Here is a 72,089-nt window from a genome sequence, read left to right as displayed (position 1 = left end):
GGGCCCAGCGCGGCCGCCGGCGGCTCGGCGAGGCCGTGCAGGAAGCCGCCCTCCACCCGCTTCAGCCGCTTCACCTGCTTGCGCCGCCGCGGCCGGTACTTGTAGTTCGGGTGGTCCTGCATGTGCTGCACGCGCAGCCGCTCGGCCTCCTCCACGAAGGGCCGCTTCTCCGCCAGCGTCAGCGCCTTCCACGACTTGCCTGCGGGAGCGCGGGAGGTGGAGAGGCGCGCGGGCTCAGGGTCGGAGCCCCGCTCCCGGGCCCCAGCCGGTCCCACCGCCCCCGCCTCCGACCTCGGATTGTGCAGCCCGGGGAGGGAGGGGAAGGGGTCCAGGTGAAGGCGGACGCTGGGCCTGCGGAGGCCGAGCACTCGGGGAAGACGCGAGGCCTCGGGTGCCTTCGCGTCGCCTCCTGGAAGCGGCTTCCCGCTCACCCGCTCGCGGCCGTCCGAGGAACCGAGAGCGTCCCCACCCGGGCGAGGAGCCGGGGGGACGGGCGCGACCAAGGCAGCTCCGCGGCAGGGTGCCCTCGCCGCCACTCCGACGCGCGGGGAAGCCGCCTCCCGGAGCCGCTGGACCCGCGCCCCGGCCACCCGGGGAAGCCGGGCGCCGAGGCCCAAGGCCGTTCGGAGACTCGGAGAGCGGGAAGCGGGAAGGGACCGAGGAGCCCAGGGCAGGACGTGGCGGCCGCGCACCCCCGGCCTCCGCCGGCGCCAGGCCCACACCCCCTGAGACTCACGCAGGCGGCTGCACGACCCGCACTCTCTGGGTCCCGGGCTCGGACTCACCCAGCATCTTGCTCAGCTCGGCGTTGTGCAGGTCCGGGTTCTGCTGCGCCAGGCGCTTGCGTTCGTCCTTCGCCCACACCATGAAGGCGTTCATCGGCCGCCGGATGCGAGACTCGCCCTTGGCTCGGCCCGCCGTCCCGGCCGGCGCCCCGCTGCTCGCCGCCGCCTCGCCCTTCATCTTCATGTCCCCGAGGGGACTCAGCGACTCGGCCCAGGGGCAAGGGCCCAGCCCGGCCATCACGGCGGGCAGCGCGCTCCGGGGCTGGCTCTGCTCGTCACTGGCGTACCCCGCATCCGGGCTGCTCATGGCGCTCCAGCCCTGCCCCGCGCCCCGCGACCCTCCGCCGGACACGCCGCCTCCCCCGACCGGGGGGAGGGAGGGGGTGGGGAGCGAGAGAGAGAGATGCCCCGCGGGCCGCTCGCGCCCCCCGGCCCGACCCCGCCGCCGGCGTCCCTGGCAGATCGCAGCCCCGGCGCAGCCAGCGTCCCCTCCGGCCCAGTGACACTGCGGGCGCCCCTAGGCCGCGGGGCCTTTTCTGCACAGACGTGGCCAATGGAGCGACGGGGGCGGGCCGGGCCGGCGTCGCTAGGCCCACGCCCAGCTCGCCGCCCAAGTCCCAAGTCCCAGCTCAACCCCACGCCCGCCCTTTCCCCTCCCCCGCCCCGACCCCGCGCCCAGGGCTACACCTGCCCCCGGGAGAACTGGCTGGAGCCGGGCTTAGGCGCCATGTCCTCCCCGACCCGGGAAGGGGGACTAAGGAAAAACTTTCCGGGGTGCTGATGGCACTGCTGCGCAGAAGCTCTTGGCCCGGGCAGTTCGGATCAACACGCGAAGCATCCACTAAACCGGGAGCTGAGGGTGTCTCAGCGGTGGGTGGCCTAGCCCTCTTCCGAGAGCCCTACGGACGTCTTCAAACTGAACAATACTTTCTCTTCCCAAGGACTCAACGGGCTTGTTGTCCTGTATTCAAAATGCTATGTCCGAGGTAAATGCTACTTTCTAAGACAAGATTACAAACGTCATTGCGAAGAAATGAAAACCTTTATCCAAAAAGACGAACCAACCCTTGAAAATTTGTACGTGAAATGTACAGTAAACTTAACAAAGTTTTCTCATATGTGTTCAGTAAAAGAGGCAAGGCTTAGTTTTGATTTCTAAAATGTGGTAAAGACAGCAGTGATATTTATCTAAATGCCTGCCGATTAGAGGAAAGAAAGCAACTCCTGAGGAGCAAAATAACCGTAGCTCGGAGGGTCAGCTTGAGGTGGTGACCCTCACAGATAACTGGGGGATTCCTCTATGTTTCTCTAGACTGCAATGGAAATCTGAATGACCGTTAAACTTCTGTGTCAATCTGAGAAACCTTTTGAGTGGGATTTGTAAACAAGCCCTTATATTGCTCTTTTATACAGCACACCATCCCTCCAAACGTCAGCAAACTAGTTTATCCTTGTAACCCTATGAGGTAGAGGCTATTATATCTTACAGGAGAGGAAACTGAGGCACGGAGAGGTTAAGGACCTTGCCCGAGATCACGGAAAGTGGAATTCATCTCCAGTAGTCTGCCCTCAGACTTGGAGCTCTTAACCTTTAAGCCAAGCTGTTGTATTCGTGTACTTGTTTGTGTATTGCATTGTTTTCTACAGCAACGAACACAGCCATTCCTGCATAATTAGATAACTTTGCCAAGAAACCAATATATCAATCTCTACAAGAGACTATGTTTACTGTGAAGGGGTGATGAAAAACTAGGGCTTACAGCCGGGATCTGGGAGGTCAGTGCTGCAGCTTCTAGTGTGATATTACAGCGACAAGTAATCTATCAAGTCCGCTTGTTAGTGGCATTCATAAAAACAAAGAAACAGAAACTTTGAAAACACTTGGCCTTCGGTTTCTCTGACTTTGCTATTTCTCCAAAGAACTTCTGCACACTTGTTTTAAGCCAGCTTGAACTCCGTGAGGATCTGTGACGTTGGCTGCCCTCCCTCACCTTCAGCGGCCAGAAAGGGGTTCTAATTCCTGGGCCGCTGAGATTCAGACAAGAATTTAAAAAGTAATCTGCTTAAGGAAATAATAGAGAGGTGTTATTTTTAATTGGTGGTTTTGAAGCAATTGATAATCTTAAACACATTTAACTGATTATGTACTTTTCTTTTAAGAGTTTATTTTTCTGAAAAAGAAAAATATGGGCTTGAAAATTAAGCAAGACTGCATTACAACTGGTTATCTGATAAGGAAACTATAGAAGTAAAACAAATTTATTACGTAGCGCCTGGCTCCTTGATGTTTTCTTGGTGATCTTCTCTAACTTTGCTGCAAAGTAATATCTTCTCAGAGATCTCAAAGCAGGACTTTCTATCAGCACAAATGTTTTTATGAACTAATAGGAGTTTTCTTAGAATAGAGATTGAAAACCAAACAAAAATAATCTCTGCTCGAGAATATATTTTATCTGTCTGGATGAATCTATATGACTAATTCCATAAAAAAATAACATAGGGTACAGGAAATACAATCCACGTGTGAGTCCAAAAAATGTATATGCATGGATTTACCCTTGTACACCTTCTTCGTCCTCGTGTTCCTCCTCGGAACCTCATTGCAGGGAGAGGTGCCACAAGGGTCGAGAAAGTGATGGGGAAAAAAACGGGGGGGGGCAGTTTTCCCCATTATTATTTGCACTTGTTCCTGGAGACTAACTACTGATTTTTCTTGGGTAAGATACTGAGAATTCAAGTGAGAGCACAGGAGCCATAGGATGGAGCTGGAGCTACAGATTTCAGCGCCCCTCCCCCTACTGCTTATAACACCCTCCCTGGGAGTTATGAAGTAGCAATTTACTTATATTTACAGGAAGGAATTGTGGCGCCTTTCCAAGACTAAGCCCGTCTATACCATACCGTTACCTGTATCTAACCTCTTCTGATCCTTCACTTGTCATAGATTTGGGGGGAGCGCGTTGGGGCCGGCGGCGCCGCAGACCGGTCTGCGCAGTGTGTGGACTCTTCTATTTCGGTCCCTTTACTAAACGCGGTGTTGGAAGTCGAGCTCGGGACGTTATCAGAGCCAGCCACAAATGCCACATGAAAAGCAGCAAACATCCGGAGTGGCTTCCTGCGAGCCTTGCTTTTCTCATCACGAGAGATTTACGCGGGGGGAGGGGGGCAAACAAGTGCGCGAGGAAGAGCCGTGTACACGCGGCCGGCCGGGCGCGCCCGCAGTGCACGGACCGAGATCTCTGGGCTCCTGGCTACTAATGGCACGCCCGGTCCCCAGGCCGGACCCGAGGCTCAAGGGCTGGGCGAGGACGCGACTAGCGCGGCACGAAGCCGTGCCCGTTGCCCCTCGGGGCCCGTGGCCGGCGGGCGCACAAATGAACCCGGGTAGGTGGCGAGCCGCGGCTCGGACCCCTGAGTGACCAGGCACAGGCCGGGGGTTTCCGGCAGGCTTTTGTGTTTCGATGCTCGGGAAGCGGGAGCCGGACGAAGGACACTCCGGCGGCCGGGGAAGGCCGTGGGCACCGGGGCAGATCCGGGTCGGCTCCGGAGAGCTAGTGCGCGGGAGCGGGGAGGGAGCGCGCGCCGCCGACGCCGGCAACGGACAGACAATGGTGTCCCCGGAACAGAGAACAATAATAAGGCCTTTGCGTTTGAAGGTCGCGCGCCCGCGGCGGCCTCCGGGAGCCGAGCGGCAGGCGGCGCGCGGCACGCAGCGCGCCCGGGGCTCCGCACCGCCCAGGTAGGGCCGCGGGCCGGCTCTGCGTACCTCGCGCGTCTCCTCCCCGTCCCCGCGGGTCCGGGATGCGAGGTCCAAAGTCGCGGGCGGGATGGGAGAGGTGGGGAGGAAGGAGGGCCCGAGAGATCGCGGCCGCCGGCTCCGGCCCGGGAGGCCCCCGAGGGTCGGAGCCCCGCGGACCCCGCATCTGGCGCCCTACCCTGCCCCTCGGGGCGCCCGCCTCTCCCGCGGGGCCGAGAGTGTCTTTGGGGACGCTCGCTCGGCACGAGGATGGGAGGCGTGCGTTCTGCTCCCACGCCCTCTCCCACGCCCTCCGCCTGCATCCCGCCCCGGCATCTCGCCCTGGTCCGCGGACCCCCTCGAGGCCGCCCCGAACCCCGCCCCGGCAGCCGGCGACTCCTCGACCGTAACCCTGTTCCCGCTCGGCCCCGCCTGGGGTTTGCACAGGCGAAGCAGGAAATGCGCTGTTCCCGGTGCACTTTCCTGCTCAGAAAGTAGTCCGCGGGGGTGTTTCTTATATTCTGCACCCGCCTCCCGCCCCAGCTCGGGTCCCGGGGTTGGAGTGTTGGCTCCTTCCCTTTATTCCCCGACGTAGGGAACCTCAGACTTCTGGGGGGAGAGGGCGTTGGGGGTGAAGGAAAGGCAGCCCAGCTCGTCCCCAGGACAGATTACAGCCACACACTGGCTTGCTCGTCCCCTCCATCTCGGCCTCTCAACTCTAAAGGGAATTTCAATAGCGGCTTCTGCGCACCCACTTCTTCCGCCCTTCCCACCTTCCTCGCACCCAGAAGAGGCCAGGGCTTTCCTTGTAGAGTTGCGTCGTCAACTAAGCAGTCTTATCAGCAGCATGTCCATTGTGAGCAGAACACTTGCAGCCCCCCCCAGAGGGGAGCAGACACGGCCCCTGCGTCGGAGGAATGCACCGCGCGGTCCCATTAGCCTTCCTCTCTGATTGATTCACGTCCAGCCGGGGGTTCTAGGCCCTCTGTACCGCAATCATTTGTTCCTGGCAAGTAAAGGTGATCCTGACATCAGTAGGCCAAGCGCTTTGAGATATTTTTTTCTAGTAGAAGTACTGTAATAGGTGGCCTTTCTACCCTGGAAACTCTGGCTTGCCAAGTTTCTCTTGTCAGCAGGGCTGGATTTTGCCAGGTGGTTGGTTAGGGCAAGGTGTGCATTCTGTGATCATGGAAATGATCAAAGTGAATAGGTCATAGGACAGGCCACTCCTGACACCCTCATTATCCACCTTTCCGTGCAACTTGAACCACAAGCATATCAGATTTTGAAATGGTACCCGAGTTGGCTTCCAAGGTTTCTAAACAGGAGAGAACATATTAGGAATCCTTGCTGGATTCCTCTGCAGTCAGTGTTTGGTTGACCTCTGTTACCTGAATGTTCTTCTATGCCCATTTCTTAACCTTGCCAACAACTTTGTCAACACTCTTTAACAGCCTCTTTATTTTATTTTATTTATTTATTTATTTATTTTATTGGAATATAGTTGATTTACATGTTGTGTTAGTTTCTGCTGTACAGCAAACTGAATCAGTTATACATATACATATATACACTCTTTTTTAGATTCTTCTCCCGTATAGGTCATTATAGAGTACTGAGTAGAGTTCCCTGTGCTATACGGTAGGTCCTTGTTGATTATCTCTTCTATATACAGTAGTGTGTATATGTCATTCCCAATCTCCCGATTTATCCTTCCCCACCCCTTAACAGCCTCTTTATTTCCTCAAGCACACACAGTCCATTGGCATGTAATAAATGCTCAGGGATACTATAACGGTTGTCTTTGATCCGGTCATGGGGTCATCTTCTTTGGAGGCAAGGCGCTAAGAATTATCTCCATAAACCTCAGTAAAGACTGTTCTCATCTAAGACACATCTGTGTAGACATGCGGTCATCAGACTTCAGACCTACCCTATTCTCTCTCATCCTCTCCTTCCCCAAGGTTCAGTGTCCAGGCACTAAGCACCTGAAATTTCTCCTCTTCTGAGGTTTAACTCAAGTCCTCTGGCTTTTCTGAACCCACTCAGCATGGAAGTCCACGCCAAGAATGTACATGGAATTTTTTTCTTGTGGCTATATGCATAAATAAATTTCTATCTTTGGGGAACTTTTCAAAAACCAAACCTTTAGTATTAATTTGTTTGTAATCATAGATTACAGTTTACAAAGCAGTTTCATGTACGTTAACTCGTCAGAGCTTCACGACAGCCCTGGTGGTAGGCAGGGCAGCTTTTGTTATTATCCCCATTTTTCAGAAGAGGAGATTGAAACTGAGAAAGAATAGGTCACCTGCTTGAGGTCACATGACCAGGATGCTTGCACCACCTGTTTGCCCTTGCTGTTAACACTGGTGGGCCTTGTTTTGATTTTCTTTCCATGCCATGCCTGTAACCAGTGAAGGACCTGAAGGGGTTTGTAGGAACCCAATAAAGCCAGCAGGTAGGTAGCGATGGATTAAGGACTCTTGGCACAGAAACTTCCAGTGTGGTTCCTAACCAGGTCACAGCTTAATTTTTTTTAGCAGCAGAGACACAGGGCTGTAACAAGAAAGCACTTTCATTTAGAAGATCTATAATTAGGTATTGTTATTAGATCACATAATCTAAGCCGTAGATGACATCTCATTTAATTTGAGTATTATTTTTTACAAATTCTAATTCAGCTGAAAAAATGAAAACAGTTCAAAGTTATATGGGGATAAAGTTCAGATATAAGGAAGTTTAGGTCTCTGAAGCTCTGCCCCTGTGCTTCATTCAGACTGAAAGAGATGTAGTTAATTATACCAAGTTGTGTGGTCTTGTCACATGTTTAAGATCTATGCTGTTGGTCTCCTCTAGATGTACCGCTGACCAAGTCTTTGGGTGCATAAAAACATACACGTAGCAGCTAGGTAAAGTAAATTCCTCCATTCATAATGTTGTTTGGGAGAGAAATGGATGGCAAATATTATCAATTCTATTTTATGAAGTGGAAAATTGAGACACAGAGCAATTGGGTAATTTGATTAATGTTTTCAAATCAGTATAAGAGACAAGAGAATCATCTATTCATTTACCCAACAAATAATTCCTCAGCACCTGTAAGTCTGCGGCTCAGTACAGCACGGTATATTAGTTATGAGCACAGATTTGGGAGTCAAACTGCTGGGTATCGAATCATAGTTCTGCAGCTTACCAGCTATGCATCCTTGGACATATGCTGCACCTCTCTGTATCTCCTCTGTAAAGTGAAGGGTAATTATAGCAATGACCTCAGAGAGTTTTATGTGGATGAAACGAGTTAATTGCTCATTAACTGCTTAGAATAGGACCTGGCACATAGCAAGCATTACCCAGGTATTTAATAATAAAATAAAATTTAGATTAATGCATGCTAGCATATGAAGACATATTGGGCGAATAAATAAGAAAAGGCTACTGTGATACTGAAGGTTAATGCATTGTAACAAATAAACAAATGTTTTCGAGGAAAAAAATTAATGGAATTTTTTTAATGTTGTGACATCTATGATAACTAGTAATAACTAATGTTATCATGCTTTAATCAAAATTATCTGTTACACTGGCAAAAGCTTTTCAGAGGTCTATAAACTATTGTGCATTTTCTAATTATATTTCAATGTCAACATTTTTACTTTGGTGGTGACATAAAAATCTTTGTTTTGTGCATGTCAACCTTCTAAAACTCTGTGAAGACTGGCCAGGAAACAAATACATAGAATTGTAAAGCGTTCGGTATTCCATTAAAAGATCTTTGAAATGCAAAGACACCTTGCAATGAGCATTTAACCTGGGTCTGGCTAGGTTCTTCTCCTAAAGGCATAGAGACAAAGTCCAATCGTGATAACTATGGCCAGGACTCGTGTTTAGAGGAAGACTAACCCACAAATGGACAAACCTTGCCTCGATCTTTCATTGTGAAAAGATCCCAAATTCTAGTCTTGGTTGTTCAGTAACTTACTGCCAGGTAAACTGCCAGTCACTTAAACTGTCTCACCCTCAGTTTTCTCAAAAAAGGAAGAAGAAGATGCCCGATCTCTTCCCAACTGTTCCAGATAAAGAAGAGAATAAATAATCACGACGTTTTGCAAAGTAAAAGTGCTCAGTGAAACTGGGCTAGTGTGTGTGTCTGCAGATGTCTGGGTGTATATGCGTTTAGAGAAGATTCTTTGTACAGAAAAAAAAATAGCAAATTGAGATAAAATGGAAAGAGGGATTGTAAAGAAGACTGTACTGCTCTGGGTTATAATGGAATGCTGCTGTTTTGAGAGCAAAAACTTTTTAAAAAAACTACTGCACAAAGGGTCCCACCTTTGATCCAGGGCAAACCAGATTCTGTTTTTATGAACTAAGGCTATAGATTTACTGAATAACCATTATTTTAGTACATATAGGTTATTTCAGTGGTTAATTTTTTTTTCTTTCTTTTTTTCCCCAGTGGTTAATTTAAAACTGAAATTTGGAGACAAATAGACAACCCATTCTTTCTGACACTTTCTTATGAGGTAACATTTCCTTGGAACTCACCTGACATGTGTGGAATCTTAGGGTTGAAAAGAACTGCATAACCCATCCCTGCTTTTCAAGTTCTGTAAAATTATCCTAGTGAGAGTCTGGAAACATGGGAATGCCTTACACAGGAAATATCACATATTACACTAATATATCAAAGCGCTTGTTACTCATACAGCTATGTAAATACACAGCATTCTTTTTAAATCATTTATTTTGAAATAATTTCAAACTTATAGAGAAGTTGCAAGAATAGTATAAAGAACTGTTAGCACCTTCAGGGAGACTCTCCAATTTCTTAGCATGTTACCACTTTTGCTCCATCTCAATCTAAAAAAAAAGAAAAAAATTCCCCACATTTTCGCTCTCTCCTTTTCTAAAAATATGTAAATGGATATAACAATATAAATACGTAATCATATTTATCATAGAACATATTAACATATGCCGATATGTTGTAGACACTACATAAATATGTAATACATCTATATAATATGTTATCTCTTACGTATTAAAACATGTGTATGTATGTCTGTATGTGTGTCGTTAGCCTTTTTCTGAACCATTTGAGAGCAGGCTGTGACATGGTGTCTCACTCGCTCTAAATACTCCAGAGAACACTCTCCCGTTTAACCAGCCATCACATAACCAAACGGGTCAGGAAATTAACATTCCTACCACACATCACTACCAGCTGAGCCACTTGCCCAATTCAAAGTTTGCAAGCTGCTCCCACAAAGACTGTTTCTTTCTGGTCCAGCATTCCATCCAAGATCGCACATTGCCCTTAGATATCATGTCTCTTTCGGTTTGCATCTGAAACAGTTCCTTTATGATTTTAAAGAGTGAGGGGCTTTCGTTCCAGTGGGGTCCCAGGACCAGTCTGTCTGGTATGGGCTCCTGCACTCTTGGCAGGAAAACCACAGAAATGGTGGTGTGCCCTTCCCGGGGCATGATAAGGGAGGCTACCTGTCAGCCCCATCATCACTGTTGAGTTAACCTTGACCACCTGATCAGGTTGGTATCTGCCCAGTTTCTCCAGCTTCAAGCCACCGTTTTTCCCTATCCAATTGATAAATGTTTTCTGTAGGGAGAGCTATGCTCTATATTATGCTAATATCCTCATCAAACCTCCACCCACCTGCCTTAGCATCTGCTTGCATGGGTGAGGAGTGGTGGTTTTGTATTCCCATCATTCCTCTCTATTTATGTATTCCTTCTACTATAAGGAAGTTTTCCTTCCCTTTAGATTAGTATGGGCTCATGGATTCCTTCTTTATTCAGTGGTTTGTCATCCTTAACTAATATTATTTGTTTGGGTGGTCTGCTTGTCACTGATTTGGCCAGTGGGGCAACTTTCAACATGGCTCCTGTATCCTTTTGATATGTCCTTATCATCCTTTGGCTATTTCCTTAGTTTTTGGCATAACAAGATATTCCAGGCTCATCTTTTATTTTTCCTGCCTCAACCCAGATTCAGTCATTTCTCCAAGGAGTCAAGAGCATCTTTTAGTGAAGGATGGCGTTTAGAAACCAAAATCTGGGTTCTCATTGGTACTGGGGTATCATCGCTTCTAGATACTCTCAGCAGAGAGAGCTAGGAAACATAAGCATACGTGTGCGTGCGTACACACATATATCTATAGTTATTTCTATATCTGTTAAAACCATGAGGTAATTGAAGATACCTCCAATTCCAATCCAACATCTCAGGATTCTTGCTAACCTGCTTCCTTTCCGTACTTGTAAATCCCTTTTCTGACAGTAAGGAACCCGGCTCCCACTATTCTCAGTATATCTGTTATTTGCTGGCTGTAATCCGTCTCCCAGCTACCCCACCTGCTTGCTTGGTTTCTGGGCACACCAGCACTTCTGTGCAGATCTCCTGCAATGCTCCACTGTTTTCATGTTCAAAAACAAAGCAAAGGGGCTTCCCTGGTGGCGCAGTGGTTGAGAATCTGCCTGCCAATGCAGAGGACACGGGTTCGAGCCCTGGTCTGGGAAGATCCCACATGCCGCGGAGCAACTAGGCCCGTGAGCCACAATTACTGAGCCTGCGCGTCTGGAGCCTGTGCTCCGCAACGAGAGGCCGCGATAATGAGAGGCCCGTGCACCGCGATGAAGAGTGGCCCCCACTTGTCGCAGCTAGAGAAAGCCCTCGCACAGAAACGGAGACCCAACACAGCCATAAATAAATAAATAAATTAAAATTAAACTTAAAAAAAAAAAATATATTGTTTAAAAAAAAACAAAGCAAAGAAATAATAATTACTCATTTAAATTTATTGTAAAATTATTTTAAGTATAAAATGTGACCATAAACTATAATACCAAAATTTCCTTCTTTACTATCTTTTCTTGCTGGCAAATTCCTCAGGAGTCAATTAAAGACAAAAAAAACCCAAGGCACTATTTTTGTTTGTTTAGGGTGGGGTCACCCACACTTCTGATAGTGCAAGATTGTACCAAAAAGTGTTTCTTGGGCTTTCAGTCATGGCTAGAGCAAAACTAGAGACTGGTTTGACCTAGTAGGCTTTCTTTTGCTAAAAACGATAAGGAAGAAAGGGGAATAAGGATTAAATAATATTTTCCAGAAGCGTTCATAGAATTTGTGGCAGCTTTGAGGAAATACTTCATAAGTATAGTGCCTCTCCCCTCTGTCAGCCACACCCACACACATTACTCTCCATGATCTTAAACGAAGAAAATCATGCATACCAAGTCAGATTTCATGACTTGCCCCAAGTTCAGAGGTTGGCCAATCTAATTTACACTGCTTCTATGCATGACTGAATTCCCATGAGTCATTTTCATCTTCGGCATGAGAGAGAGTTCTGTGGAACTGTATTAATATGAAAACCAACCCCTGAGCCTCCAAGTCAGGCTCAGCACCCCCAAACACTGCCCCCTCCATGGCTGCTCTCTCTCTGCAGAGCCCAGGAGATGCACCCCTGGCAGCTCCTGAAACCCTGCTAGTGAGCAGGTCCAAGTTCAGCTGCAATGGACAGCCAAGGGCACCTACCAAGCTCCTCTCTCCTTGGCATAGCTTTCCTCCCTTTCCAAAAGTAAAACAGGAAAATCTTACTGGGTCACTTCTACAGAAAGGGTGATGATAAAACATCCCAGAGCTAGAAGGGGCAGCCTCTGGTTAGGCAAAGACTTGAAGCATGAATGCTTTAACAAACATTAATCATACGTGTATGTATTAACTGGTTTGGGCATTGTATGTAGTGAGACTTACAAAACATATCTGATATACCAGTTCAGTTTCAGGATGGTTGTTCAGACTGAAGCTTTAATTCTTGAGCAGTTTAAGTCTTCAGTAGTTCAAAGACCTCTGCTAATTTGATTTTGCCAATACTTATTCAATTTAACAAATGAATTATAATAGAATATTTATAAAGATAATTAGTAAATACTTTCCGATTTTTGCCTGGCCTTTGATTTGGGTACACTTTAATAGTGAACATTTCCAATGCACGTACATGACATATAATCACCAATGCCAATTCAATCAAGTGTAAATACCTGTCCATTATGGCAGCCCGCACAGCCCCCATACACCCCACATACAATGGTTCTTTCCTACCTCTTTACTCGCACCTCTCACTGCTCTCTTCCACCTCTGCTATATTCTGGCCTCTGGCTGCTTCTAAAACATGCCAAGCTCTTTCTTTCCTGAAACCTATGTTCTCTTCCCTCTGCATGGAACCGAGGTCCCCCAGATTTTTCTACGGCTAGCTCCATCGTCCGAGGACACCTACTCTGGGAGACCATCCTACCTAAAATAGCCAATGTCTGCCATTGCCTCCAGAAACTTCTCTTAGTCTCTTCTCCCACTTGGTTTATAATGTCCTAAAGCACCTATTCTTAGCAGGTGTCATATTGTATATCTATCTGTTTATTGTCTCTCCCTCTCCGCATTGCAATGCTAGCTCCCTGAAACGTTATCTGTGCTGTGCACTGCTGGATTCCTGTGCCCAGAACATCATAGGACCTCAACAAGATTTGCTGAATGAATGAAAGATGGCCTGAGACAGCCCATCAGAGGATTCCCCCTGCCCTCAGAGGGACCAAAACTGTGGACGCTTTGACTGCTGGTTGGCCTTTGAGCATTGTCATGTCTTTTTCTGGAGAACACTCTTTTCTCTTAGAGTTTATATTGCTTTTATTGAAGCCTCATCCTGTCACTTTAAGAAGAGGAATGTTCCCTCTGGGCACATATTTCATTAACAGAGCATTATCTCCCAGAGTAACTAAGAACTTTCAAAAGAAGGGTGATGGTTATAAGAGCCTCTAGATAATTTGGTCTGATTAGGTATCTTAATCCAGTTGCCAGTTAATTGTGTTTGTTTGTGATTAAGAATATGATTTTCACCTACTCCCCCTCCACAATCTCGCTGTGTTTGGAGAAGGCCAATCTTCATATCTGCAGCCGGCTCTTTGAAGGTGTTTGCTGAAGGGATGAGACCACTCGCTCACCTGGAGCCAGGAGCTGGGAGGAAGGCATCTCTGCCCAGCCACCTGCAGGTTGACTAAGAAAGATCCCACCGCCCACCGCAAACAGGCGGGAGATCTGAGTACCCGCGCCCGTTCCCCACCCCCTCCCATCACGCCCGGGTCACTTTTCTGCGGAGAAAATGACTCCGTGGTTGAAATGCTCATCAAAATGAACCGTTCTCTAAAGCAGGGCTTCTCAAAGTAGTCGTGCAGAAGGTTCCGGTTTTCCCTTTCTTTCCAATCTGTCACCCACTGATATTTTTAAAATACAACTTTTAAAACATCACTAGAAAAATAAAATAACGAAGTCATGCAAAATACAAGCTCACACTTTTTATTATGAGGGCCCTCAGACATCAACCTATTCTCACATTGCTCCCAAAGTTCCGAGCTGCTTCCCGCCAGGCAGGGTACCGCATCCGCATCCTGCATCCCAGCCCCAACACCCCCCGGGCTGCAGACCTCAGCACCGCCCCCCCCACCCCCCGAGGGAGAACCGGCCTTAAACCCGCAGCCCCTTCCTCGCTTAGCCGTTTTAGGTCCCCAGTTCCTTATTTATTTTTTTTAAAGGAGATACTCAATGGATTATAAGAGCGATATTAGATGAGAACTTCTCTCACTGATAAGCACCAGCTCAACAATAAGCCGTTTATTGACATTATTCACTGCTGAACGACGGGCTTGTTTGCCTTGACAGTCAGATCTGCGGCCGCGGTGGTGAGTGGGGATGAACGCTTTCAGCTTCGCTGCTGGGGGCTAGTGTCTGGGCAGGAGGGGAAGCCTGGCGAGCGAACTGGGGGCAAAGAGGAAAGCACGGGCAGCTGGACCTCGTAGGGTCACGTAACCTTACGGTGACCTGCTTCTAAGTCACCGATGTGAATTCTTTCTTCTGATGCCAGCTGTATTATTAGCTGTAACTACTCCCACGCATCGTGTAGATAATAGAATATATGGGATATAATATTTGTGATACAGTATAATTTCTCTCTCTCTCTCTCTCTCTATATATATATATACACAATGTTGTTGTTGTTTTACCCATGGAGAAACTGAAGTTTCTAATAGTCAGTTTGGGGGGTCTGGTACCAGAAGCCAAAGCTAAAGGCTGCAGTCCTTCACCTAAAGTGTTTGCAGCTATGACAACACACAGGCTGCAGAGTGCTGTTGCTGTAGATGGTGCGGGCTCCCTCCCTGACTTGTGGGGCGCCCTTCGTCTTGTAACAGGATCAGGCTTTTTGGCCAAATTCTGCTCACCCCATCCCCCACCTCATTCTGACTTCTAACTTGACCAGTGTGCTTGGAATTCTGGCTGTCACAGTTCCCATCTTCCTTTTGTTCCCATCACTATCGACAAAGAGCTGTGATCACAAGTTTCCATGTATTGAAAATATTTCCATATAATAAAATATTGACTTTTTTGGTATCACTTATATATTATTACTATACTAAGGCCTTGGTTCAGACAGAGGGTTTTAAATCATTAATTGATGGGAATTTGTATTTTCCAGGCAGATACTGTTTCCAAAATTTTTTCCATTCTAAATTGCAATTAGCTGGGCTCTCAAAGGTGCTTGAATTGTCTAGTGGTATTCCCTCAGTTTTAAATTTTTTTATAAATAGCTTTCTTGAATTCAAATGATCGTCAAATTCTCTTACTTTACTGTTTCATGTATCTGTAGGTTTTCTCTAAACCAGGCATCTGCAAATGTCTTCAAGTTTAGAGCAAGAACTTTCTGTAAGGAGGAGACCTAAAATTGTGACACTATGAAAACTGCTACAACCTGGAGTAATACACCAAAAAGAAAAATTGTTTCTTTTGTAGATTTATTTTCAGGTATAGTGGACTTGCATAGTACATTTAAAGTGGTATGTTGGTTCCTTAAAAAAAAAAAAAATTGGTATTGCTTTTTAAAGGACATGAATGTGGAAAAGTGATTTGTTGTTTTACATAACATAATAATTAATATTTATACAGTACTTCAAAAAGTATTTTTATATGCAAACTTCAATTTAATCTTCAAAATAACCCTACTATAATATTCTTACTTCTTTCTTTTTAAATTTTATTGGCGTATAGTTGATTTACAATGTTGTGTTAGTTTCTGCTGTACAGCAAAGTGAATCAGTTATACATATACATATATCCACTCTTTTTTAGATTCTTTTCCTATATAGGTCATTACAGATTATTGAGTAGAGTTCCCTGTTCTATACAGTAAGTTCTTTTTAGTTATCTATTTTATATGTAGTAGTGTGTATATGTCAATCCCAATCTCCCAATTTATCCCTTCCCCCCTTTTTCCCCTGGTAACCAAAAGTTTGTTTTCTACATCTGTGGCTCTATTTCTGTTTTGTAAATAGGTTCATTTGTACCATTTTTTTAGATTCCACATATAAGCAATATCATATGGTATTTGTCTTTCTCTGTCTGACTTACTTCACTCAGTATGATAATCTCTAGGTCCATCCATGTCGCTGCAAATGGCATTATTTCGTTCTTTTTCATGGCTGAGTAATATTCCATTATATCTATGTACCACATCTTCTTTATCCGTTCCTCCGTCGATGGACATTTAGGTTGCTTCCATTTCCTGGCTATTGTAAACTTCTTTCTTTTCTTTTCTTTTTCACAAGAGGAAAATGAGGTTCAGGGAGATGAAATGATTCACGAGAGTCACAAATCTAGGAAGGACCGGATCCTTTGATTCCACAATTTATGCTTTTTCCACCATTCCACACTGTCCACACGGCTTCACACATGCACAAACACCACTCTATCATCTTCCTTTTAGCCACTGATGATTCCTGCACTGCTGGAAAGGCCTTCAATTCCCTTAGGTTACTAGAGCACTCGGCCTGCCTTGAAGACTTAGGACAACATGCTTTTCATTCCACATTTTTGCAGTAACACTTTCCATGTCCATAAACTAAGTTTTGATAATGAATATAGTAACACAGTATTCTAAATGTAGCTTATCATCATAAACTCCTAGGGGAACATGTTCCAAACAGTTTCCCAGACTTCTCTCAACAGAGATTCTGTTCAACCGGGAATTTGTAGTACAAGCATCCTAGTGGTCCTGGGCTGGGAAACATTGGGGCCATTTCCAGGGCTGGGAAACACTGCGTTAACATATTAAAAGTAGTACACTGTAAATGGCGTGCACTAGAATTGTTGCAACATAGAGGAAAGCTGTAATGTATGCTAGTTTACATTTAGGGTACCCTGAGTACTATTTTTCCTAAAACACAAACTAAAAAAGCTGCCTTAGGTTCTTAGCTCCCTGATTATTTGTAAAATAATAAAACTTCAGGGGAAAAGACCTACTTAACTTCATCTTATCACTTTTTCCATAAAAAGACGTAGGCTGGCCCATCTTTAATGCCTTTGGCCAGTAGGAAAAAAATTGTCTCAAAGCTTTCTTGAGGTACATCCCCTTCTGTGATTCCTACAGCATCTTCCTCCCAGAAAGAATTAATTATTTATGCTTCCCATAGCTATTTTTCATAATTTTGCTAATAGAGTTCAGGCCACAGTATACTGCAGTTGGTTATTTTTGTGAAAACTGACCACCTGGCTTCTTCCTCTTTATATCGCTTTATACCACTTTGGGACACAAAATAAGATGCTTACTAGATGCTGATTGATTGTAAGTCCAATCTGATAAGAATGGTGGGAAGGGGCGTGGTATCTTCCTGGCCGCCTGAAATCCTGTTTCTTGTGTGTTCATTTCAGTTCATTTCAGTTTCTAAAGTCTTACAATCTCATGTACCGCTGGGCACATACAAAAATCGGTTGGCCTGTATCAAGCACATGTCTACCACCCAGTTAGCCCCTGGGTTTCAAGTCATGTTAAGAAGGTTCAAAATGGCAATCCAAATTATTTACAAGCATTCATTAAATAAATATAACTTTTTAAAAAAAGGTTTTATTGCTGTGGTAACAGACACTGAAAGCCTTTAGACATCTGATTAACAATAGGTGAATATGGAAAAGTGATATATGGACTTTTTCTGTGCAATTTTTTAAAAATTTATTTTACTGAAGTATAGTTGATTTACACTGTTGTGTTAACTTCTACTCTACAGCAAAGTGATTCAGTTATACGTATATATTATTTTTCATATTCTTTTCCATTATGGCTTATCACAGCATATTAAATATAGTTCCCTGTGCTACAGTAGGACCTTGTTGTTTATCCATTCTATAGATAATAGTTTGCATCCACGAATCCCAAACTCCCAATCCATCCCTCCCCCACTCCCCTCCCCCTTTTTTGTACAATTTTTGTTTTAGTAACTCTTCTGTAAGTTTGAAATTCTTCCCAAATGAAAGTTGGTTTTTTTAATTAGACATTAAACCTTGAAAACACATCATGCTGAGTGAAGAAGCCAGTCACAAAAGATCACATCCTGCGTGATTCCATTTATATGAAATGTCTAGAATAGGCAACTCCATAGACAGAAAATAGATTATCAGTTGCTTAGGGCTGGGGAGGGGGGAGTAATAAAGGAGCTGGAATGGGGTTTCTTCTTGGGGTGATAAAAATGTTATAAACTCGATTGTGGTGATGATTGCACAACTGAACTTACTAAAAACCACTGAATTGTACACTTTAAATGGGTGAATTGTATAGTATGTAAATTATATCTCCATAAAGCTCTTACTTAAAAAATTAGAAGTCAGAGACTATCTGGAAAAGACTCAGATATTAAACGTTTTATTTGAAATTGAACACTGGTTGGAAGATGCACCTAGTTAGACAGCACCAATCGGGACGGTTTTCCTCCCCAGGCACATTTCCACTTGGCAATGAATGGATTAGCTTCTCTCCCAGGGTAGTTGATAGAAAAGGGCTTTAGCACATAAACTAATTGATTTATGATTAGTCATAGGATAATGTTATCATCTGACAAGTTTGCTTTTAAACTTTATTTCATGTCCTATTTTAAGCTTGAATTCATTGGTACTTTGGAGCTTCCTTAAAGCATTCTACAAATCTACTTCAGAATTCTAAATGCTTCCTCTCCTCCCACCCTCCTGCCTGGAATGAGTAAAATGAGTTTTCACCCTCTCTTTTCAGTCTTACTAAGATTAAATGGCAGTTAAGGTTTGTGGTGGGAACACCGATGAACTTTAAAAAGAGAAAAAAGATAAGTTTACCTTAAGTTAATCAACTTAAAATTGACACTTGTCACACTACTATATGTAAAATAGATGATCAACAAGGACCTACTGTACAGCACAGGGAACTCTACTCAATACTCTGTAATAACCTATATGGGAAAAGAATCTGAAAAAGGATGGATATATATATATGTATAACAGAATCACTTAGCTGTACACCTGAAAGTAACACAACATTGTAAATCAACTATCCTCCAATATAAAATAAAGATTAAATTTTTGAAAATGACACTTGTAATTGTAGGAGTGGCAAGACATTTTAACATACAACCTTCTTTCCCTTCCCTGATACGTGCTGGTTAGTGATTTTCCCCAGTCTCACTTGTTCATTTTGGGACTTGATGACATATTTCAGAAAATTTTTGTTTAATGTTTAGTGATATTAAGTAAGGTTGGGGGGTAAATGAGCTTGAAAAATATTTGTGTAGGAGGAAATTTTCATCAGTAGTCAATATTTTATCTTTTTACATAAGAAGTGAAATAATTTTACAAATGGATTTTAAAAGATCATGACCATGTTCTGGGTGAAAAGACTTTCTTTAGGTGCCTGAGGACTCAAAATGACAAAGAGAATAATTATTTCTCTACAAATCGAGCTCTATGCTAACCAGAGTGTTTTCAGATTTAAGCATGGGTGTCCGTGGCAACATGCCCTAACGTCGGAATTTCTAGAGGTTCTACTTGGGTGCAAGAACACTGCCGTTTCATTGTGAAGCGAGGCGTCTCAGGTGTGGGGAATGTCGGCATCCTTCCTCCACACTGAGGGTCTTTACTGGCTGCTGTTTAAACATCGTATTTGTCCTTCTTGCCTCAAAGAGAAATATTTTTCTAAAACTGATTGTGGTAAGTTTTCTGTTTGGGAACACTTGTTAGAAGAGAAAACAAGAGTTCTTCTATTGGTAAACAAACCAAAAGCTTACTATTCAGTTTTGAAATCTGTGGGGTTTTTTCCTACCAAAACGAGTAGTATACTGTAGTCAGAATGAAAATTTTACTCATTTTTGGTTCTTTTATTACCCCACACTTTGGGGAACTTAGTCACTTTTATTTTTGGCCAGGAAAAAAAGGGGGGCTGCAGCCTTAAAAAGAATCAAGATTTCTCAATAACCAAGTGGATGACTTACCTTTACCCACTTTAACCTATTTTTCCTCTTCCCATAAAAATGGAATTCTCTACTTTTATAGAACCAGTTAATTCCTACCATAAACAGAAAAACATTATGAATAAAATATAATATCCAAGAAAAGACATGTTTCTTTTATGGTTCTTAAACAAAACAAACAAACCAACAAAAAAAAAATCCACAGTGAAAAATCTGTGTTTGAAAATTAAGTTAGAAATCTGCTATCACATGTGCTTATTATATACAGAGTCTCTCCATTTCTGATTTCAGAATGTTAATTGGTGGAGGAGGGTTTAATAATTATTGCTCTCTATACTATTCCGATTATTCAGATATTTTTTTAAAGCTTATACCTAATCTCAGAAAACAAAGCCTCTTAATAGCGTCAGATAACATTTAATTCAAATGGGGTGAATATCCGGAGAACAGAATTCTGTTCTATAATGTGAACGACACTAAATAATTCTATGTTCTGGTTTACAGTCTCAATTTGAATTTTGACTCATCAGAGGCAGGGACATTTTGTAGAAGAGCCGAGTCATTGAAGGTTACTTGGAATCTGCTCTGAACTTGGAGACACTCATTCATCCCACTAATCAATCACAAAGTATTCGTTAGCAGAGGGACCTTCAAAATATCTAACAAAATACCATCTTCTACCAAATTCATTAATCCCATTTAAAATAAATGCATTTCTCTTAGCCAAAAAAAAAAAAAAAAAAGAACTTTGAATTTTAGAATGTCATCATTTTGACCTACTTTTTACACTGGTATTACTTTATTAAGTTAGATCAACTAAATGGACGGGCTACGCTGTTTCCCAGGCTGATGTGTGGAACTCATTACGGACTCACAAAGTGTTCAAGGTTACTTTTCAATTTGTTTCAGCCAGAATCAATAAATCTCTCACCTGGTTTCTTTGCTGTACGTATTGTACTGGTTAATCATGTATACACACAGCACAGCACATTAGACTCGGAGAAAGAGTTTTCTGATGGCAGCCAATTTTTAACTACCGTGCTGTTGAAATTGGAAAACAAAGGGAAACTGCTCCTGTTTATTATTAAGGTGTGATGTGAACCAGGAGCCATAAATAATCTTGCTGGCCAATTTCCAGGGCAGAAGAAGGAAGGAAAGATGGAGGGAGAGGGAGAGAACCATCTTGTGAAATTGTTTTCTGGAGGAATCGCAACTTGTAGAAAATCCTTCCTAAGGAGCCACCAGTGCCCAACTAGAAAAGGGGAAATAGTCAACTCTACCAACACAGAAGTAAGCTTTCTCACTTACATGCACACGTAATAATTGAGACAGCATGAAATGCTTTCTAAAAACTAAATATTAAACTGAGTGAATGTAAAAAAGGTATGGTAGAGAAAATGTTAAAATATTATCTCTACAGAGACCACCCCCACCCCTTTTCTCATGCGATTTCCGTCCTCTTTTCTCTGGAGTTTCCTATTTGTATTCAGAGCTAAGATTCAGCGTCCCACCTAATGGGGGATGGAGGGAGCCTGTACTTCCGTGGAGTACTTCCGCCCCAGCGGATCCAGGACGCCGCCCTAGCAGCAGAACACGCTCTGCCTGGTCCCGGTTGTGCCCCTATCTACCTGGCAGTGTGGCTTTGGGTTAATCATCTCATTTCTTCTTCCATAAAATGAGAGGGTTGCACAAGAGGGCTCCTGGGTGCCTCTCAGTTTTCACATTCTGGGATTCTGTAGTTCTCCATACAGCAATAAAATTTCAAAAGTCCCACGTCTCTGATGAAGTAGGGAAGTAGAATATTTCCAAATCTACACATTCTAGTATGCATAAAAATCACCTGGGCGTGTGGTAAGTTAGAGGTAACGTCCAAGAATCTGCATTTTTACCAAAGCAGCCGAGGAAATTCTCACCCAGATGGTTCTCGAGAGGCTTGCCCTAGGGATTCTTTCAGCTTCTATTGTGGAAGAAGGCTGTGAAAATCAAGACTTTTAAAATGAGTTTACCTAGGGGTATCTTTAACATTCTGAATGAAAATAACAGCTTGTGCTTTTAGGAAATTAACATATATGAAAGACAATCCCAGGAAGAGGGGCTGTAGTCTTAGCTGGGGGGAAAGTTTCTAGATTTAAGCTCGGTCGTTGTCGGTTGCGAAGAATGAGTCTGGGAGATAAAGAGTGAGAAGAGCAATGTTTCTATTTTCAATTTTAGTGGGAATTATTTACTGCAACAAAATAAAGTTCAAACTACGAATCACTGTATAACCTCACATTCATTAAATCTAAACTCTGTTCACTTTATATGCCTTAATACCATTAAGGGTGTTCAGCATCTCTCTTTCTCATCTTACTCTTTCTAAACTAGCCAATGTTTAATGATGCTGAATCCAGTATTGACCCATCCACTCCCTCTTTTTTAAATAACAGCTCTTTTTGAGGTATATTTCACGTGTCATACAATTCCCCCTTTAAAAGTGTCCAATTCAATGGTTTTTTGTATACTCACAGATATCTGCAACCTTAACCATAATCAATTTTAAAAGATTCATCACCCTGAAAAGAAACATTTAGCAGTCACTCCCCCTTCCCCTCCAGACCTCCAGGGCCCCAGGAAATCACTAATGGACTTTTCTGTGTCTGCAGTTTTGCCTATTTTGGACATTTCGTAGAAATGGAATCACACACTATGTGGTCTTTCGTGACTGGCTTCTCTTACTTGGCAAGATGCTTTCAAGGCTCATCCATGTGGCGGCAGTTGTCAGGACTTCATTCCTCTCTCTGGCTGGCTAATATTCCATTGAAGGGATATGCCACATTTGATTTATCCGTTCATCGGTTGATAGGCATTTAGGTTGTTTCTACTTTGGGGCTATTATGAATAATGCTGCTATGAACATTTGTATACAAGTTTTTGTACAGATTCACGTTTTCAGTTCTCTTGGGGTGAACCATACAGTAAATTTGTGTTTAACCATTTGAGGAACTACCAGACTGTTTTCCAAAGTGGCTGCCCCATTTTAAAATCCTACCAGCAATACGTGAGGGTTCTGGGAATTCCAGTGGTTAGGACTCAGTGCTTTCACTGCTGTGGCCCTGGGTTCAGTCCCTGGTTGGGGAACTAGGATCCCACGAGCTGCAGGGTGCGGCAAAAAAAAGTGAGGGTTCCAATTTCTCTACATCCTCACCAATACTTGTTATTATCAGTCTTTTTGATTATGGCCATCAGAGTGGGTATGAACAAGTATTCTCATTGTGGTTTTGATTTGAATTTCCCTAATGACTAATGATATTGAGCATCTTTTCTTGTGCTTATTGGTGATTCGTATAACTTCCTTGGAGAAAGAGTCCTATTCAAACTCAAGCTCATTTTGAAATTAACTCGTCTTTTTATTATTGACTTGTAAGAATTCTCTGTATATTCTAGATCCAGGTCTCTTATCAGATATATGATTTACAAATGTTTCCTCCCAGGTTGTCTTTCACTCACTTGGTGGAGTCCTTGAAAGCACAAAAATTATCAATTTTGATGAAGTCCATTTTTGTCTATTTTTCCATTGGTTGCTTGTGCTTTTTGTATCATATCTAAGAAACTATTTCCTAATGCAAGATCATGAAGATTTATGCCTATGTTTTCTTTTATGAATTTTATAATTTTAGCTATTACATTTATGTTTGATCTATTTCTCAGAATTATATTTATTTTTAGTGATTAAAAAAACAACGAAGTTTACCATTTTAACTATTTTTAAGTATACAGTTCAGTACACTCGCATTGTTGTGCAATTAATATCCAGAACCCTTTTCATCTTTCAAAACTGAAATTCTATAGCAATTAAACAAGAGCCCACCCCCCAGATGAAAGGTGCAACCATCTTTCTACTTTCTGTTCCGTGAATCTGACTACCTCCTAAGAGTAGAATGTTTGTCTTTTGTGACTGCCTTATATCACTTAGCATAATGCTCTCAAAGTCTATCTGTGTCGTAGCATGCGTTAGAATTTCCTCCCTTTTTAAGGCTGAATAATATTTTATTGTATGTATAGACCACATTTTGTTAAGTGTTCAATGGTTTTGAGTTCATTGTTGTTTATGGTGTGAAGTAGTCCAATTTTATTTATTCTTTTGTATGTGGAAATCCAGTTGTCTCGGCACTATTTGTGGCACATTTATTCTTAGCCCAGATGAGTAACTGAATTTATTTTTTATTTTTTTAAATAAATTTATTTATTTATTTTTGGCTGTGTTGGGTCTTCGTTGTGGCGCACGGGCTTTCTCTAGTTGCGGCGAACGGTACTCTTCGTTGCGGTGCGCGGGCTTCTCATTTTGGTGGCTTCTCTTGTTGCAGAGCACGGGCTCTAGGCGCGCGGGCTTCAGTAGTTGTGGCTCGCGGGCTCTAGAGCACAGGCTCAGTAGTTGTGGCACACGGGCTTAGTTGCTCCGCGGCATGTGGGATCTTCCTGGACCAGGGATCGAACCCGTGTCCCCTGCATTGGCAGGCGGATTCTCAACCACTGCGCCACCAGGGAAGCCCAGTAATTGGATTTAAATGACCATTATTTCAAACTCTTAAATCTCGGGGGCGGGGTGGGGAGGTAGGGTGGGATATCCAAAATCTGTTTTAAAAGAAATAGTGCATGATTAGGATACTTTGTGTTGTGAGTGATCATCTGTATTTCAAGACAAGTATTATATATATATATTTTTTAATGTGAAAATGTCATGTTTTTGCCTCTTCCTTGTACTCCAGAATCTTTCTACCTTTTTCATTTTACTATTGCAAAGTAGACCATCACTGCATGTGCTGCTTTAAGAGAATTGTGAAACTGAATAATTCAAACCATAACTTTAAAGTATTCGATAATAATTATTATTACCACCAATACTTAAATATACTGGGTATCATAAAGTATGCATATAGACATAGACATTGGGGAAAAAAAGAGTCAAAATCACCTCTACTTACTGTTTAAAGGGAATGTCAATCACCAAGATTCAATGTATACTTGACTACCAATAGGTGGCGCTAGACATTTAGTCAGTATTACACTCATTTTTACATTGCCTATAATATAAATAACTATAAAGTCTTCCACCGGAAAAGAAACCATCTCTAGAGGGAATATAAAACCACTGGGAGAAAATGGACTCTCTTCCTCATAGTCACATTCAATCTGACAGTAAGTGAAGGCAGCTTTCAATTAAAGTGACCTCGCAGGGACACGTTTACAGATTTGAGTTGCCCCAGCATCCAGTAAGAAACGTCCTCCTTACTCCTATTCAGGCAGCTCTTCAGGTCAAAGATGCAATCAGTCCCTCTGGAACCTACCGAGAAGTAGCCAGGAAACTTTGGAGGTATTGTTCATCATTTCTTTAAGTCTTGAAAGAAAAAATGCAGCTACAGCAGAAAAGAATTTGACTCCATGTAGACAGTTACAGAACCAAACAAATGATGGAGAAAAGAACAGAATTCAGCCTCTTGTGTGTATGCCTTTATTATTACAATAGCTGTTAATTTGATCACTGGTAGATTAAATATTATAAATATGTGTGTGTCTATTTATACACACTCACACATATCCTGTTGATGGTTGTTACATTAATATTGAAAAATGGAAATAATAAAAAAACTGACTTTTTGCATTAAAAATCTACACATTACAGCCAGATTATACATTGAACATAGTCTTCTGGATCAACCTCATTTTTGTTTCTGGTACCTCATGACATTGAGGGATTGTACTTTTTTTTTAAACAATCATTTTTACGTACTCTAGGAAACAGAAGTCTAACATAGAAGAGAAAGGCACAAAACAAATAACCTGTACTCTCCAACCTATCCCTAGAGTATGTTCAACTCCTTCTGTAGATTGATTGGTTTTGGATAAACTTAGGACAATGTGAGGATTGTTCCAGAGTCCTGAACCAAATGCTGTACCTAAGGATCCTCCCAGGTCTTTAGTCCTAGGACCTTACCTTAGTCCTAGATTCATCCAGCTTTGCAGATGACCTAGTACAAGGTGAAACTTTTGAGACGTCTCTAAAACAGTGAAAACGCTCTTCCTCTATTTTTCAGCATCCTTGGTGAGTTCCTGCATTCTTTATTTTGTCTTTCTGAAGTACAACGTACTCCCCAGCCAGATATCTGCACCCGCCCGCCCAGCACCCCTACACCATTTGGAATAATATCAAGTGTAGCGTCCTATAGTGGAAAGTATCCACTATGCTTACTAACACCAAATGAAAGAAATATATGGAGAGGATGAGCAAAATATTTTTTAATAGTTCCAGATAATGCAACACATGAAGGAAGCTTCTTCACAAATTGTTTTCCTTCCTGTGATGAAAGCCAGGCATTTAAAATTTCATGTGAATTCAATTCCAATCAAAAACACTGAGATTTCTTAGTTCATTTAAAAATTTGTATTGGTTAATTTTTCATTTACTTCCACTCATCTTTAGCAATTTAGGTTTTGTAATTTATTTAGCATTTAGAAGAAACTATTGCCCTTCCTGGCAGGACTCCATGGGATACTGAGTATACTTATATTTTTTTGTTTTGTTTAGTTTATTTATTTACTTATTTTTGGCTGCATTGGGTCTTTGTTGCTGTGTGCAGGCTTTCTCTAGTTGTGGCGAGCAGGGGCTACTCTTCATTGCGGTGCGCGGGCTTCTCATTGAAGTGGCTTCTCTTGTTTCAGAGCACGGGCTCTAGGCGTGCGGGCTTCAGTAGTTGTGGCTCACGGGCTCAGTAGTTGTGGCTCATGGGCTCAGTAGTTGTGGTTCACTGGCTGTAGAGCACAGGCTCAGTAGTTGTGGCGCACGGGCTTAGTTGCTCTGTGGCATGTGGGATCTTCCCAGACCAGGGCTCGAACCCGTGTCCCCTGCATTGGCAGGCGGATTCTTAACCACTATGCCACCAGGGAAGTCTCTATACTTATATTTTTATCACACTCCAGGTAACTCCTTAAAGGCAGGAGAGCTTTTGGTAGACTGTGTACATTCATATGCTTGTCTAGTGTTTTTCAGAGTAGGATCCATGGACCTTAGGAAATCCCAGACATTCTTAGGGATCTATGGATTTTCTATGAAATTTAGTAGTTTTTGTTTTTTGATTGGTATATATATATATATATATATTTTTTTTTTTTTCCCCCTGTGTCATGAAGATAACCAGCTCATAATCACTGACAGTTTCAGTTGTCAGGTTGGATTGGTGTTTACCCACAGTGGCACCAAGCAATATGACTTTAATTGTTAGGAGAAAAAGAAACTTGGTGGGGTGGGCAGGGAGTGTGGGGTACCTCTTAGTAATGCTTTGTTGCTGGTTGAAATTACACTCTAAGTTTTCAAATAAAATTTGAATAATGTTTAGTGTTTTCTAAACACCGTTTAAACTTTTCTGTTTTAAAATATGGCAGGTTTATAATAAAATTTAAGATAATTAAATAGTTAACATTTCTTAAAATTTCAGTGCTAATAATATATTATAGTGTCTGTGGGATGATTATTTCCGTGCAGATTATAGTTGCTGTACAGAGCAGGTGGGGTTAGCTAGCATTTCACTACCTGAATCAGAAACTTCACTGTTGAGATACAGACCACTATATATAAAATAGATAAACAACACAGTCCTACTGTATAGCACAGGAAGCTACATTCAATATCCTATAATAAACCATAATGGAAAAGAATATGGAAAAGAATATATATGTATGTATGTATGTATATATATAACTGAGTCACTTTGCTGTACACCAGAAACTAACACAACATTGTTAATCAACTATACTTCAATAAAAAGTTTAAAAAAGAATCTTCACCGTTGAAATAGCTAGCAGGCGGTATACTACTAACATCTACACTAAAAATGTATTTGTCAATCTGAATAAAAGGTACTAAATAATTTTTTTGTTGGTAAAAGTTGTAGTGACTCAAAGGATCATGGCCCTTTTGTTCTTGCATAAATGAATTACAGCATCTTAATCCCCTCTTCCAAGCCTTCGGGGCCAAGTAGAAAGAGAATCTGATGCGTATTAATTAATAACCCACAGAGGTGTGGGACAGCACTCTGTAAGCACACAGACTAAAATTTCAGCACGAAACAGGCACATTCACACTCAGCGGATAAACGAAATTAGAACGAACCCTCAACATCAATTCTTTTCTGCCAAATAAGTTGTACAAATACTTTTGATTCTCCGTGTTTTTTTTTGTTTTTTGATGTTTAGAATTTCAGATGAGAGGCTGCGGACCAGCCGAAGGCTCCACCCAGCCCAGGTGGCCTTACATCAGAGTGAAGTTGCAAACTGTCACGTAGGTGCTCTTTGGCGTGACCCAGGACAGACAGGAAAGATTCCTTTGGGTCTAGAAGATCAGGAAGTATGACTTTTTAAATTTCCTGGCTAAGCATTTATGCATTTGGCAGGATTTGGCCCAAGGTTTGCAAGTCTCCCGAGAGAGACTGTATAGCCCCAAGTACCTCAAGCCGCGGGAGGTTACTGATATCCATCAACGGCGCTCGGCCACGGGGTTGGGGTCAGTGGGCTCATCACAAGCGGTGAAGCCTTCAAGCCCATTAAAGTGGGGAAGAGCATGCGTGTTTCGGTCTCACCGACTTGAATTTTACATTAAGTCCTGTAAAAACCGCACGTAACCCCCGCATAACTGAGACCCGGTCTTGTCGGGAGTTTTTAGAGCTGCTTGAATTGGGGATACAGGATGATGGACTTGAACACATTCTACCACCTGAGCTTTACGTGATTTTGAGAGAGTTACTACTTGATGCCTCAGGATCGTAGTTTATAAATTGGTAAATGATTTGTCATGAGGACTAAACCAGCTGGGGTCAAGCACAAGGCCATGAATTTTATAAGAATTCCAAAGATGTGGGTTCTCTGGAGCGCCAGCGACAGCAGTCAGATCTGGCTATTTAATCAGAAGGGCATGGCGTGGAGAGCTGTAGGTAAATGAGGAAACATGAAGGAAGGACGAGCTGAACCTTCAGGAGGGGCCGGAGCGGGAGGAAGAGGAAGTGGGGTTGATGTGGAGGTTCGGCTCCCGTGACCCCCTGGGTGTGTTACTCCGGTTCAGCTGGGCTCTGGAGCAGCACCAAGGGGGCGCGGGGGGGGGGGGGTGCCAACACCTGCGCTGGAGGTGGAATCCGGGGCTGTTTCCATCCCTCCATCTTTAATTCCTATACCAAGACCATGTCCTGTAAGAAGCAGCCTTCCAGCTGCAATAAATAATTCATTACAAACTCAGGGGAAATGAGGAATAGGTGTCATTTATGTACCACAATGTTTTATAGTCTAATTCAAATCTTGGCCCTGCCGTTTATGCGTGTGACATTGGGCAAATCACTCTGAGCTCCGTCTTTAAGGCAGGTTATAATTGTGCCTGCGTCCCACGGCTGTGGTCAGTGCGATGGTGGCTTGATGCACTTCCACTGACCTTACACTGAAATCTGACCTTGGCAGATTTCAAACGAAACATCTCACCAAACAGGGTACATTTTCATGCATTTCTGTTGTATCCGTAGCTACCCTTGGGAGGGAACGCAGTTCACAAAGGTAAACACAGCAACCAGAGAATGAATAGCTGGACATCAAAGCCACTCCCAGGGAGGGGGTCTGTGACAGCGGCTGGTTAACGTGTCACTAGGGGCTCTCTGAGGGCACAGTTCGGTTTCATTCTTTCCCTTCTTCCTTCCTTCCTTCCTCCCGTCCACTCCACTGCCAAGGGCTGGGTGGGTCACCAATGCTGGGGACACTTGGGGCTTAGAAATAGGTTTCAGATATGTTTTAAGATAGTGCTAACTGATACCCTCCTTTTGAATATTACTTATCTCACCAAAATAAAATGACTCGGATAAAGACATATATTAAAATACCTGCTCCTATATATTAAAAAAAAAAACAAAACAAAACTACACCACAGACAAAACAGAAAAGGCATGTTCTAAAATCACAGATTATGTCAGGAGAGCAGAGGCGTATTTGAGGTGATGAGAATTATCAATAAGGAAATTCAGTCCCGCAGGTTCTCAGTAGACGCTCCACAGTCTTTCCTTATCTCTCAAAAGGTGATACAAGTCAGGAGTTGGAGAGTATCAAATCTGATAAGTTTGGTGGATAAAGGAGTCTGGAAGAAGAGAGGAAGAAAATGCTGAATTCTCAAAGGGCAGACATTCCCTCTGCTTCCAAGCGTCCCGGTGGCGGCCAGGCATCAGTGGAGGGACACACCACCCAGATTGCGTTTTCTCCTTGCCGGACTTTGTCTGAGGTTGTAGCGACCGGAGTTCTCCTGTTCTCAGGGCAGAAGGTGGAGTGGGGCGGGGGGGTGGGGTCCCGCCCCTGGAGGGGGCAGAGAAGTGACCCCGTGGGATAAGCCTGCTGGGCCATGCCTGTGACTCAAACCGTGGGGTGGAGATCCGAGGTGCACGTGTGCTAGAAAACATCCCTGGGGGGGAGCTGGAGCACACCTAAGGGACCCCCGCGGCCTCGTCACGGTGTTTATTATTTTCAGTAGTTTTCAGCCAAGAAGCCCTCAATGAGAGACAGCTATGGAATCTGGCATCTCTACTTCCACCTCAGAAGGATGGGTTTCTCCACTGCTATGTCATCTACTTTCTCTAAAATAAGCAGTCAGAGGTAATCCCCAGCCCAACCCAGCCAAACTGCGCTATTCAGCCTGCTTGATAAGAGATGAGCGAAAACAGACCTTCTCTGAACAATCAAAGTAAATCTGAGGAATGTTTAAAGGTCCAAGAGGCATAAACTGTCAGGGTGGTGATGGGGCCGGTCACTAAGAGACTAAGGGGGTCACTAAGACTAAGAGATGACAGGCTGGGAACACTAAATGAAGCCACGGGGGTGTGGTAGGTGCCAGTGGCCGGGCGCGAGGGAGATGGAGGGACAGAGGGCGGACGCCACAGTCCTGATGCTCCCCGAGGAAGGGAGCTCCGTCAGAGGGCCTGGCTTGACCCCTGTAGGGAGATGGTGATGCTTGGGGTGGCAGCGGGCTGGGAAGCGGCTGAGCTGGGCGGACTGTGCGGTGGCCTAGGAAGAGCCAGCCAAGGTGGGAGGAGGCGTCACCCGGAGCCCGCTGAGCGCAGAGGCTGTTCTCTCTGCCGATTTGTTCGACGGCAGCCCAGGTAGAGAGAGACCCACACGAGGATACTGATCACAGCCAGAAATAAACAGGAATCCTGGAAGTATGAGCCTACCTCCTGCTGAGCCATGTCCCAAACTGCTAGAACTCCTGTGAAGGGTAACCTAAAAGCTCAAGAACATTTCCTCTTCTTCACATTCGTCTGCAGGTGATGTCGCCCCTTTAGAAGTGCCCTTTGATGTGACCTGTGAGCATGGCAAGCGTGTTGCTGTCCTGTCCTGCCCAGCTTTGTTCTCCGTAATTCACACGTGTGTCGACTCACCTCAGTTCAGCTCGAACATCCAGGGAGGTGGGCCTGTTCTCTCCACTCTCAGTCGCCCGTTTGGCCAGAGCCTGTGAAATGAGGCCTTTAAGTACCTTCTAATTTTGGTATTTATTATAATAGTGTAAGAGTCTGACTATATTTTTGAAAGGAAAACCGATTTGATGGTCACTGAGCAGCAATTCGATAAAAGAATTCCTGATGTGAAAAGAAGGAGTTTAGGGTTCTGAGTTCACAGGGGCCACTTGCAGCAGGAGAAAAAGGCTTTAATTCCCCAAATCGGTTCTGTGTGTAGACCATGTTTTACTTTTAACAATACACCAAAAAATATTTTCCTGTTTTTTGGAAAGATCTTCTTTAATGACGTTGAGAAGGAGAATAATATAATCTACAACTTAAATTAAGGATTCAGAAGCAGTTAAGCTTCATCTAGTGAAAATTCAAACATGTCTTTTCTTTTTCTTGGTTGCAACGCCACGGCATGTGGGATCTTAGTTCCCTGACCAGGGATCGAACCCATGCCCTCTGCAGTGGAAGCATGGAGTCTTAACAACTGGACCGCCAGGGAGGTCCCAAAACATGTCCTTTAAATCAATAGGAACCGAAGCACATGAAATATTTCAGTGAACATGAAGGTTTTAATATAGTTAAATATCTTAATTATTCTTCTGATGGATCTAGGAATTTTTCTTTCAATGTGACTGGCTCATGGTAGAAATAATTAAATTGGCTGCCATACAAGACAGCTCTTTCTAATATGAACTCTCTAAATTTCGTGCTTAGTACTATGTGCTTAAACACAGCAATATATATTCAGAGTTCAAACTCTCAGTGGATCTCCGGACCAAAAGTTTTGTTAAGAAATCAAGGAAGAGGGTTACCATGTGTTATATCTATTTCCTTTTTAAAACAATTCCTAGATATTGCTAGAGACCAAAGTTTCGAATCAAAATGTTTCTGTCGGTTTCCATGTGGACGCTGCCACAGTGCACGTCACACAACACACGCTACCTGGAACCCAGACCTGGAAGTTTGAAGAATCGTGTGGATAAACTGATGGAGAATTCCCTGGCAACAGGGCCTCAGGCATCTTCTAGCCAGTTGGTCCTATGGAAGAGATAAGCCATTTCAGCCACACATGTCATTATCCAGCTTTGGAATGCATCCAAAGGAAACAAGAGAGGCTTCTGACATCAGAAAACACCTGTTGATTTTGGAGCATCTGTATCAATGAAGGCAAAACACACAGCAGATGTGAGCCTGCTCTGCGGGAGTAAAAGGAATGTCAAGTATGAAAAAAAAAAAAATCAAGAGGAAATGGAGATAGACACTTCCAGATTCTTCTACCTCTTTGTAAATATGCCATTAACTAGGTTAATTTTTTTTAAAAATGTGTCCTCAAAAACAATTCTAGGATGGTATTTTCAGTTTTCCATTGCCTTAAACAAAAGTCTGGTTGTAGATATTTTTAAAGATCAAGAGATATATGACCTCAACCCCCCAGTTTGGCCTAAAACGGTCATAGTAACTATCGATAACGAATGATATTATGAGGAAGTAGAGTCAGTTTTCAAAAGGTTTAGCAATATTTATCTAGATATTTATATATCTTATTTGAAAAAGAAAGTGTTGAGATAAAAGTTCTTATAAGTATTCTTTATCTGAATTCACCAGAATCAGGAGAAATAGATAAGAAGACGTCTAGAGAGAAAGACAGTTAAATTTCCAGCCTGAATTGTTGGATTAAAAATAAAATTAGGGGATTGTTTGGTCAGAATCCTCTTTCTCTGCCTGTTGGTGTTTCCTGACCGTCTGTCCCAGGCTTCTTCTCTTCCCACTGTACACGGCCTCCCTGTTCTACCTCTTCTACTACCTTGAGTGCCAAGGACCCCCAGACACACCCCACACTCCTTCCTGAGCCCTGGACCTTTGCGTCCAACAGCATGCTCGACCCCTACAGTTTAATCTTTCAAAAACAGAACTAAAGCACGCAAAAAAGCATGAGAGCTAATAAATGAATTCAGCACATTCCCTCAATCTTGGGCCGTCGTGTCTCTTGAATATCCTGAATCTGTCACATCCCCTCCATCCTCACGCCCACCTTCGTGATTCATAATGCCATCATTTCTTGCCTAATGACCACAACTGGTCTCCATGTTTCCAAGCTTGCCCTCCTCCAGTTCATTCTCATGATTTAGCCAAAGGCAATGATATTTCTGAAATACATGGTCCCATTTTAAATTAAACCAAGATAATAATTTCTCTTTATCTCCCTTTGAACCTTTCATTTTTCTTTCATACATATGAGTAAATATATATGATTCTGGAGATACAACAATTAGAAGACATGATCTCAGCCGAAGGAGCTTGTAGTCTAGAGGGAGTCCCCAAAAGTATACGGGCAATCGGGGTGTATTACAGTGAGTGCTGGAGAGGGTCGTGGTCAGGGAGCCTGGGTGGGTCAGGAGAGGATTCTCGGGAGTGGTGAAGTCTTGGCTGATTCTTGGAGAATGAATAGGAATTATTCAAGCAAAGAAAAGGAAGGGAAATTCCAGAAAAGGAGGTACCTTGTGCAAAAGTCTGGATGTAAGAGATTCCTTATGGAATCTTCAAAAGACAAGGAGAAGCCAGGGTCTCATATGGCCATCTGTGGGAGTCATGTCTCTTTTGTTAAAAAGAAAGATATCAGCTCAGATGGATTTAAACAAAAAAGGGCCTGTGTAACTGAACAGACTGGGGGTGACATGGCTCGGGCAAACCTGAGTCTCAGTGGCCGACGTGACAGAGGTGTGTGTGACCCAGGCTCTGCTCGGTTGGCCCGTCTCTCTCCGCAGGTCCAGGGTCCACGTCCAGGTGGCCCCCAGCAGCTCCGGGCTCAGATCCCCCAGGGTGCATACCCAGCAGAACGAGCTCTTCCTGAACAATAGTTTCAAAGACTGATTTTTCACTGGGCTGATGGACACAAACGGCCAAGCCTGCATCAGTCACGGTGCCAGCGGGACCACATTCCCTCTGCCTGCCAGCCCTGGAGCTGGATTACCCCGAGGAGGTGGAGAGGCACGGCGGGGGGGATCAAAGCACAGGGAGGGAGGGGGGCGGGAGGCTTCCCCAAGGAAAGTCAGACAGTGTGACCAGAGGTAGGAGGAGGGAGTGACGGACAGGCTGAAACAGCTGCGGCCTGTGAAACCCAACTAAGGCTGCTGGGCTCCTTCCAACAGGCATTGGGGTCCCCGACCCACAGGCAAGAGACGAATCCCAGCGGGGACAGTGATGGAGGCGGCAGCATGGAAGACAAAGACCCCTACCTGGACGAGGCTGTATTCATTCAGGTAACATATTACTGTTCCTGAAATCAAAATAGTGTCGCTACAAATAAAGAACACGGTGAATTTGAACGATACCAAGATGGCAGAACTTAGGTAACTGGTTAAAGGTAGCAACTACGCAAGTGGAGGCTTCTATTCCGGGGCTGGCGAGTGGGGTTGAGAGTGACTCCCAGGTTAAAGCCTTGGGCCACTAAGTGAGCAGTGACCATTGACTCGGGGCAGGGGCCACAGCCGCTCTGCGAGCAACCGGAGCTCAGTGGCTGCAGGGCACCTGTGTGGCATCCGAGTGCCGCGGACGCAGGTACCCAGGGCTCCTCGTCCCAAGCCCGGCGGAGGACCCAGGGGGTGTCCAGCTCCTGCCGCCCGTTCATTCAGGGTGGAGAGTGGTGAAGAAGACCCTTTTCCAGCTGGCAAGTCCTGAGGGACGAGGGCCAAGTCCCCAGTGATAGGGAAGGACGGTGCTGGCGGATGGAGACCCCCGCCCTGCCCTAGGGACCCTGGGAACCCAGGGAGGCGTTTTTAGCGATGAAACCTCAGGCATCATTCAGAGGCACAAAAGCTTCAGGAGATGATGAGACGGAGAATAAATTAACTTACTAAATCAACTATATGCCAATAAAATTTTAGAAAATAAAAATATAAAACAAGAAACAATAATAATAAAAAAAAATTAACTTACGAAGGCACACTATGCTCCGGAAATCTTTGTTTCCCCTCATACGTTGGCCCATATATAAAAACAGTCGACTGGCAGCTGGCCTCTCTCCTAGGGGTCCGGGAAGCAGGACCACCCACGCAGGACTGGGTGTTTCCGGGCCACGGCCGGGGCTGCAGGAAGAACAGGGTTTGTGGCAGAGATACCTGGAGGTGTGGGCTCCCTGACGCCACGTTCTCGACAATTCTGTGCAAAGAGTCAGAGGATGCCCTGCGGTCTCCCTTCCAGGACTACGCCCCGAGCATCCCTGGGCAAAACGGCTCATGTGACCAAAGGCCCTGAGGATGAGCCAGAACTGCAAGGTCAACCTGGCTTTCTCCTTCCAGAGTCTTCCCCAAGGGTCGGGGAGACACAGCCCAGTGAGCCCGAAAGCCAGTCCTGGTGGGCAGCAGAGAAGGGTCCGGAGGTCCTCGTGAAAGCGCAGGCACACTGAGCTCTTGACTAACCCACAGCTCCGGGTCCCTCCCTCTTCGTGGTTTTCAGTCTCCAAAAAGGAGGCAGCCTGGGGTGTATGAGGTACTGCTTCCCGAGGCCTAAGGAGAAGTGAAAACAACGTTGACTTCAGGTCAGAAAACTGTCAGGAAAACTGGAGAAGTGCTGTGTGTCACGGTGAGGAAACACAGATCAGGAGGAAAACAGCTTCTGTGTTTCCACGGGTAATTATAACATCATTAAGGAAACAGGAGAAAGCCATTAGCATGACATGAATGTGTCTGTTTTTAAGGGTCGCTCAAACAGGTTAAACCTCAATTGCACGCATAATTTTTCAAAGTGTCCATAAATGATGTTTTACTTTTGCTACTTCACTATTTATTGAAGTATGTGATGACTCTTAAATATTCCATTCCTAAATTACCTCTAAAATTAAGACTAAAACAATAAATACCTGTAATACTGATATGGCAAAGAAAAGAGCTCTCCTGTAATTATACAAAGCTAAGCCCTGGTCAAAATCAGTATGGTTTGTCAATAGTTATTTGGATAGTCAACTGTATGGAGGATGTGGACTAACTTGGGTGCTAGAAAAATAAGGAAGCACTGTGCTTCCTTTCTCGGGCAAGATCTCTACGTCTGTTATCTGTGGGGATCTCTCGGCTGCAAAGCAAATCACAGTGTTCTATGTATAGCTTTGTTGATTGACGGGGTCTCAAAGGCACACACCCAGGGTTTGTTTCCAATGAATAATGTTAACAGACAAAATGGCTAATAAACCTGCAATGTTGTCTCAGGCGATGGAGGGAAAGGGAAGATCTTTGGATGATTTAGGTAGTTATTCTTCTTGACCTTGGGGTCCTTCTGTTTCAAAATGATATGAAGATTGGATTCTCCTTCATAGGTTCAACTAATGCAGGTGTGGAGTAGGGTTGGAATGAGGTACCTCTCGCTTCTACAGAGCGGTGGTGTCTTACCCTGGAGAGAGTCTGTGGGTCAGAGGAGCTGGCTTGTTTATTGCCCTGCAGAATCACGGCTTTTATTCCCAATGGATCCCTCAGGGTCACACTGAAAACTGCAGCTTAGCAGCACGTGAGGGACCCAGCTGGGATCTGCAGTGTGTGCAGCTTTGTAGAACCCCGCTGGGGGAAGGGCTGTTGGAAAGATCGCAGGTCCCTGCAGGGGAGGGACTGTCCAGGGCACCTTCAGGTGCCATCAAATTGTTATGGGTGCCTCAAAATCAAAAGCAGCTCCCTCTAGCACTTTCTGTAACAGCTAACTGTGGCAGGCCTCGGTGTCAGTGCATCAGCTCCCTTAACCGTCCCAGAAACCCCACCACAGGGGCCAGACAGACCCAGACCCGGCTAGAGGAGGAGCCCAGGCCGCGGGAGGCCAGCCTCTGCTCCTCCCTGCTTAGCCAAACCTCTAGTGTGTTATGTGTCAGACCACCCTGCGTGATGCCCACCTGCCGTCTTCCCCTCTCTCTCATCATTTGCAAACATATACAAAAGATGGCTGACTAACCTCTTCCGACTTGGGGAGCCAACACCAATTCCCTTAACCTGGCTTGGCTCATGGATCTGAAAATATGTCCTGGACTTTGGGAAATGCCCAAAGGACAGTCTTTTCAGGGAGCAGAGAAGCAGGTGATGTGACGTGGCAGAGGGTGTGCCGGAGTCGGGAAACCCAAGTTCCGATCCCGGCCTTTCTCCAGACCAGCTGAGTGACCGTGGCCAGTCGCTGCCCCTCGGCCTTCAATGAGGCATCAAACGAGGAGCTGGCCCGGAAGATCGCTCCACTCCCCTCAGGCTCACACACTCTACAAGCCCACGGTAGGAGGTTTGAGAGATTTGACAGAGCGTTAAAGAAAGCAGGTGGCAGTTCAGGAAGAATGTTAACTAAACATGAAATTTGATAGAGTGTCATGTTTCTGCCTCTGCTTCCTGCTCACAAATCCATCTTCCCTCTGATGGACAATCTTTGGGCTGAACTGGTGAAGCCTTACTTGAGTGATCGAACTTGTGACACTACTTGTTTCTAAATGCTCAGTTAACAGTTTGATGTTTGAAGAGGACTCAAAAGAAAACATGATATACACAATGGAATACTACTCAGCCATAAAAAAGAATGAAATAATGCCATTTGCAGCAACATGGATGGACCTAGAGATTATCAGACTAAGTGAAGTAAATCAGACAGAGAAAGACAAATATTACTTGATAGCACTTATATGTGGAATCTAAAGTATGACACAGTGAACTTATCTACGAAACAGAAACAGACTCACAGACATAGAGAACACACTTGTGGTTGCCAAGGGGTGGGGTGGGGAAGGATGGATTGGGAGTTTGGGATTAGCAGATGCAAACTGCCAAATGTAGAATGGATAAACAACAAGGTCCTACTGTGTAGCACAGGGAACTATAGTCAATATCTTGTGATAAACTATAATGGAAAAGAATATGAAGAAGAATATATAGATTATAACTGAATAATTTTGCTGCACAGCAGAAATTAACACAACATTGTAAATCAACTATACTTTAACAAAAATTTTTTAAAGAAAAATGAAGATTAATAATTCTGACATGAGGCTGTACACACACAGGTTTCTCTGCAGGCCTGAAGGATAGGTGGAGAATACTTTGAAAATGAAAGTTATTGTAATCATATCCTTGCAAAACATTTGATTTCTCATCTATTCTGCTGACTTTAAAATGATTAGATGTGGTGTTGTCTTTCAAAACCAGGCAAGTATTACTAGTGGGTTCAATAAGAAAGAACATTTTACTTTTAAAACATTATCACATAACACTTTTCTCAACTGTTGGATCTATTCCATTCAAATATGTAGCTTCTTATTAAACAAATAAAAGTTCCAGTTCCAGAGAAAGCTTTCATTTAAAAAAAAAAAAAAATGAAGGATTTATACGCTCAACCCTTACGCTCTGCTACAACTTTAAAATTGTGATTAAATTTATAGCTCTGTTGGCCTTCAGGCGAAGCAATCACCGGCTGTAACCCTCATCTCCTGTACGTTTTGGAACAAGAGTTACTTCTGATTTGTGACATCAAACAGTATTAAATTTGGTATAGGATCTTAATAAAATGCTATTTAAACACACCAGAAGGAAGAAATTGAATATAATAATCGGGGTTCTATAGGCATCTCATTAATGTTAAGCCAAACACAATTTTTGGAACTATTTCATCAAAAGACTGGAGTGTCAGCTGGTTTTGCCCTTATGCTGGTCCACATCTCCAGAAAAGACAGTTCCCAGCTCCAACGTGGGGCTCTGGCCTTTTGACCCTGCAGTGATTTTCAGAGAAAGCCTGTGTGGGTGCGGGGTCCGGGTGGACGCACACTTAGAGACAATATCAAGCGGCCGCGTGAGCTCCAGCTCTGAAAAGAATTGTGAAGCTGCATCCTGTCAGAGTTTCCTCTCATTCCTGTATTTCTTTTTCCCTGTAGCTCCTTATTGGCAGCAAATTGACTATTCTTTCGTACTGTTTCTGTACATTCTTTCCCACAACGCTTTCTCTTTTTCTTTTTCTATCTCCCTCATCCCCCTTTCAGGACCTCTCCCCCTCTCCCCCCGTAAGTCACCTGGTTTTCCTTATCTTTCCCCTGAGTTCTTTCATCCCTGCATCCCTTTTTCTCTCCACATCCTTCTCCATGCTGCTAATCTCTGGGAAGAAGCAAACAAAAATCACAGGGAGAAGGAAACTTCATTTCTTCTGTATCACCAGAGTTACTTATTTTGTGCTTATTTTCTCCAGGGCGAAGTGATTCAATATTCACATCTTGATTGAACTATGAAGAGAAATGAGTTTCTCTGATGTTGGTTCACTGAGAAAGCAAGAGAGCGCTGTTCTGACACGCCTTCCCACCCAAATAACCCCCAGCTACTAGTGAGCTTGGATGGCTGCTGGGTGTAGAGAAGATGCAGCCCCACTCTCACGGGGTGCTGGGGACACAGAGACTAGACAATTATCCACAACACAGCGTGACATGGAAAGGGCTGATTCAAACGCACTTCTGAATTCTCAAGATAAAGTAAGCAACTGTGCCTTGGGCTGAGAGAGAGGGACGGTCTCGGAGAGCACGTGACCTTTATGAAGAGACCTGGAAAAACCAGGAGACCCCCAGGCTGAGTTCTGCGGACAGAGAGGATGTGGCCACTCCTGACTGAGGGCACCCGCGAGCCGAGGCCTAGTGGCAGCGCAAAGCATCGCTCAGAAATACGGCGTACGTGGGGGGTGGCAGGAGACACCGCTGGAAAGGTCACTAGAGCCAAATAACGAAGGACGCCGTGTGCCAGAGCCTGGTGAAGAATCCCGAGCTCATTCTGCAGGTGAGGAGGAAGCATGGAAGAACTTTAAAAACCAAAAGCGACAATGGACACACGTGCGTGTTTGAAGGATAACTCTGAAAGGTGAGGCTGGCTGACCAATAGGACGGTGGCAGTAGTTCAGGAAAAGGGAGATGTAAGCAGGAATAAGGGGAGGAAAGGCAAGGAATGGATATGAGAGCCATTTGGGGGTGAGGATTGGATTTGAGGAGCTACTGCCTAAGGCGGGGGGGTGGTTAGGAAGAGAAGGACTCAAAGATAACTTCACAAGTTTTTTAAAATTATTGTTTTGAGTTTCCTTTTTTATTGTTTCCAAATGAATGGATAATAATATTATTAACCCAAGTAAAAAGTTAGTTTGGGAAAGGGAAGTTGATGAGTTTCAGTTGGAATGTTCACTTGGAGATGCTCGTGGGACATTCATATGCATTTGAAGGGGGGCCATCAAACCCAGGGAAGCAATGCAGATTTGGAAACTGTTGATGTATTGCCAGTGACTGAAGTCAAGGATGTGAATGAGACACCCCAGGGAGAGCATTTAGAGAGTGAGAGAGAGAACCTAAGTTGGAACCCTGAGAATAGCCAGTGAGTAAGGGCAAGGAGCAAGCAAGGGGCGGGGAAGAGCCGGAAGGTGGGAAGAGATAGTGAGAGGGTTAGTGGCGCAGACATCAAAGCGAGAAAGATTTTTCAGAAGGGAGAGGACAACAATGTCAGAGGCTTAAGTGTGGTCAAATAAGATAAGAAACAAACACTGAATTGGATTTTGAAATTTAGGATTTATAGGTAATCTCACTGTGAAGGGCTTCAGAAAAGAAGTAAAAGAAAGCAATATTGCCAGAGGGCTAAGAAATGTGTGGAACTTGAGAAGATCAAGATAATGGGTAGACAGACCAGCACATCTCAAACGTTTAGGTCTTGAGAACCATTTACACTGCATGAGTATTGAGAACCCCAAAAAGCTCTTGCTTATGTAGACGACATCTATCAGTAGAGGTTTAATATTAAACATTAAAACTGAGAACTTTTCAAAATAGTTATAAATTCATTAAAAATAACAAAAAATAACAAATCTACTGTAGGCAACATAAACAACATGCCTTTTTGTGAAAAATGATTATATTTTTCAAAACAGGTGCTTCTTTCGGGGTTAATGAAAATGTTCTAAAATGGACCGTGGTGAACATGTAGCTCTGTGAATACACTGAAGACCATTGAATTGTACACTTAAGTGGCTGAATTGTATGGTCTGTGAACTATATTTAATAAATAATAAAATGGTTTAAAAACCAAAAGAGTGGGCTTCCCTGGTGGCGCAGTGGTTAAGAATCAGCCTGCCAATGCAGGGGACACGGGTTCGAGCCCTGGTCCGGGAAGATCCCACATGCCGCAGAGCAACTAAGCCAGTGCACCACAACTACTGAGCCTGCGCTCTAGAGCCTGCGAGCCACAACTACTGAAGCCCTCGTGCCTAGAGCCCGTGCTTCTCAACAAGAGAAGCCACTGCAATGAGAAGCCCGCTCGCCGCAACTAGAAAAATACCGCGTGCAGCAAGGAAGACCCAACACAGCCAAAAATAAATAAATTTATTAAAAAAAAAAACCCAAAAGAGTGAGCACAGGGTGTTTAATATATATATTTATGGGATGATTATAGTACCAAGTTATAAACGCTTATTAAATAATTTTAGTAACACTGATTACTTAATCTCACCCTCCTCTCAAACACACAAACAATACAAAAAAAATTTTTTTGAGGCTATTCTTCTTGGGGTTAAGTGCAGGCATTGGAAAAAGAGAGATGTCATACATTTCCTCATGGAAATAAAATAATAGTATAGGATTTTATTACCCTTTTCCCTCTCCTTTTTTAAAAACAAGTTCATTGAGGTATGAGTTACACACCATAAAATCCATCCAGTTTACATCTACAATTCCGTGATTTTGTGTAAGTTAAATACAGTTACTTAAGCACAGGGAACTCTACTCAGTGCTCTGTGGTGAACAAAATGGGAAGGAAATCCAAAAAAGAGGGGATGTATGTATATGTATAGCTGATTCACTTTGCTATACAGCAGAAACTAACACAACATTGTAAAGGAAATATACTCCAGTAAAAATTTTTTTAAAATACAGTTAATTCCTCACAATTCAGTTTTAGAACATCTTCATCACCCCGAAATGTTCCCTGGTGACCGCTTTCTGTCAGTCCCTGCTTCTATCCCAAACCCACTTATCATCTTTTGTCTCCATACTTCTGCTTTTTAAAAACATTTCATATAAATGTTATCAGACAATATAATATTTTCAGTCTGTTTTCTTTCACTTAGCATAACTTTTTGAGATTGATTCATGTTGTTGTATATATTAATAGTTCTTTCATTTTTATTGCTGAGTAATATTTCTTTGAATGAATATACACACTTCATTTATTTATTCATTAATAGATGGACATTTGCAGTGTTTCTAGGTTTTGGTTATGTTCTTTTTTTTTTAATTGAAGTATAGTTGATTTACAAAGCAAAGTAAGAACAGGGTTTGTGAGCAAAGTAACTCAGTTACACATATATACATTCTTTTCTATATCCTTTTCCATTATTATTTATCACAGGATACTGAATATAGTTCCCTGTGCTATACAGTAGGACCTTGTTGTTTATCCATTCTCTATGTAATAGTTTGCATCTGCTAATTCCAAACTCTCAGTGCATCCCTCCCCCAACCTCCCTTCCTCTTGGCAACCACAAGTCTGTTCTCAAGTTTTGGTTATTATGAATAAAACTGCTATGAACTTTTGTGTACAAGTCTGGGTGGATGTATGTTTCTCATTTCTCTTGGGTTGAATTTCCGGGTTATAGGTATGCATGTGCTTGACTTTTTAAGAAACATCAACTGTTTCCCAAAGTGGCCGTACCTTTCTGCATTTCCACCAGCAATGTATGAAGGTTCCAGTTTCTCCACATCCTTGCCAACACTTGGTATTATCAATTTGTTTGATTTTAGCCATTCTAATAGGTGTATAGTCATCTATTCTTATTCACCCCACCCCCTTCCCCAGCCCTAGGCAACCACTAACCTGTTATCTATCTCTGTTGATTTGCTTATTTGTATAAATGGATTATAAAATATGTGGTCCTTTGTGATTGGCTTCTTACACTTAGCATCATGTTTTCAAGGTTCATCCATGTTTTAGCATGAATCAGTACTTTATCTCTTTTTATTGCAGAATAATATCCCATTGTTTGTATACCACATTTTATGTATTCATGGACATTTGGGTTGTTTCCACTTAGTGACTATTACAATGCTGCTATAAGCATTCATGTACAAGGTCTGTGCAATGTCTGTTTTCATTTTTCTCTAGGAGTGGAATTGCAGGATCATTTGGTAATTCTATGTTTAATTGTTTGAGGAACTACCAAATTGTTTTCTGAAGTGGCTGCACCATTTTATATTCTCACCAGCAGTGTATGAGGGTTTCAACTTCTCGGCATCCTCATCAACACTTATTATCTGTCTTCTTGATTACTCCTATCCTAGAAGCTGTGAAGAGGTATCTCACTGTAGTTTTGATTTGCATTTCCCTAATGACTAGTGATACTGAGCATCTTTTTATGTACTTGTTGGCCATTTGTATATCTTCTTTGGAGAAGGTTCTATTCAGATTCTTTGGCCATATTTTAATTGGGTTGCCTTTTTATTATTTTTTAAATTTATTCTTTTACCGTGGTACAATATACATGACATAAAATTTACCATTTTAACCTTTTTAAACCATACAGTTCTGTGGCATTAAGTACAAAGTGTCGTGCAACCATCACCATTAACCATCGCCAGAAATTTTTCATCTTCCCCAGCTGAAACTCTACCCATTCAACAATAACTGCCCATTCTCCCCTTCCCCTCCCTGCTGGAAACCACAATTCTGCTTAAAGTCTTTATAAATTTGACTACTTTAGGTACCTCATATAAGTGGAATCATACAGTATTTGCCCTTTTTGTGACTGGCTTATTTCACTTAGCATAGTATCTTCAAGGTTCATACATGTTGAAGCATCTATCAGAATTTTCTTTCTAAGGCTGAATAAAGTTTCATTGTATGTATACACCACATTTTGTTTCTCCACTCATCTGTCCATGGACACTTGGATTGCTTCCACTTTTTGGCTATCATGAATAATGCTGCTATGAACATGGTTGCAGAAATATCTCTTCAAGTCCCTGCTTTCAAGCCCCTGTTCTTTGGGGATATACCCAGAAGTAGAATTGCTGAATCATATTGTAATACTTTGTTTAATTTTTTGAGGAATCACCATGCCATTTTCCACAGTGGCTGCACCATTTTATCTTCCCCCCAACAATGCACAAGTGTTCCAGTTTTTCCACATCCTCACCAACTCTTGTTATTTTCTCAGTTTGTTTTGTTTGATTGTTTTTTTATAATAGCCATCTTAATGAGTATGAATTGGTATCTCATTATAGTTTTGATTTGCACTTCCTAATGATTAGTAATATTGAGCATCTTTTCTGTGCTTATCAGCCATTTGTGTTTTTTTTTAATATCTATTCAAATCCTTTGTTCCTGTTTAAAATTGGATCATTTGGGTTTCTTGCTACTTTCTTTTGATTATTGAGTTGTAAGAGTTCTTTAAATATTCTAGAGTCAAGTCCCTTATCAGATATATGATTTGCAAAAATTTTCTTCCATTCTTTTGGTTGCTTTTTACTATCTGGAGTCCTTTATTCAAAGTGTCCTGTGAAGTAAAAAAAGTTTTTAATTTTTATGATGTCCAATTTATCTTTTTTTCCATTGGCTGCTTGTGCTTTTGCTGCCATATGTAAGAACTAGTGCAGAATCCGAGGTCACAAAGATTTATACCTATGTTTTCTTCTAGTTGTTTATAGTTTCAGTTCTTACATTTAGGTCTTTGATCAATTTTGAACTTTTTTTTTTTATATGGCACGTGGTAAGGGTCCAACTTGATTCTTTGGCATGTGAATATCCAGTTTTCTCAACACCATTTGCTGAAAATACTATACTTCCCCACTGAATTGCACACTTGTCAAAAATCAGTTGACTATAAATATGAGGGCTTATTTCTGGACTCTCAATTTTATTCTGTTGATCTATTATGTCCAGCCTTATGCCAGTACCACACTATCTTGATTGCTGTTGTTCTGTAGTAAGTTTTGAAATTGGGAAGTGTGAATTCTCCAACTTTGTTCTTTTTCCAGGATTGTTTTGGTTTCTCTTGGCCCTTTGAATTTCCATATGAATTTTAGGATCAGCTTATAAATTTTTTCTAATAAGCCAGCTGGGATTTAATAGGAATTGAGTTGAATCCGTAGGTCAATTTGGGCAGTATTGCTATCTTAGCAACAGTAAGTCTTCTAATCCATGAACATGGGATATCTTTTCATTTATTTAAAACTTAAAAAAAGGGGCTTCCCTGGGGGCGCAGTGGTTGAGAATCTGCCTGCCAATGCAGGGGACACAGGTTCGAGCCCCGGTCTGGGAAGATCCCACATGCCGCGGAGCAACTGGGCCCATGAGCCACAATTACTGAGCCTGCACGTCTGGAGCCTGTGCCCCGCAACAAGAGAGGCCGCGATAATGAGAGGCCCGCGCACGGCGATGAAGAGTGGCCCCCGCTTGCCGCAACTAGAAAAAGCCCTCGCACAGAAACGAAGACCCAACACAGCCATAAATTAATTAATTAATTAATTAAATTAAAAAAAAAAACTTAAAAAAATTTTCAACAATGTTCTGTAGCTTTCAGGGTACAAGTTTTGCACTGCTTTCATTATTTCTAAATATTTTATTCCTTTTTTGAAGCTATTCTAAATTGAATCATTTTCTTAATTCCAATTTTAATTCCATGCTACTCTTAACCACAGCAAACCCAATAACTGGGCTTCGTTTCTTGATTAAGGAAGAAAGTTTCAGATGAAGAATCTCAGTTCATTCTGAAATGCTTATGTCTGGACCCAAGGATAAAGTTACAAATTGATTCAATGTGTTTTAAAGGTCTCAGATGATAAGACTAAAACATATCTGGACACCCTGTTTAAGTACATGCATCTAATATTCAGATTGAGAAGGAACAGAAATAGGAATACGCTAGCATGATGGTACAGCTTCCTGGAAGTGCAGCTGGAGTAGCTACAGAAATGAGAGAGGTCATGAGGTCACAGGGATGGCACAGCAGCCAGTAGCCTTTCCCACAGTGGTACCCCAGTGACCTTGGGCAAGGGCTTCACCTCTGTACCCCCTCAGTGTGCACATCTTTAAAATGGGAATAATAACAGTTTATACACTGGTTGCAGAGTGGTCTCCAAATTGGGGTGTCCATACTCCATTAGTACACAAACTACCATCATGCAAAAAGGAAACATAAGAACTTCTATTTGTTTATTCACGTCACTCCTCTCATTTGTATTTTTATTTATGCTTTATAAGTGTACAGAATATAACGGGATGGTGGTGTATTTGCATATTTTACATTGAATTAGCAAACACAATTTGTTGGTTCATGCTCAAACAGTTTCTTACTGATGGAGACTCTTGACTTAAAGCCAGTGCACAGCAAACGTTAGCTATCATCAAAATAATATTCATAATTGTCATAATATCATTGTAAGTCTAAAAGGATTCATTATACTATTTTGATTTATTTTCTTGCCACCATTGATGAGATTGTGAAATGCACAAAAGTCAAAGATCAAAATTATCAGAATGAATTACCCAGCAACTCAACCATGAATAAATAATTTTTTTATTATTATAATTTAAAAGTATAGGAAAATATTAAGGTCAAGAAAGAAGGAAAATAGATTTAAATTTTCATGTCCTTCATGTGTAAACAGTAAGCCCCCTGAAAAATATTTCCTACTGGACTAGAGTGAGGGTGTGCAGAATCCATTTGTTTTTTCTGATTTTTAAATCTCTACTCATGTCAAACACAGGAGCCCCGAATTGTGGGAATTCCAGACATCTCTCAGTTCTCCAAAGCGGCCAGGTCCAAGGTTTGGGCGTCTAATCTGGGAATGTCCTTCTCCAGCTGGGCCAGCTTCCCTGCCATTCTTCACAAGGACTGTGTGTATGGCACCAGACTTACTTTCCCAGAAGTGCTTCTGGGACCTCGGTCTGCACAAAGGGGCTGTTAAATGTGCTTCCCTCCTGCTGGCTCAGCTGACTCCCGTGCCTCAGGTCACACACAGCTCCTAGTTCCTATCAACTTTTCCCAAAGGAGCGCTGGGCTTCTGCAGGAGCCAGCACTTCCCTGGAACAGGAAGCTCTATTTGCACTGCCTTGGAGCCCGGTGCGCATCTATAAAAGGGAAAAGAGTCCTTTGGGAAAAGGGCAGGGCGCTTGGACGCTCTTTAAAAGTGAAAGCTTTGCAACCGGTTTCTGTTGTTTTACACTGTTGGTTGATACGATTTTTCAGAATATAAAAATACGTGCTCTTTGGGCTAGTTGAACCGTAAATCTGAAAGCTGACATGACAATAAACAAAAAAAAATATGGGGAGAATGTCATGCGAACCCTCCAGAGTATACACCTAGAACAGTTATTTCTTTCTTTCTTTTTTTTTAAATTAGTTTTTATTTTTCGCTGTGTTGGGCCTTTGTTGCTGCGCACGGGCTTTCTCTAGTTGCGGTGAGCGGGGGCTACTCTTCGTTGCGATGTGCGGGCTTCTCAGTGCGGTGGCTTCTCCTGTTGCGGAGCACAGGCTCTAGGTGCGTGGGCTTCAGTAGTTGTGGCACGCGGCCTCAGTAGTTGTGGCCCGCGGGCTCTAGAGCGCAGGCTCAGTAGTTATAGCGCACGGGCTTAGTTGCTCCAGGGTGTGTGGGATCTTTCCGGACCAGGGCTGGAACCCGTGTCCCCTGCATCGGCAGGTGTATTCTTAACCACTGTGCCACCAGGGAAGTCCCTAGAGCAGTTATTTCTTTCTTTAGCCTTCCAGAACATAATTCCAGTTTATACGTGAATTATTCAATCATACTTTAAATGAGGAAGAAAGGCTACTAGACTTTGTTATATCATGATGTTTAGTCTGTGGATGGTCGTTACCAATTTTCCATGCTGGTGTCCAACATGTAAGTAGTCTTCCATCAGCTGATAGACACACTTAATGAGTGATCTGAATCCCCCAATTCAGCAAAAGGTATGCCAGGAAAAGAATGCATTGGGAGAGGGAGGCTTTAGGAATCAGAGCTCTTAGGGTATTTCATTATAATGGTCAATAATTATTTAATCATAATTTAAATTATTAAAAATAATTAACCAGACTAACTATTAATAGTAATTGTGAACAATTATTATGAATTGTTGCAAAGCATTAAGTGCTTTACACATATAAACTCATTTAACCCTCATGATAACCTTGTGAATTATATACTATAAGAATTACGGCTAAGTAACTTGGTTAAAGTCATGGTAAGTAGTGAAGCCAGGACATAAACCCTGGGTACCTAGACCCATAGAGTGGTGCCCTAAACATTATGCTCCACTGCCTCTTACATTCTGTGCCTGACCGTGTTCTAATCAGTTTAGATACATTAGCACTTTTAATTTAAACAACACCAATAATGTGGTAGGTTTCATGAGAGAACATTCAGTCATTCTTCATTTATTCAGCACCTGCTAACACCTAGGACCACACCTAGATCGAATGCAGTGATTCTGATGTCCTTGGGGCTGGAGAAAGAGGCTAAGAGGCCGGCATCCTCTGTGTGAGCCCCTCTGCATTCCTGGTCAGAGATGTATCCATCTATCCATCTTTCCACCTATCCATCTTTCCATCTATCCATCTTTCCATCTATCCATCTAACCATCTGTCCATCTGTCCATCTTTCCATCTAACCATCTATCCATCTAACCATCTATCCATCTAACCATCTATCCATCTAACCATCTGTCCATCTTTCCATCTAACCATCTATCCATCTAACCATCTATCTGTCTATCCATCTATCCATCTATCCATCTTTCCAGCCCCATCTCCCCCACCTCCATCATCACCTCCTCCCCAGGCTTCTGCACAAGGTTCCCTGCATGAACCTGGGCACATGTTTTCACTGGCTGGAACATGCTCCTTGCCTTTCAGCCACTCCACTTCACCCCTCACACCCCAGCTTGGGCATCGCCTTTCCGGACCCCTGCAGAGAGGGTTCATCTTCCTTCTTGCTTTGTGCCCCCTGGGCCCTGCCGGCCTCACCAACTGCTGGTAGCGATGCATCACCATTGCCTTTTCACAGGACCAACCTGCAGGTCTGGAGAACAGAGCTGGGTCTTATGGAACCATGAAGTTCCACTGCTGAACCCAGCGCCTCACACAGAGTACGCAGTCAGTAAATGTGGAGTTGGTCTGTTAAACTGATTCTATCATCTTCTTTGGAAGTTACTTTCTCCAAAGCTGCAGGACTCTGGAGAAATTGTATCATGAAGAGAAGCAACCAGTAGGCCAATAGCTGAGAGATGCAAGGTTGAAGGGTGGTTTTTGTTTCTTGCTTGTCTAGCTGCCGCTACTATTGTGTAGATGACACAGGTCCAGGGTGGAAGGGACTGGGTAGAGAGGAAGGAGGGGAGGGTGAAGGCGATAGCTGAGAGCCTGAAGTTTGGGAGAAAACAGTAAGTAATTTCCTCCCTTCGTAATCAAGTTTCTCAAATGAGTTGTCTGTAGCTGTCTTATTGTTTTCTTCACCTTCTAGCACCTTCCATGTGGCCTTCTCAGGGGTCACCAATGACCTCCACATGGCTGCCACCGTAAACCACTTCTCCATATCTTCAGGACCAGAGCAGGATGTAAAGTAATTCTTCTTTAGAGGAGGAATGGCCACTCGGTTGTATCAAGCGGAGAGGAAAACTAGGACAGATGAAGGTGATGGTACAGATTTGGCGGCCCCAAATCCAAGAGATCTTGTCTGATATTTCTATGTTTTATGAAACAAAAATGAAAACCAAAGTCAATGAAGGAGAGGTGGGGCATATTTGAGGTTGAAGGAAATGACAGAAAATGTTTGAAAAGTTTTTTCAGAGGCTGGAGTGTAAACAGGTCAGAGAAGCATGGTGAGATTGCCAGCAAAGGGAGCCCCCTGAGGTTGGTGGTCCAGGGTGTGTAGTGATACCAGTGTGCGTGGCTGGGGACCTTTCCTCCAGCAGTGCCCAGCTGCTCGGTGCAAGGACAGACGGTGAGTATAGTCGGGTCCATCCCACCTCAACTTTGCCAGGCATGCGCGAGAAAAGAAGGGCACGTGAGCTTAGAGCTTGCAAGCAAGTGGTGGCTGGAGGGGCCGCGGCATCCGACCTGAATGCTGGCAAAGTTAACAGAGGAGCGACCCACGAACAGGGAGATGGCGCAGAGGCGTGGATGGCGCCCCGAGGTCGAAGGACGGTGCTGGCGGGAATCTCTGCTCAAGAAGAGGTAGGAACAGGCTTCGTGACCAGCAAGGAGGATGTCTGAATTCGTGACTTTGGAGGTGGAGCAGTTTCAAGAGATAACGTGGTTCAGACTTCACATTCTGCACCGTGAGAACAGGAAGCCGTGAACATTAGAGAATAAGGTCACTGGGTCACGGAGCTAAGAGGTCACGGGGTCAGATGTGTCCGAACGAAAGGCAAACGCCAGGATGAGGAGGAAGAATCAGGTTCTGCGTCTCTCACGAAGGGCGGTGAGTGGCCAGGAGAGGCCTCGGCCGAGCCCTCCGTCCTAAAGCTCAGTTGTTTGGGCAGTGGGGGCAGGTGCAGGCTGGCCTTGACATTGCCTTGGTTGTCCATTTCCCTCTGTGAGCACCTCTACGCATCCAAGGTGGTGAGAGAGTCGGTAGACAAGCTCACCTCTTGCCTTCCACATTTAGGCTTTATCTACTCTTCTCATCTGCCTCTTGAAACCTTCTTAGCTATGAGAATCAGCTGCTCAAGTTAAAGGGAGGAATAAAAGTATAAAAAAAAAATAATGTAAGTGGTGCAGCATTTCCTGTTTAAAATTAGAAAAGCCACTGCTTCTCAAACTAGATGTGTATGCAGCCAAAAAAATGGGGTCATATAAATTTCGAAGAAAAATGAGCGGTGGATTTTGCTCACGGGAGAGTGAGCTTGGTGGTGCAGGGGGAGGGGGGGCAGCTCCATGCGGAGGCGCGTAAGACAGCCTGCCCCCTCCTGAGCACACCGTGCCCTCTGGAAGCCGGCCGGAGTGGCACTGTACCATTTCCTAGCCCGCATCGAGCAACCTGGACTGAGTCCAGGTTTAACTGAGGAGGCTGAAGAACCTTTTTTATTTGATATCATATCACTTTAGGATCAGGCAACTCCCAAACAGATTTCCTCTGTGATGAAATACCTTTTTTCCTTTAAAAAGTTGCAATTTCTTAGTAAAGATTACTCAGCTAGTCCTTACCATAACCCATGAAGACAATATGTATTTTTAGGTTTTGTCTTAACAGCAAGGAAACTCACTCACAGATGGAAAATGATTTCACTAAGGCCATCCAGTGAGTCAGGCCCAGCACCGAGCTGGACAAATTAGGCATCCCAGGTCTCAGCTATTAAACTTCTAGGTCCTGCTAATAATCTGAGACAAAAGAGAAGCACTGTTACGGTATCTTTGGAAAGTAATTTTAATGCCAAGTTTTGTGATTAGACTACACGGCACCCTTTCCCTTGGAAAAGCTCTACTCAGCACCCTGGTAAGGAGGACAGGACAGGAGGGGACAGGTGTGACGAACAGAGCACAACACACAGGATGCAGTAGCTGCTCAATAAAAAAGGCCCCCTGCCGCTGCCCTGCCCACCAGTCTCTCCCCTCCCGTGGCGTCCCCCGCAGCCAGGCTGGACTCAAGGGGTGACAGTCCCCCCCCCACCCAGTCTTTCTTCAACACTGACCTGACCTCCTCCTGGTCCAGCTCCTATGCAGCAGCGAGCGAGCCAAGCATCCGGGCTGTGCTTTATCAGTCTCCATGCTGAGGCTCCTACCCACATGTGTATTTTTCTCCTAACTACACATGTGAGAATCTAGTTCTGCCTAAGGGGCTTAGTTATTAATTCACTCAGAAAAACAAAAACAAAAAACTACCTTTGTCAACACAGCACTCTGATATGAAGAGGCTGAATTTCCCAAGCTCTGCCCAAACCAGTAGCACCTCACACACAGCTAGAAAGTCTGCCTCAGATTAAATGTCACTGATCGTCGCTGAAGGGATTCTAATCCTTCTCATTTCTTTTTTTAAATCCTTTTTTTTTTTTTTTTTTTTGGCCACGCAGCATGTGGGATCTTAATTCCCCGACCAGGGATCGAACCCATGACCCCTGCATTGGAAGCGTGGAGTCTTACCCACTGGACAGCCAGGGAAGTCCTGTAAATTCTATTTTAACGGCACACACATCTCTCTAGGTCAGACTCTTACAGATGCTGTGACAGTGGCAATATGTGTATAATGAAGATATTCCCCATGTTATTTTATGGCCTATTTCTTTTAAATGAGGTAGTTCTTTCATTCTATGCCATGTTGTTTAGAAATAGGATTGTATCTGTGCCTCTTTTTAAGGTTCAGTAGGTCTCTTGCTTAGAAAAGAAGATATTACATAATCACTAAAAGAAGAAAGTTTAGTTCTTCAGTCCAGAATCCCTGAATTTTAATATAACCTTGTTATGATGGTTTTTCTTGTTTTACTTGGTCAATAAGGTGAGTAGCTTCTCCCTTCTGAACAGAAGAGTGAAAACAAACTCTATGGTACTTTTTAAAAAAATGGATATATTTCTTACTTTTAAAAAACGCTCTCTGGTGTTTGAGGAAAATAACAGATTGTGAATTTCCCCATTTCATGTTAATACAGTTTCATAAACTAACGTAAAGCACTGTGACTACTTATAGAGCGAAACAGGATTAGGAGTTGACACTACAGGCCCAAGGTTAGAAAGTATTCTGCTAAAACAGCACCACGTGCGCCGCTAATGCTACCAGCGCGGCGTCCCGAGCAGGCGCGGGTCTGAGCCCCACCGGCCTCCAGGGGACACAGAGCAATGAACAGGCGCCCCCAGCCCGAGGCGGCAGCGCGGGCCTTCAGGCAGGGGGTTGCTGCCCCCGCGCCCCGCCGCTGCCCCTGGACCACAGCCCTCGCCTCCCCGCGCTCGCAGGCCATCGCTGGGGCTTGTGCAAACCCGCTCCTACCAGGGGGACGGGGAGGCGGGGAGCTCCTCCCCCAGGGCCCGGCTGGACCCCACTGGCCCCCCTCGGCGGGAACTGGAGCTCCACCTCTGCTCGCTCCCCGCAGGCTCTCCTCGTCCGGCCCAGCGCAGTCCTGGGCCACCTCCCGCTGCGTGGCCCGTGCCCGAGCATCTCGGGCCTCGCCAGAGCTGCCCTCGCTGCCCAGAGCGCACGCCTGTCTGTCCCTCTCAGAGCCCTCTTAGCAAATGCAACACCCGCCACACCGGGGCCCACATGCTCCCCCTCCCAGCCTGCTCCTGCCGGGGCTGGGGGAGGCACCTCGTGCACCCCCAGGAGGAGCCGCTGGGAGAGGTGCCATCCGACGCCATCCGCGAGGTGCGGGTCTCCATCTCCGCGGAGGAGGCCGTCGGGATGCACATCAGGGTGGACGCCTGGGGACCACCCAACTCCTGACCCGCTTCCCTCCTGCGAGGCGCGCCTCCCTCCCCGTCCTCTTGCCTTCCCGCGGCCAGGGCGCAGCCTTAGGATAAAGTCCAAGCCCTGACCACGGGGCCGGGGTCCACAGTCACTCTCCCCGCCGGCGGAGATGCTTCCACCAAGCTCACGTCGGGTCTCACGCCGGGTCTCACGCCGCGTTCTCACCCTGGTTCATACCCTCGCCTGCTCCTCTTCCCTCCGGGACTTTCCCCTGCTGGTCCCATTCAGGATGGGCATCTCCTCTTCCAGCAAAATTTCTCTAACCCCGTTGCCCAAGCCCAGGCCCGGGCGAGATGCCTTTCTGGGACCCACCACGCGACGCTTACCTGGTTACCCAGGTCGTGGCCGCCACCCTACCACACGCGACCCACTTTGTCATCATTCCCCTCCACCAGACTGTGGTGAAAAGTGGATCTGAATCCTGATCTGCTTGGCTCCTGTTTCCCTTCTCCCCCCCTGTACCTGCCTTTCTCCGGGGCATCTACACATTTCCCATTTCTCCTGTGTCTGAGGAAGGATGAGCTAAGCCTGCTCGCGCCCTGCTATCTGCAAAGTAAACAGTAGGTGCCCATAAAGCCTGCACAGCGCCTCACTGCTCTGTTTCCACTGGCTCGACTCTTGCTTCCTGAGAGTGAATAAAATGACATGGGTGCATTTGTTTATGGCATCCTCTCAAATGCTGTGGTGCCCTTATAAAAACAACACGTATTTAGTATTTTTTTAAAAAATCTGACAAATGCAAGTGAGAAAACAAAACTCATCCACAATTCTAATTAAAAGTTGAAAATATTTTTATAGTTATTATTTAAATTGTGAGTTTCTTTGGTTTTTATTCTGGCTGCATGTTATGAGTATTCTGTTCAATATTTTTGCCTACTTGCCTGCATCGACATCTTTTCTGTTGATTTTCAATCTGAAGCTAAAGAAAAGGCAGTCCTGAGGTCTTCCCTTGGCTGTGTGGAGAGCTCCTTATGTAACTAGGGGAAGACACTCACTTCAGTAGTTGTGAGGGTACCATCAGAAAATAACTGACTTCCTGGGCTTCCCTGGTGGCGCAGTGGTTGGGAATCCTCCTGCCAATGCAGGGGACACGGGTTTGAGCCCTGGTCCAGCAAGAGCCCACATGCCACGGAGCAACTAAGCCCGTGCGCCACAACTACTGAGCCTGCACTCTAGAGCCCACGAGCCATAACTACTGAGCCTGTGAGCCACAACTGCTGAAGCCCATGCACTCTAGGGCCCATGTGCTACAACTACTGAAGCCTGCGCGCCTAGAGCCCATGCTCTTCAACAAGAGAAGCCACCTCAATGAGAAGCCCGCGCACCGCAATGAAGAGTAGACCCCGTTCGCTGCAACTAGAGAAAGCCCACACAGCAACGAAGACCCAACGCGGCCAAAAATAAATAAACTAAAAAAAAAATACTCAGAGATGAGCGGAAAATTTGTTAAAAAAAAAGAAAGAAAGAAAGAAAATAACTGACTTCCAGACATTTGGGAAATTAGAAAAGGGAATCTTTTGACTCCATTTACCACTGGCTTCTGTGTTTCAAGATTTTCTTGCAACCCTGACTAAAAAAATGCATAGTAAATACTCACAAATCAGAGAATGGCAGGAAATAAAGGTCAGACATATCAGGAATAAGAAAAATATGCTTTTACATATTATTACCTACTCTTGCTTTGAAAAGAAAAACAGCTTGGCTTGTTTCTTTATAAATCTTCATGTAATACTGTATACTTTTTGTACAATTAAACTATGAGATCTTTTGTATCTAGATCAGGAAATGTGATTTGATTAAAGTGAGATTTCAGAAAAATTCCTTTCGGGTAAATGAGAAGATAAAGTGTCCACACCAGCTCTTAGGATGACGGTGTGATACTTCTGTTTAATCCAGAGTTGCCTCAGCATATATTATAGAAACGCTTTGAGCCAGGTTCATATTTTGACACTTCGCTCATTTTGCCAGAATCCCAAAGAGAAGTTAAAAGACTTCTCCAAGGGCAAACAACTTCAGAATTAGAAAGCTCATCTTTTTTTAAACTTTTTTTTATTGTGGTAAAAACACATAACATAAAAATCACCTCAACCATTTTAAGCATACAGTTCAGTAGTGTTCAGTATATTCATATTGACGTGCAACAGTGCTTTTTCATCTTACAAAATTGAAGCTCTGTCCCCTCTAAGCAACCACTCGCATTTTCCCGCCCCAGAGCCCCTGGCAATCACCCTCTGCTTTCTGTTTCCATGTGTCTGACTAGTTTAGAAACCTCATATGATTGGAATCATACATGTTTGTGCTGTGTCTGGCTTACTTCACTTAGTATAATATCCTCAAGGTTCCTCCAGGTTGTAGTGTGTGTCAGAATTTCTTTCTTTTTTAAGGTCATAATACCCCATTGTATGGCCGGACCACATTTTGGCGGGAAGGCACCAAGAGCACTTAGAGAAGCCTTCCTGCAGGAGATGCCACCTAAACACAGACTCAACATCGGGAGTTAGGCAGACGCAAGACCCTTCTCCAGACAATCTGGGACTGAAGTGAGAACATTTCCTAAACCAATGCTTTCCAAGCTTTTCCTTGGCAGGTAGGCTAAAGCCCAGTGTATACAACCGATCAAAAATGCAGTCTCTCCTACAGGGAAAGAGAGAGGCGGAAACCTCAGTCTTCCAGTTTCTGCCTCCCCCTTTTCATTGACTACGGACATGGTTAACCTCATGATGGCACAAGCGTGGTGGATGCTGACTTGGACGTGGGGCACAAGGGGCTTCTTTGGTGCTTGATCTGGTTACACAGGTGTGTTCAATCTGGTGAAATTCATCAGGCTGCCCCAGAGGACATTACGCTCAATGAAGTAAGCCAGGTACAAAAGGACAAACACTGCATGATTCCACTGATATAACTCATACCTAGGGTGGTCAGATTCAGAGAGACAAAGTAGGATGGTGCCTGCCCAGACTTGGGGGGGGGGAAGGGGGACAGTGAGTGTTTCATGGTTGTGGGCTTTCATTTGGGGAAGATGAAAAGCTTCTGGAGGTGAATGGTGGTGTGGATGCAAAACCACGTGAATGTACTCAATGCCATCGAGATATTCACCCCAAAATGGTTAAAACAGTACATTTTGCCCTATGTACACTTTTACCACAATTTTATTTTAAAAGAGAAAAATACTGATCAGGCTGTATATTTACGGTTTGCACACTTTTCTACATACAAAAGTTGTTTTAAAAAAAACCTACCCAAAGCCTAGTTGTAATCGTCACTCTCTGGAAACTTTCGAAGCATGGTGTTTTTCCATAAGTTGGACTGGCAAATATTTCTATTTCGTGAAGAACTAAAGGATAGTTCCTGCTTTTGCATCTCACCTCCCAAGTCAAAAAAACCCAAGATTTGACAACCTTGGTGACTCCCCCCTGACTGCTATTTCCTGAAGTTTGTCGGAGGCTATTTCTGCTTCTGTTTAGATTTCCCTCCTCCAAAATGGCCCTTGCTGGCAGGCATGGCTCCAGTAATGAGGAGACTGGGCTCTCACCCTGGTTTCCTCTCTGTGAGGGACCCTGGGGTTACACCGTCGTGTAGTGATGTCCAGGGTCAAGCTTTCAAAGGTTCCGTGATTGTCAGGAAAACTTCTTCAGCTGAATGAGTTTTTTAAACTTCCCTGTCAGCAGAAAAAATCCTTCTGAAATAAATTATTCACTTTGGGCATGGAAATCAAGGGAAAATGTTAGAAGATATTTATTTAAGATAATACTGCTGACTTATCATGATAATTTACTTAAGAAAACATTCATGAGACACTTCTTCTTGAAATGAAAAATCACTTGCTCTTGAACAATGTAAGTTTTGGTGAAGGGTCATAATTCCGTAACAGTTACACTAATTATAAATAACTATTTATTTAGAATTATTTAGATTTGCTACAATTATGATCCGAAATGGCACTATCCAAACAGATTTTAATTAGGGAGGATTTTGTGTATGTATGTAGTCTTAATTCTCTTGGTTGATAAAAAATAGGAAAAAAATAATTGTGAGTTGTTTAAAACCCTACTTACTGAAATGCTGACTTGGATGTTTCTTTTTTTTTTTTTTTTTTAATTTTATTTATTTATTTATTTATGGCTGTGTTGGGTCTTCGTTTCTGTGCGAGGGCTTTCTCTAGTTGCGGCGAGCGGGGGCCACTCTTCATCGCGGTGCGCGGGCCTCTCACTGTCGCGGCCTCTCTTGTTGCGGAGCACAGGCTCCAGACGCGCAGGCTCAGTAATTGTGGCTCACGGGCCCAGTTGCTCCACGACATGTGGGATCTTCCCAGACCAGGGCTCGAACCTGTGTCCCCTGCATTGGCAACCACTGCGCCACCAGGGAAGCCCTTGGATGTTTCTTAATTGTCTAAGTCAAAAAAATAGCCAGGGAGTTAAAAATCCAAACTGTTTTAAAGGTGAACTCCCTTTGTAGTCTGTATTCAGTAAAATAATATTTTTAATTTAATTTTTATGATATTTAAAAATATTTGCCATGTCGATATAGTATCATATGCGCTTTCTGAGTTTTTAGTATGAAAATGAATTCATAGACTATTTTTGTGTCAATATATATGTCCTGAAACCATAAGAACTATTCAGATTTACAAGACCATCTACTAAAGCTACATTTTTACTGGGTGTGTAAAATTACTCTCCTTTATTTTTAAGTTTGAGTTGACCATGCATTGAGAAGACCTCCACTGATTCTGCATCTAGTTGAGTGCACTTAAATTATCTCTAAAAAGTTTGAAGGTTTATTAGCCAAACAATTTTTGGAGTACGTCAAGAATTAATTTTATTTTCCCCTGACTTTATTGGGTGTATATATATATATTTTTTTGCCACACAGCTGTGGGATCTTAGTTCCCTGACCAGGGATCGAACTCGCACCCATGGCAGTGAAAGCACAGAGTCTTAACCACTGTACCGCCAGCCAGGAGATGCCCTATTGGGTGTTTCAATAATAGTAATACAATCAGATGTCAGTCAAATCTTTATGCTGTGCATCTTATACAGTGCTGTATGTCAATAATATCTCAATAAAACTGGAAGAAAATAATAATAATAATACAGAGTCCTATCTCACATTCATTGAGCATTTTCTATTTTCCAGGCACTATTCTTGCACTTTACATTTACAATCTCATTTAATCCTCACATTAGCCCTGGGGGATGATAGTACTATTATTATCCCTAATTTACAGAGGAGGGAACCAAAGCACAGAGAAGTTAAGTAGCATAGAGCTAACATGTGACATTAGCTAGTTAACAAGAGGCAGAGAATTCCCAGCAGGGCTGGGAAGCAGGACATTTTCACCCTTAGTCTACTCGGGATCCATTCTGCATGGTGTGAAGGTTCCACATCTGGTCCACAACTGGTCAACAGCACATCCACAGTCATTTTGATCCAAAGCCTGTGCAATCACTGGACGGGCACCGGCTTGGGGACAGGGGTCAGACCTCTCCTCTCCACACCCTACACCTCTCTGAGCATCCATGGGCAAGTTTCCACCCACTCCAGAGAGATGAGAGAGTCTGGCCAAGAAAATCTGGTGAGAACTGGAGTGTACCCAATTTTCAATGAAAAATAACTTTGAGGCTGAACTTTAATCTTTCACCACTTCAGTGAAGTAGAATTTAGGTAGAACATCTCAGGATTTCCCGACCTTACCTTTACTCTGAAGGAGAACCCTCTCGGTATAGCTGAAAGGACCAACTGCCTTTAATTAAACCCTTGAACTTTCTTGGCTTTGGAAAACTTACTGGAGGGAAATATCCAAAGACTCTAAAGTTTAGTTTATTTTCAGAGCCACAACTAATATCACCAACTAAATCTGTGGAAGATTCTGGCAAATGGCTGAAGCCGAGATGAGTGAGATAGTGCCTGCCTTCTAGGTTTTCCAGGAGGAGTAAATGATATGAAGATGTGAAAGGCCGAGCACAGCCTTTTAAGCTGTGTTTTAACCTGTCTGTTAAAATACACCTTAAAAAAGCATCCCATGTAAATTATGGAGTACAACGATTATGAAGCTTCCCCCATTAGAAAGTTCCTCCATTTATTATTAGTTTTCTAGTAGCTTGTTTTACTCTGTAGAGTCTATCCATGTATATTAAAACTACAGATCAACACTCATACAAGAAACTCAGCAGAAAAAATGTAATCTGCTGAAATTTTAGAGCTCTCAAAATTCAAACTGAAACTTCTTCTTTCCTGTGAATGAAACTCTAGTCAGGGAAAAAGAAACCTTTATTTGCCATTAAAAGTGTCTTCTTTGTCTAAATATTATATTACACTGATTTAAGTCTAACTTTAATGGAATATCTACAATACCGTCTATCTAATGAATTTCACGCCACTATAAATGTCAAAACAAAAACATCAGAGTGTCTCAGTTCTTTCCTCTTTGCCTTGAAATTGGGGTTAATTTTGAAAGCTTTACAATCAAAGTTGTGTGTGCATTAGTTACATAGTACAGAAAAAATCAACTTTTAAAAGACTAAAAATTGAACTACACGAGAAAATGCTGAAGGAATTGGAATTATTAGCAGCAAGACTGGGGACCTAGAATGGAAATGAAATGCATTCAGCTTTTACAGGACTTCCAAAATGAATTTACAAACAGCTTATACTAATAAATTCTAGAACTTTGTGCTAATCAATAGCAAAAGTTCATACTGCAGATTTAAAATATGTTCCACACTATATACGGTCTACATAATCAATGATGAAACAAAGCCGTCTAGGAACCATACGAACATTCTGTACAGATATTCATACTGATCTATTTATATCAGAGTCCCCAGAGCTATCAATTCACAAGAACGTATTATTGCCACAATCTCTTAATTCTGTGTTCCAAATAATAAAACAGCACCAGCAGCTAATCTGTCCCTCACAGGCCGCCATAGTTTGACAGCGAGTAAGGCTGCATTTTAAAACAGTGACGAGATTCAATTTCAATCTCAATACCTACAACTTAACTGTCACACAGTAGTAAGTATTAGCAAAGATGTTCCACACTGGGATCTCTAATACACTGCTGGTAAGAAAGAAAAATACTCTGACAATATCCAGTGAACCTGAAGATAGGCATTCAGACCCCAGGAATACCTGAGAAAGACCTGGCATCCAACTCGTAGGTGTTTCCCCAACAAACCCTTGAAAGTGTGCCTCAGGAGACATGGACAAGAACATTCATGGTGGCATTAGGTCACAGCCAAATACTAGAAATGGCCCAAATTTCCACTGATGAGAGAATGGATCAATAGCTTAATGCACAATACCCATACTGTTGAGTACTATACAGAAGTGGAAATTGGTTAAAATTAATGTACTAGTGTTCCATGTTCTGATTGGATAATTGTTTTATCCATGTTTATTACCTCAAAGATTTTCTGAGGGTTATGTATAGCAAACACCATCAAGAAAGTGAAAATGGGAGAAAATATTTGTAAATCATATATCTGATAAAGGACTTAGACCTATAATATCAATATATAAAGTGTTCTTATACATACCTTAAACATTAAAAAACCAAGTAATTAAATGTTTTAAATGGTCAAAGGATCTGAAGAGATATTTCACCAAAAAGGATATACAAATAGCCAACAAGCACATGAAAAGGTGCTCAATATCATTAGTCATTAGGGGAATGCAAATCAAAACCACAACAAGATACCAGTTCACACCTACTAGGATGACATAGTAAAAAAACCAGACAATAAGTGTTGACGAGGATATGGAGAAATTGGAGCCCTCATACGACTGCTGGTGGGAACGCAAAATGAAGCAGCTTCTTTGGAAAACAGTCTAGCAGCTTCTCAAAAGATTAAACATAGACTTACCCTATGATCCATCATTTCCACTCAAGTTATATACCCCCCCAAATGAAACATGTGTTCACACAAAAACTTGTACAGAAATATTCACAGCAGCATTATTTATAATAGCCAAAAAGTAGGAACAACCCAAATATCCATAAATAGATGAATAAATAAAACATGATACTTCCATAGAATGGAATATTAGACAGTAAGAAAGAATGAAGTACTAACACATGCTACGTCATGGATGAACCATAAACATGCTACATTAAGTGCAAGTCAGATGCAAAAGGTCACATATTGTATGATTCCATCTATATGAAATGACCGGAATAGGCAATTCCACAGAGATAGAAAGCAGATTAGTGGTGGCCTTGGTCTGGCAGGTGAGAGGAAGGGGCGTGTCTGCTGATTAGTAAAGGTGTTTTTGGAGGTGAGAATGAAAATGTTCTAAAATGAACTGTGGTGATGGTTGTACAATTCTGTGACTATTTTAAAAACAATTGCAAGAGAGGCCACAATAGTGAGAGGCCCACGCACCGCGATGAAGAGTGGCCCCCGCTTGCCGCAACTAGAGAAAGCCCTCGCACAGAAACAAAGACCCAACACAGCCAAAAAAAAAAAAAAAAAAAAATACTAAAGCCACATTGAAGGGGGCAGGTGAAATTAATTGTAATGGTATATTTTATTTAAAAAAAACAATTGAATAGTACACTTTAAAGAGATGAATTGTATGGTATGTGAACTATATCTCAATAAAGCTCATCGAAAAGGTTATATGCATTATAATACAACTTATATTCAAATTTTAAGACATGCGAAACATTACATATTGTACATGCACATACTTGGAAACATGCAGGCAAGGGTGGCATTCAAAAATATTGAAAAGCTTGTACTGACTCATCAGAGTCAATGCCAGCCTTTACACAGCAGTGAACACGTGGGAGAACATCCGTCCAGCAGGCGGGAAAGACAAACGCCAAAGTTCAGACAGCAATCACCTCTGTGCAGGGAGAGAGGGGAGGGGACCACGCTGTCCTCAACTGTTTCTTTAAAAGCAAACTCTCAAGTAAACATCACAAAATGTCCAGATTTTATCAAAGGTGGCTGGTGAGTACCGGAACATTTATTGTAAGATTCCCTGTATTTTTCTGTATGCTGCAGAGCTTTCATGGTTTAAAAAATTCTACATTTCTAGGCCTGTCCCACTGAAGGCCGTGACAAACGTCTGATCAGGGCTGTTTGTTGCTGGTTGTTAAACACTGGCCTGCGTTCTGCTGAGTCCAGGCCAAAAAAAGCCTGGTCATTTCCACAAAAGCGAGGACAGAAGGGATCTTCACGGGTCATGGTGAGGGAGAAAAGCCGTCTAGGAAGCCGTCTAGGCGTGAAGGGCAAACCCCTCCGCCCAGGTCTTCTGAAACCAGGTTTGCACTACAGGAGCAGGAATTGTCACTGAGCACAAAGCAGACGGTTCGGCTCCCCTGAAGCCAGTCTGGTCCAACAATCCTCAAGCAGCGGAGTCCACGGCTGCCAGAAACTTCCTGACCCGGAAGCAGAAGGTTTAAGAGCATTTCTGGTAACTCTTGGATTAAACCCCTGATTTCTGGGAGCAGGTTGCTGAAGTTTCTGGCACAGGCGTGTAGTTAGAAAGACTTCGTCTGTTGTTTAAGAATCTAATCGCAATAGTCCAAAGCCAAGGATGCCAGTAAAACAAAACAAAACAAAATCTCGTCTTTCTTGTCCTGTGCAGCACATTGGTGGGACCGGGGTTTAAGGACTTTTACATTTTTTATAATTTAATCCAAGGGCTGTGTTTGAGAGTCCCTTAACAGTTTAGACGCTAACGACTAGATGTGAAATGCAAGCCCCTCCAGCACCTTCGCCAGGTTTTCCTCTCCCGTGGCAGCCTCTGTGCTTTCCTGGCATCAGAGGAGCTCAGGGATTCAGGAGTGGGTGGGAGGGTGCGACGACGGGCCCTCAGGAATAAATGGCGCGGGGTGCGGGGCTCAGGTCCCTTTGAAGATGTTTCTGTCTTCCCGGCGCTCAGAAGCCCCAGCGGTCGCCTGCATTACATAAACTGCTCGGCGAGTTCGTCCCTTCCCCCAGGTGACTCATGACCGCGCGTCCTTCCAGCGGGGATAAAAATACAATGCATGACAGCATCGCAGCGTCTGCAATTCCCAAGGAAGAAGTGGCTTTAGACGTTTCCCTACCGAGCTTGGCGACGGAGCGCCGGAGAGCGTGTCCGAAGGCGGTGGGCCCTGGGACAGTCTGTGCCGCGATGCGGGGGCAGGAAGCGGCGGGTCCCTGCAGCGCGCTGGCCCGAGATAATGCCATTGTGTGGCCGCCGGCGGCCGCTCCCACCGCGAGAGCCGGGCCTGGCGTCGGGCGCCCTGGCCGCGGGCCAGCCGGGCCTGCCGGCCCGAGGCGGGGTGTGCGGCCCCTCCCGGCGCTCGCACACAGTGCCGGCCACACCTCACCTTCCCGAGGAAATCTGGCCAGAAAGCCAGACTTCGTGACTTCGCCTCCTTCTCCTTTACGAGCTTGCCCGCCCCCAGCCCTGCCCGGCTTTTGTTTTCCACTTGGGCGCAGCGCTGGTATTCGCTCCGCGCTCGGGTTGGGATGCAAGGTCCCAGGCCGTACAGCAGCCGATGACAGGGGGATGGGGAAGATATTTAAGGGCCCCGGCCATGCAGAAGCTGATGACAGGGGGATGGGGAAGATATTTAAGGGCCCAGGCTATACAGGAGCTGATGACAGGGGGATGGGGAAGATATTTAAGGGCCCAGGCTATACAGGAGCTGATGACAGGGGGATGGGGAAGATATTTAAGGGCCCAGGCTATACAGGAGCTGATGACAGGGGGATGGGGAAGATATTTAAAGTCCCAGGCCATACAGGAGCTGATGACAGGGGGATGGGGAAGATATTTAAGGTCCCAGGCCATACAGGAGCTGATGGCAGAGGGATGGGGAAGATATTTAAGGTCCCAGGCTATACAGGAGCTGATGACAGGGGAATGGGGAAGATATTTAAGGTCCCAGGCCATGCAGGAGCCGATGACAGGGGGATGGGGAAGATATTTAAGGGCCCCGGCCATGCAGGAGCCGATGACAGAGGGATGGGGAAGATATTTAAGGGCCCAGGCCATGCAGGAGCCGATGACAGGGGATGGGGAAGATATTTAAGGTCCCAGGCCATGCAGGAGCTGATGACAGGGGGATAGGGAAGATATTTAAGGTCCCAGCCCATGCAGGAGCTGATGACAGAGGGATGGGGAAGATATTTAAGGGCCCAGGCCATACAGGAGCTGATGACAGAGGGATGGGGAAGATATTTAAGGTCCCAGGCCATGCAGGAGCTGATGACAGGGCGGTGGCAAAGATGCTGTATCCGCCAGGCCTCGCTGCTTCCGTCAGAACCAGACCCTCCCTCTTAGAGGGACCGTGGCCCTCCTCACTCCTCCAAGAACACTCACCAAGGACTCTTTTAGCCGTATTTAGCAGCAATATTGTTTGATTTTAACTGGACATTGTTCTAAACACACAAAAGAGTTCAAGGATGTGGCCCATTGCATTTTGTTCTTCTGCCCCCCTCCCCCTCCCCACGATGTCAGGTTTCTCTGGGAAAATGGGATGAAAATGTTTGGGGACATTTCCACAATAAAACACTCTAAAATATTTTTTTAAGATTTCCTTTCTAGTCATGTCCAGATTATAACTCAAATCTGCAGAAGTCAGGAAATTCCAAATTTATGTTGACACTTTCCCCTTAAAAGCCTCACCAGATGATAAAGAGTGTAAAAATCCTGTTCCAATCCAAATGTTCCAAAAATGACACAGGTTGCCAGATTCTTCTAGCAAAAAGGTGCTTAAGGACAAGAAAGAATGGCCTTTTAAGAAGCAAATAGAATCTTTCAGGCAATAATTTTTCTAAATGATTTCTTAGTATAGACGGTGAAATAATCATTTCAGGAGGGTTGGCTTCTTGATTTAATTTTTACAGATTGAGAGGAATTATATTTACGGGTGGAAGCAATTTAAAAAGTGGTGGAATTTACCCACGAGGTCAGCAGTTCTCAAGGTGGGAATGAGTCCGTGGCATCATCCGGGGGACCTTTCTGGACCACTCAGTCAGGTCAGTCTCAAAGGTTCTGGCGGCCCCAAGCAGAACCCTCATGGGCAGTGGCCCGGCTTCCCACCTGGTGGGACAGGTTCGGCTCCAACCCCAGCCCTGCCAGCAGCAAGCGGTGGATGAGAGCATATTATTTCCATGTCTAAGACCCAGTTTCCTCATCTACGAAACAGAGGATGATCATAGTATCTACCTCATGGGTTATTTGAGATTAAATGAGATAATGCATGTTAGCATAAGAAAGCATGTCTAAAAATTCCTCCATAAACACTAGTGAAAATAACCATCATCTAACAATATTCGTGGTGTTAAGGAAATATGAGCACTGTCAACATGAGTATGAGAAAAGTGCATCTGAATACCTTTAAGACGTGGCAGGAAGAACCTGACAAAAAGAAAACCTCAGGGATAAAAGTTTTTGTTTTTGTTGTTTTATTGATGCATAGTTGATGTACAATATTACAGAGGTTACAGGTGTACAGTATAGTGATTCACAATTTTTAAAGATTATACTACATTTATAGTTATTATAAAATATTGGCTATATTCCCTGTGCTGTACAATATATCCTTGTAGCTTATTTTATACCTAATAGTTTGTAGCTCTTTCTCTCCTTCCCCTATATTGCCCCTCCCCTCTTCCCTCTCCCCACTGGTAATCACTAGTTTGTTCTCTATATCTGTGAGTCTGCTTCTTTTATGTTATAGAAAAGAACTAGTCTGTTGTATTTTTTAGATTCCACATATAAGTGATATCATACAGTGTCTGTCTTTCTCAGTCTGACTTATTTCACTTAGCATAATGCCCTCCAAGTCCATCCATGTTGCTGCAAATGGCAAAATTCCATTCTTCTTTATGGCTGAGTAGTATTCCATTGTATATATGGACATCTTCTTTATCCATTCATCTGTTGATGGACACTTAGGTTGCTTCCATATCTTGGCTTAGGGATAAAGTTTTACAAGGAAAATGGGATGTACTCTTTTTTTTTTAACATCTTTATTGGAGTATAATTGCTTTACAATGGTGTGTTAGTTTCTGCTTTATAACAAAGTGAATCAGCTGTACATATACACATATACCCATATCTCCTCCCTATTGCGTCTCCCTCCCATCCTCCCTATCCCACCCCTCTAGGTGGACACAAAGCACCGAGCTGATCTCCCTGTGCTATGCAGCTGTTTCCCACCAGCTATCTATTTTACAGTTGGTAGAGTATATATGTCCATGCCACTCTCTCACTTCATCCCAGCTTACCCTTCCCCCTCCCCGTGTCCTCAAGTCCATTCTCTACGTCTGCGTCTTTATTCCTGTCCCGCCCCTAGGTTCTTCAGAACGATTTTTTTTTTTTTTAGATTCCATATATATGTGTTAGCATACGGTATTTATTTTTCACTTTCTGACTTACTTCACTCTGTATGACAGTCTCTAGGTCCATCCTAGAATTACGGTTTTCTCAGGGTATATGCCCAGTAGTGGGATTGCTGGGTCGTATGGTAGTTCTATTTTTAGTTTTTTAAGGAACCTCCATACTGTTCTCCATAGTGGTTGTATCAATTTACATTCCCACCAAGAGTGCAAGAGGGTTCCCTTTTCTCCACACCCTCTCCAGCCTTTATTGTTTGTAGATTTTTTGATGATGGCCATTGTTACCGGTGTGAGGTGATACCTCAAGGAAAACGGGATGTACTCTTAACACACGTTTCTAGGGCCACAGAAATAACTAATTACACTGACAGAGAAGGGCAGTGACAATATCCAAATATCAGCCGGCTCTGTCCAGGGTCTGAAAGGCCCAATGGGCTGCAGATAAAGAAAACAAAAAGAAGCAGCATGTGGTTTCCAAGTCGTAGACAGAAACCTAAACACAAAAAGAGATGGACATATATACACTACCAAACGTAAAATAGATAGCTAGTGGGAAGCAACCGCATAGCACAGGGAGATCAGCTCTGTGCTTTGTGACCACCTAGAGGGGTGGGATAGGGAGGGTGGGAGGGAGGGAGATGCAAGAGGGAAGAGATATGGGAACATATGTATATGTATAACTGATTCACTTTGTTATAAAGCAGAAAGTAACACACCATTGTAAAGCAATTATACTCCAATAAAGATGTTAAAAAAAAAAAAAAGAGAGATGGGCCTTCTGGGAGACACAAAAAGTCATGGGAAAAAGAGCTCTAGATTATAGACAACCAGCAAGAAGGACCAGGAGAAGTGCAGGGGTCTGGCTCCTCCACACCCACCTTTGTAAACCTGTGACCACTTGGCCACGGCCTGGGATTGCGGAGAAGGGGGGCCATGGTCCCGCAGCCCCGAGAGTGTTGACGCCATATCTCCTACTGACCTGACCGGGGGATGACCCAGGGAATTAAGTCACCTTTTTTTAGACTATGGTACGATAAGGAAGTCTTGGAGGGCTGAAGAGGCAAATACATGGTCTCTCATGTTAAAATAAAAAAAAAAAAACCAGTCTGGCCATGAAATGGACAGATCAGCTTAATCTTCCTGTCTGTAAGGATATTATATTTAAAAGCTACCTGTCAATACACAACCAAGAAGACTGTGGGAAGAGGAAACCCTTTCAGACCAATTTCATTTCCTTCTGTGACGGACAGTGAGACCGTGTAATAAAGGCAGAACAATGGATGTGGAATCGGAGGAAACGTGTCCCAGCATCTGCTGGCGGCGTGGCAGCCAGGCCCGCGGGCGCTCAGGCCACCTTCCTCCTCGGCCTCCCCAGACCCAGCGCCCGTCTGCCTGACCACCTGCCAGCCGGCTGCTTCTCCCGAGGCCCACTCACTGCTGCTGTTTGCTTTTATAAAGATTTGTTTCCAGCCCACGTCTGTTGTTTCCTGGGTTTAAGCGGCAGAAAAGGTTCTGCGGAGAAATAAGGGTGGGATTTGGAGTCAGAACAGAACAGTGATGGCTGCCTGGCCCCGCCATTTACTTCTGTGGACTCAGGGGGCCACTGATCCTTTAGAAGTGAGATAGCCTGTCTCACCCAGTGGGGATCACCACACCATCCTTTCATGATTACGATGAGGATTAAAAATCAAGGACAACTATAAAGCTCGGTTCAATACACGTGTAATTTGCTCCTAACTGTTGATCTTACCTCTTTTCCAGCTCTGGGCTTTATCTGGGTTCAAGATCCTTATTGAAAGGTATGCGTATGCTTCCAAAAACAGTCTAAGAATTCACTTGGTTAGGTGTCAGATTCTCTCCACGGGCCCTGCTCTACCCACAGTTCAGTTTGCATCCGGAAAGCAGGCCACGGCCAGGGGCCGGGAACATTAGGGAAGGAAGTGTGACCATCACACAGACTGCAAGGACCTTCCTTCCTTTTCTCTCTCTGTCCTTCATCTCCTCTCTTCCTCTTTTTCCTCCTCTTCTCATTCCTAGGCCTTGATGCTGACAATGAGGAAACTCACAGAGTCTACAAACTTGTACCTGAGGCCAAGATTATTTTCAAGACGCTACCTGGGGGGGGTTCACATGACAACAGTATTTCGATGCTGATTTGAATAAATGTGGAGTCCCAGTGAGTTCAGCCCGGGTGTCTGGGCCTCAGAGCACTGGAGCGCACGTTCGTTGACTTTGCCTCCTTCGTTCTGTGCCCCTGGACATCTCGGAGCTGGTAAATATTTGCCCTGCAGTGGGGAGGATGGCAGGGGCTGCGCAGGGATGTGACAAGGCAGCTCATCCTCTGTGTCAATAGCGTGAAACAAACAGTGGCAACGTGCGAGGAGGGCACGCGTTGGTTGGGTTCAGAGCGGGGAGCCACAGACGGCCGTGACCTCCAGATTGCATCTCAGGGCCCTTGGGAGCGGCCCTGAACGTCAGCTCTTACTCCCTGGAGGGGCTGAACCCAGAGATCCCTGCAGGGTTCTAGGACCAGATGAGTCCCTGGCTTTCTCATTATCCTCAGTCTGCTTGCTACCTTCAGCCCCTAACTCTCTGCTAAAAAGAAGAGAAAGGCGATGGGGGAGAAGATCCACTTAGATGAATCAGTAAAGAAACAAACGTGCCCAGGGAGGAGCTGGACTGCACTGCCGGCAAAACCAGAAGCGTGCAGAGCAAAGTTTAGCAAACGGCCCCAAGTCGTATGTCTGAGACAGGTGAGGGCTTTGCTCCTGAAGGAAAAGGGAACCAGATGAACTACCCAGATTTCTGTTCCACTCTCCCTTTCAGTTTGCATAAACAGTCTCAAAATATAAATGGAATTGACAAACTGAACTTTCCACCCCTTTCAGTCATACGAAGCTTTTCAGGATATCACAGTATTAGTCTATATATAGTAAGTGACTTCTGATGGAAAAGAAAAAATTAGTCAGCATTCCTAGGAATTGCTAGTGAAAATACGTTCTAACAATGCAAAAATGAAAAATAATACATAGCGATGCATTGTCTCAACCCAAATGGTGCAATAGCGTATGGATATGTTTGTTTCATAATTAACAATATGTATGATGATCTTTTGAAATTTCAGCTTGAGGACTCAACATGCATTCTTGGAAGGTAGCATGCATGGCCTGGGCGAAGCTTTCAGAAGACTGATTAAACCCATGGGCTGTGGGGTCAGGCCACCTGGGTTAGAACACTAGCTCTGCCACTTTGCCACTCACTAGCTGTGTGACTCTGGGCAAGTTACCTTAATCTCTCTGTGCCTCAGTTTCCCCAGATGTAAGAGTAACATCACCTCCCTCACAGACTAGCTGTGAGAATGAAGGGCGATAATCCAGGCCAATCGCTGGGCACAGTGCTTGTGACATAGGAGACAGGAAAGCTGATTAACAATATCACATTATCAAATGAAGTCATTTAAGTGAAAATGCCTTATACCTTGTACAATTCTGGGTACATGTCAGCTATATTTATAAGCATTATTAATGATAGTTGTTGATATATGTGGAATCTAAAAAATAAAATGAATAATTAAAACAGAAACAGACTCACAGATACAAGAGAATGAACTAGGGTGTAGAGAGACGGGCAAGGTAGGTGAAGGGGATTAAGAGGTACAAACTCCTAGGTATAAAATAAATAAGTTACAAAGATGTAATGTACAGCATGGGGAATAGAGTCAATATTTTATAATAACATCGTATGGAGTATAATCTATGAAAGTATCGAATTACTATGTTGTACACCTGAAACTAATATAATAAGTCAACTACACTTCAATAAAAAAAGAGAGAAAAAAAGAAAATAACCAAAAAGAAAAATAATATTTGTTGAGCACTTAGCACACGTAAAGTAAGGTCCAAGGTACAGGAGTACCAAGAAGTCGGGAGATAGAACATTAAAAACAAAAATAAATTAATTAATTAAAATAGTATGATGGTTCCTTAAAAAATTAAACTCACAAGTACTTACAAGTACCATGTGATCCAGCAATTCCAGTTCTGGGTATACACCCAAAAGCAATTCCAGTTCTGGGTATACACCCAAAAGCAATTCCAGTTCTGGGTATACACCCAAAAGGAACCAAAAAAAGGACTGGAACAGATGTCTGTACACCTGTGTTCATAGCAGCATCATTCATAAGAGCCAAAAGGTGGATGCAGCTGAGGAGTGGATAAACCAAATGTGATGTATACGTACAAAGGACCATTAGTCAGCCTTGAAAAGGAGGGAAACACTGCCACGTGCCATAGCCCGGATGAACCCTGAAGACATCGTGTTACGTGAAATCAGCCAGACACAAAAGGACAAATTCTGTATGATTCCACTTATGTGAGGTCCCTAGGGTATCACAGTCACAGAGACAGAAAGCAGAAGGGTGGGTGCCAGGGGCTGGGGGAGGGAAGGATGGGGAGTTAGGGTTTAAAAGACACAGCAATCTAAATCATCCACCTTTAAAGCCAGAGAGGACTTCCCTGGTGGCACAGTGGTTAAGAATCCACCTGTCAATGCAGGGGACACGGGTTCGAGCCCTGGTCCGGGAAGATCCCACGTGCCGCGGAGCAACTAAGCCCGTGCGCCACAACTGCTGAGCCTGGGCTCTAGAGCGCACGAGCCACAACTCCTGAGCCCACGTGCCACAACTACTGAAGCCCGTGCGCCTAGAGCCCGTGATCCACAACAAGAGAAGCCATTGCAATGAGAAGCCCGTGCACCGCAACAAAAACCCAATGCAGCCAAAAAAATAACGATAAATTTAAAAAAAAATTTTTTTTAAAAGGTTTAAAGCCAGAGAGAAGAAAGCTCTCCTTGTCCCCTCTCTTTTCCACGGCCCCTCATCCAACCCGCCGACAAGTTCCTGTGCTTAAGATCTGTCTACTGCAAACCACATCCCAAATGCGTCTTCTTCCGGCACCTCTACCGCCACGCCCGTCTTCTCTCCACTAGACGGTGGCGACA

At 43.9% G+C, this 72,089-nt stretch overlaps 2 protein-coding genes across 10 annotated transcripts in view; both read right to left on the bottom strand.

Annotated features, from left to right (window-relative positions):
- The window catches only part of LOC309654140 (transcription factor SOX-17-like), a 2,521-nt gene extending 1,114 nt beyond the window's left edge, over positions 1-1,407 (bottom strand). The window contains exons 1-2 of the mRNA XM_082478794.1: positions 786-1,407; positions 1-199 (exon numbers count right to left, since the gene is read on the bottom strand). The exon at positions 1-199 is cut by the window's left edge and continues 1,114 nt beyond it. Coding sequence (XP_082334920.1) covers positions 1-199; positions 786-1,092 — 506 coding nt within the window. The 5' untranslated portion in view covers positions 1,093-1,407. The remainder of the gene's footprint in view (positions 200-785) is intronic.
- Positions 1,408-29,783: 28,376 nt separating this feature from the next.
- LOC309654141 (uncharacterized protein) lies at positions 29,784-64,727 on the bottom strand. Of its 9 annotated transcripts, none has more exons than XR_014259928.1 (7): positions 63,803-64,727; positions 35,762-35,848; positions 34,580-35,428; positions 33,842-34,226; positions 32,299-32,539; positions 31,275-31,345; positions 29,784-29,983 (listed from the first exon to the last, which is right to left on the bottom strand). XR_014259928.1 is itself a non-coding variant. In XM_082478795.1 (7 exons), exons 3-7 carry the CDS (start codon positions 34,597-34,599, stop codon positions 29,935-29,937), a joined length of 429 nt encoding a protein of 142 aa, XP_082334921.1. In that variant the 5' UTR covers positions 34,600-35,428; positions 35,762-35,848; positions 62,435-62,743; the 3' UTR covers positions 29,784-29,934. The 9 variants fall into 9 exon arrangements, 2 of the variants coding, with proteins under 2 accessions (XP_082334921.1, XP_082334922.1); XR_014259932.1 differs by lacking the exon at positions 63,803-64,727 and having other exon boundaries at positions 33,842-33,938; positions 34,034-34,226; positions 35,762-36,646; XM_082478795.1 differs by lacking the exon at positions 63,803-64,727 and adding an exon at positions 62,435-62,743 and having other exon boundaries at positions 32,286-32,381; positions 34,034-34,226.
- Positions 64,728-72,089: the final 7,362 nt, after the last annotated feature.

Source organism: Balaenoptera physalus (genome assembly GCF_965194825.1).
Source record: "Balaenoptera physalus genome assembly, contig: HAP1_SCAFFOLD_2112, whole genome shotgun sequence".
Taxonomy (NCBI): Eukaryota; Metazoa; Chordata; class Mammalia; order Artiodactyla; family Balaenopteridae; genus Balaenoptera; species Balaenoptera physalus.
The sequence above is the reverse complement of the archived record's forward strand: the minus strand, read 5'-3'. Positions and strand labels throughout refer to the sequence as shown.

Coding starts and splice junctions, on each gene's coding strand:
- LOC309654141 (XM_082478795.1), bottom strand. CDS start 34,599: ATGAATACAGCCTCGTCCAG. Junction 32,382..34,033: donor CGTCGGCCACTGAGACTCAG/GTTTGCCCGAGC, acceptor TCTCTTCCATAG/GACCAACTGGCTAGAAGATG. Junction 31,346..32,285: donor CTTCCAGGTCTGGGTTCCAG/GTAGCGTGTGTT, acceptor CTCATTTCACAG/GCTCTGGCCAAACGGGCGAC.